This window comes from Cibotium barometz, chromosome 11, assembly GCF_041138505.1.
Source record: "Cibotium barometz isolate CiBa-2024 chromosome 11, ASM4113850v1, whole genome shotgun sequence".
Classification (NCBI taxonomy): domain Eukaryota; kingdom Viridiplantae; phylum Streptophyta; class Polypodiopsida; order Cyatheales; family Cibotiaceae; genus Cibotium; species Cibotium barometz.
This window is the reverse complement of record NC_141056.1, coordinates 25129039-25201127: the sequence shown is the minus strand read 5'-3', so window position 1 is coordinate 25201127 and position 72089 is coordinate 25129039. Positions and strand designations below refer to the sequence as shown.

The 72089-nt window shown below is 43.4% G+C and overlaps 1 protein-coding gene across 2 annotated transcripts; it reads right to left on the bottom strand.

Moving 5' to 3' along the window:
* Positions 1-36479: 36479 nt before the first annotated feature.
* On the bottom strand, positions 36480-70567 carry LOC147633950 (guanine nucleotide-binding protein subunit gamma 2-like). 2 transcript variants are annotated; one of them, XM_086805025.1, is made up of 4 exons: positions 70238-70549; positions 40098-40150; positions 37305-37349; positions 36480-36853 (listed from the first exon to the last, which is right to left on the bottom strand). In XM_086805025.1, the coding sequence occupies exons 1-4, from the start codon at positions 70388-70390 to the stop codon at positions 36766-36768; spliced, it is 339 nt and encodes a 112-aa protein (XP_086661151.1). In that variant the 5' UTR covers positions 70391-70549; the 3' UTR covers positions 36480-36765. The 2 variants fall into 2 exon arrangements, with proteins under 2 accessions (XP_086661151.1, XP_086661152.1); XM_086805026.1 differs by lacking the exon at positions 37305-37349 and having other exon boundaries at positions 70238-70567.
* Between the last annotated feature and the right edge of the window lie 1522 nt (positions 70568-72089).

Below are 72089 nucleotides of genomic sequence, written 5' to 3'. Positions count from 1 at the left end.
GTGTGAGAGAGATAGAGGGAGAGGGCTATCCTTTTAGGGTTTAAGATGGGAGAGAGTTTGCGAGAGATAGAGGGAGAGGGCTATCCTTTTAGGGTTTAAGATGGGAGAGAGTTTGCGAGAGAGAAGGAGAGGGGGCTATCGTTTTATGGGGGAGAGGTGTGAGTTTTGCTTTTAAGGAGGGGGAGAGGTGTGAGTTTTGCTTTTAAGGAGGGGAGTGGACATTTTGTTATTAGGAGGGAGGGGGGAGGGAGAGGGCATTTGGATTTTGGGGGGAGGGGGGAGGGAGAGGGCATTTGGATTTTTTTTTGGGGGGGGGGGGAGGTCTGCCTGTTTAGCTTTGGGGGGGGTTATGGGGGGGTATGGGGGGGCAGAGTGGCTGCCACATTACAGGGGGGGTCACGTTGCTATAGGGGGGAGAGGGCTGTCGCATTTAGCTTTGGGGGGGGGAACTGGATGTTGTGTTACAGGGGGGGAGCCGCGACCGTCTCCCCTCCCGTACCCCGATCTACTAAGGGCGACCATTGCCCTTAGTAGGTGGGGGGTCGCCAACAACTAAGGGGGGCGATGGTTGTCCTTAGTTGGCGACCCCTCCCCCCCACCCACTTAAGGGCGACTATCGCCCTTAGTGGGTGCCCCCCCCCCCCCCCCCCCGTGATGAACGGTCGCCCTTAGTGGGTGGGCCCCTCTGCTTACTTAAGGGCGACTATCGCCCTTTGGTTAGGGGGGGTCGACCTTAGTGGGCGACCCCACCCCCCACCCACTTAAGGGAAATGGTCACCCTTAAGTGGGGGGGGGGAGGGGGTTGCCAACTAAGGGCAATCCCCCCTGCACCCACTTAAGGGGTGACGATTGCCCTTAAGTGGGTTAAGGGGGGGTCTCCCTTAGTGGGTGACCCCGCTCCCCACCCACTTAAGGGCGACCATCACCCTTAAGTGGTGGAGGCGAGGTCACCAACTAAGGGCGATCCCTCCCCACCCACGTAAGCTTGACCACCATCACCCTTAAGTGGGTGGGGGAGTCGCTCTCCCACCCCCACCCTCTTAAAGGCAACCCACCACCCACTTAAGGGAGACCATCGACCTTAAGCGGGTGGGGGGGTTGCCAACTAAGGGTGATCCCTCCTCCCCCACCCAACTAAGGGTGAACAGACCTTAGTGGGTAGGGGGGTTTGCCAACTAAGGGCAACCCCCCCAAATAAGGGCGACCCCTTATGGTGAACAATGACCCACTAAGAGCGTGACCCCCAACCAACTAATACTTCTCTCTCTCTCTCTCTCTCTCTCTCTCTCTCTCTCTCTCACACACACACACACACACACACTCACGATCAATTAATTTATCAATCACACGTACGACGCTATTGTCTAGCATCGACTCCATGGGGTGATTGAAGGTTATTGTTCTCATGTCACATTGTATATGCATTCTCTTATACTAGGAAGTTGTGCCTAAACTACCCACTCTTTCCAAGCAATGCCTAAACTACCCACTCTTTTCAAGAACATCTTTACTTGGGGCTAAAATTAGTTGCTTAAGAACTATACAATACAAGGATGTACTCTTTACTTGAAATAAAAATGGATGGAATCATAACAAGAGACGTCCGAAAGGTTATAGCTTAAATTAGGATCACAACAGAGATATAAAGGTTATGCAATCATTATATGAGATTTAGTTATGGAATAATCATTATAGTTAGTTATGTAGGCATTTATTATATAGTATAATTATTGAAACCAATTTTAGATTTTGTGTATTAATGACATGATTTATAATGATCATTTTTAAAAAATTAATAATTTTTATCTTTTTTTTCTAATATATATAGAATTAGTGTTTAGATTTTGAATTTGTTGTCATCATTAGTTTATTGTGTGCTTGTGAGTTGGTTTTCTAAGAGCTTGTGTGTTTACGAGCTGGTTTTTTGAGAGCTTTTCTTGCCAAGGAAAACACTTCTTTTCACATTTTTGTGGGAGGTTTGGAGAGTGATCCTATTATTAGAGCTATATAGGGTCGTTTTTATATTACTAAAGCTGATGATTTTGATGGAATGTTATGTCCTCACTTTGGATTGAAAGTTTTTACAATCAAACCACAAGATGATGGTGTAGATCATCTTATACCTATCTAGTCAGCTAGACCCGCTCTGGAGAGAAACCTTGTTATATCTTTAATAAAGATATAACAACAGAATACCTTGTTATTCCAATAATAGGAGAGTCAAGCAACACTACACCAGGCACCCCAAAAGAAGTCATTATTAAACTTACAATAGGAGATTCTCCCATAGGTACACCACTTCAGAAGAGTGTGGTCAAATACTTATTGTTTGAGGAATCTCATGCTGGTGTTCTTCGTAGATTGTTATTAGCAAGCACACATATTGAGAAAGTAGAAGAGATTCCTCAAATCTATAATGGTAATGTAGCTTTTGAGTTGTTGTGTATGTGATCCTTCAGCCTCTCCAATGCAAGAAATGGAGCAAGCACATGATGGTCATTGTTGGGTGAAACCTGTATAGAGAGTCATGTGAAGTTTCCTAGAGTTGTACGAATCTTGTGGAGGCTTAGTTGAGTGAACTCATGCCTTGTGTGGAAGGAGAACTATGAATGGCACACTGAATACAACATCATGGATTGGTAAGCTTATTGTCTTGACTTAATTTCAGTAAACTTTAATTTATAAGAGTATTTATTGAAACTTTGTAATTTTTCACATAATAGGCAAGCTCACATAGAAACTTCCCTCTCTGGCTTAACATTGGATGGATATGGATCACTAGCTTGTTTCTACTGTGCAAGAACAAACCTGTATGTATAAGAATGTGTGGTGCTACGGTGTATGCCTGATCCACATATGTCAAGATTGATGATACATCAAGGGGAACATTTGCATGAGGTGCAAAGGGGCACATCAAGGTAGGCATTGCAAAAGATAAGAGAACTTGTGCAAGAGGCAGTTTCACAGGTGGCTACAAGTGGTCCAAGGAAGATACAAATGGATATCACCAAAACAACTAATATTGGATGCATTTGTAGGAAGCATATGCAGAATGAATCAAATATTAGCAACATGGAATTGTCACTATTATTGGAACACATGCATCCTCTAATTCAATGTCAAAGGTAATATTATTTCCATATTGATTTTAATTATTTGGTAATTCTTGTGAATGAACATTTACATAGTTTGTTAAGTTGTCCAATTCTCTTCTAGATTCAAGAGGATGGTGCGTGCTTCAATGGTTCAGTGCAAAGAGCAGAGTCAAGTATCCTAGAATTGAAGAGACAATGCGCTTTTGAGTTCTTCCATGGTAGTCATTTTCTTGGGCAAGCTTTGGATGAGTCAAACCAGTGTTATGTGTTTAAAATGTCAACCACACAGGGCTCGCATCATCGAGTTTAGATTCGGTGAACCGTATGTGCTAAACAGGAGATGGGGATTTGAGGAAGGATTGGGTTTGTTTTGATCATGCCAAGCACGTGCAAGGATGGGCAACAATGGCTGCACATGCATATGATCCAAGGTACATTTTGGTCTTGTAAAGTTTTTTTAAAAATTGATCTTGTTTTTAGTACTTTTTCAATTGTCATATGATGGCATGTAGCCTGCAAGAGCTTATGACAATTGCAACTTGTGAAATGAAAGAGGAGGACATAGTGGCACAAGTGCTTAAGAGAGAGATGGAGCGAGAGCAAAGAGAAGGAAAGAGAGAGTGGGATGATAAAGGGAGTGAGCAAAGAAAGGGACTGAAAGAGTGAGAGAGAAGGGTAGAGAGAGAGAGAGAGAGAGAGAGAGAGAGAGAGAGAGAGAGAGAGAGAGAGAGAGCAAAAAAAAAGGCTGAGAGAGAGAGAGAGAGAGAGAGAGAGAGAGAGAGAGCAAAGCGAATGGTAAAGAGAGAGAGAGAGAGAGAGAGAGAGAGAGAGAGAGAGAGAGAGGGAGGGAGGCGAGAGTGAGCAAAGAGAAGGACTAAAGAGTTAGCAAAGAGAAGAATAGAGAGAGAGAGAGAGAGAGAGAGAGAGAGAGAGAGAGAGAGAGAGAGAGAGAGAGAGTGTGTGAGAGCCAAAAGAAGGATAGAGAGAGGGGAAGGATAGAGAGAGAGAGAGAGAGAGAGAGAGAGAGTAAAGAGAAGGATCAAGAGAGTAAGCAACAAGATGGATAGAGAGAGAGAGAGAGAGAGAGGAGGATATAGAGAGTGACTGAGGGAAGGACGATAGGAGGTAAGAGAAGGATCAAGAGAGTAAGCAACAAGATGGAGAGAGAGAGAGAGAGAGAGAGAGAGAGGAGGATATAGAGAGTGACTGAGGGAAGGACGATAGGAGGTAAGAGAAGGATACAGAGGGAGAGAGAGAGTTACAAAAGAGAGAAGAATAGAGAGAGTTAGCAAAGATAAGGATAGAGAGAGAGAGAGAGAGCCAAGAGAAGGATAGAGAGAGAGGGATAGAGAGAGGGCGAGAGCCAAGAGAAGGATAGAGAGAGAGAGAGAGAGAGAGAGAGAGAGAGAGAGAGAGAGAGAGAGAGAGAGTGTGAGCAAAGAGATGGATAGAGAGAGAGAGAGAGAGAGAGAGAGAGAGAGAGAGAGAGAGAGAGGAGGATATAGAGAGCAAGAGAGGGAAGGGACATAAGAGGTAAGAGAAGGATAGAGAGGGAGAGGAGGATATAGAGAGTGAGAGAGGGAAGGAGGATAAGAGAAGGATAGAGAGGGAGGGTGGGAGAGTGAAAGGGAGGAAAAGAAATGGATGGTGGTAATAGAAGAGAGAGTGTGTGTTAGCAAAGAGAGACAAGGATAGAGAGAGTAAGAGAGGGAGAGAGAAAGGGAGGGAAGAGAGAGAGGGGAAGGGAACAGGGTGGGAGAAGGAGAGAGGGTGGTGTGGGCTGGGCGATGGTGGGACAAGGAGAGAGAGAGAGAGAGAGAGAGAGAGGGAAGAGGCTGGAGAGGGGAGAGAGGGAGGGTGGGAGAGTGAAAGGGAGAGAGAGAGAGAAGTGAGAGAGGGAGGGTGGGAGAAGAAGAGAGAGAGAGAGAGAGAGAGAGGGTGAGAGAGTGAAAGGGAGAGAGAGAGGGATGGTAGGAGAAGGAGGAGAGGAGAATATAGAGATGGATATAGCCCACACCACACTCTCTCTCCTAGATAGAGTGAGAGAGGGAGGGTGGGAGGGAAGAGAGAGTGGGAAAGGGAAGAGAGTAAGAAGGAGAGAGAGGGTGGTGTAGGCTAGGCTAGGCTGGGCGGTGGTAGGCGGAGATGGTGGTGGCAATAGTTAGAGAGAGATTGTTCAAGTAGAGAGAGAGGACAGCCAAGAAAAGCTCCTTCCACCATGCTCCCTCGGTGACAATCCCCGTAAAATGATAGATGTCATATATACACACAAGAGGAAGCAAGAAGACATCCAAGGCCTATGCGTAGAATGGGAAGCCATGCTAGATAGTAGGTATGCCTACTATATTAGTAGTCATAAGCACAAGATTGCTATTTGATTGATATATATAGCACAAGACTACTACATAGCACAAGAATGGTCTTTGATTGCTAATATGGCACAAAACTACTATATCGCACAAGAATACTATTTGATTGCTAATATAATAATATTATAGCAAGAATATACGTTGTTTAATTGTCATATGGTAGTCAAGCATGCATATTTGTTGTATAGTAGTCACATGGCAGTCTTGAAGCTGGAAGGATTGCTATTAAAGTTATAAAGTAGGCATTATATTGATGTTTGACTTCTAAGAATATGTTTGATTGTTATATGTCTTCTATGTGACTGCTATAAAGAAAGAATATGACCACTATTTAATTGTCAGTTATAATAATTGTATAGCATGCTATAATAGTTGAAGCACACAAGACTACTATTTGATTGCTATAGAAGTTTATGCAATCATAAACAAATATTGATTGACTATAAAAGTAAAAGCAAGAAGAGATTGAGAGAAAGAAGCTACACAAGTGGCGGGGAATGGCCAAGTTACCATGTCAAAGGAGCTTCATAGTATGCATATGACTACTTTTTTACTGTTATATATAGCATGCATAAAGGTCAAAGTAGGAAAGATATTGCTACAAGCTTTATCAAAATAATGTTATATCAATAGTCAAAGTAGGAAAGATATTGCTACAAGCTTTTATCAATAGTCATAAAAGCAAGCAAAATAATGTTATATCAATAGTCATAAAAGCAAGCAAAATAATGTTATTTTCTTTTCTTCTTTGCCTCTATTTCTTTTTAACATTAGTCGTGGATTTTTAAGTAAAATATGCCTAATCCATGTTAGATTCAGGGTGTCTAGCTCGCTTCTCTCTGTCTGTCTGTCTCTCTCCCTCTCTTTCTCGCGTATCTGCTTAGTTATCCTTTTGCACGGCTCAAAATTCTCTAAAACCTTGATTGTACTAAGCATGGCTCAAGAAATGATGATTCAGTTCAAATAGAATATATATGCACCCCAACACTTTTTTTTTTTTTTGGTGGTCTTGCTTTTTAAGCTTAGCACTTGTCATTTATATATCTTTCTACCTAAGGTCTGCATGGATCGATAGCTGGAAGCTTCTTGCTGTGTCTGCATGTTCCTCTCAAAGTTCTCTTGTTGGTGGCATGCATCTGGATGGCTGCCGCTCGTTGCTTCTTGCATGTTCATCTCAGATTTGCCATGTGCCAACATGCATGTTGTCGTTCGTGTCAGTGGTATATTTTCTTCTCGAATATTTTGCATGTCTGTGCTTAATTGGGTTTGTGCAGTATGGGGTGCCATGTTCAGCATGCTTCTCGAATCCTTAGTGTGTCTGGATAATTCGCTCTCTACATTATTATTGCTCAATGTTCTCAATTCAAATCAATTGTCTGTTTTGACAATTTGTTTCCTATGGTTGTCATGCTACCGAGGAGGAAAGCTTTTCATGATATTACTAATATCATGAAGGTTGATCGCTATCCATCTTCTTCGTTGTTTGTTCATGAAGTAGAACCCTCCACGCCCACCATTCCCAGAGTGTGTTCTCGAATTGAGACGCCTCCGGAAGGTGCCTGTACCATTCATAGCCTACATGCAGTCAAAAACAGAGCACACTCTTCTAATAAACCCTGCAAAAATAATTATTTTTTATACCTACAAAAATAGTTGTGGCATGCATGTTATTTCATGCTATTGTGACATCTAATTTTTTTTCTTTTCTAGGTTACAACTGTTCTTTTGTTTCCATTAAATGGCATCCATAATTTATTATGTTCAGTCTCTGCATATAAAAGAAGCCAAGATGAACTTTGTTTTGGCAAATTGTCGTCAGCTGTTGTTTTGTTTCCATGATACTTAGCAAAATTGTGTCCATAATATATACATATATATACATATACATATATATATATATATATATATATATATATATATGCATATACATATATATATATACATACATATACATATACATACATACATATATATATATATATATACATATACATATACATATATATACATATACATATATATACATATACATATACATATACATATATATACATACATATACATATATATATATATATATATATTCAATCTTTGTATATAAAAGAAGCAAAGATGTACTTTTTTTTTCCAAAATGGCATCCATAATATATATATATATATTCGGTCTTTTTTTCCCGGTTATAGCTTTTGTGTTGTTCCCAACTGCTATTTATGTAGAGAGAAATAAAGCTAAGAAAAATTACCAAATAGCATCCTTAATAAATATATATATATATATATATATATATATATATATATATTCCCACTTGCAAGTTTTTTGTTGTTGCCAGATGCTGTTTAGTTTTAATTTATTAAAGAAGAAAATTAAGGTAATTTAAAGTAATTAATTATTAATTTGTTCTTTTTGTTATGTTTTTTCCGCTTATTAATGGTGTAATGTTTTTGTTGCTGTTGTCAATTTTTCTTATTTTTTAAAACATTAGTTAAGTAATAAAGAAGAAGAAAAAATGTAGTGGTATGAATATCATATACAACTATAAAGCTAATTAAAAGTAATTAATTATTAGTTTGTGTTGTTGTTAAACAAAATTTAAACATTGGTTAATTAAGAATGAAAAATACATAGTGGTATGAATATAATATACGACCATAAAGCTAATTAAAAGTAATTAATAATTATTTTGTTGTTGGTCTATTTTTTTGGGTTATTAATGGTGTGATTTTTTTCTGCTACAATTTTAAAAAACTTTAAAACATTAATTAAGTAATAAAGAAGAAGAAAAATGTGGTATTATGAATATAATCCGCAAAGAAAATTAAAAAAAACCAAAATAATTAATAAAATTATACATGTCAAATGTTTTGATTTATTTTCATTATTTAATACTAAACTTAAGTTGATTAATCTTTGTGCTTGTTTTCTACTAATTTTAACTTTTTTATTAAAAAATTAAAAATAAACTAAAATTATACATGGCATATGGGTGCATTTATCTTCCATTAATTATACGATAATAAATGTTGAATTTTTATTTTTAGTCTTTTCAAAAGTTAATTAATGTTTCTGCCCCTTTTGTACTAATTTTAAAACTTAATTACTTTTCTCATGGTGTAATTGCCTTTAAAGTTCTTGATTTTTAATGTGCTATCGTTTTGCATGTTTTCTTGAAGGTTCAAGCAAACTAGATGCAAAAGGAAAAAAATTGATGCAAAGCGAAAAAATGCACATTCTGAACCTTCTGTACACAAAATCCCTTCTTTCTACCAAAAAATAACCAGGCTCTTTGAAGTATCAGTTACAATTGCAATCAGGAGAATAGAGATATTCACTTATCATGCTAGGAACCCTTGGAGGAATTTGTGAGGATGGAGTGTTTAAAAGGTCTCTTTGCACTTGAGAAAGGAGGCACCTTAAATCATTTGCACTTTCAAATGGTTGCTAGTTTGATGGCACCATCCCTGATAAGCATAGGAAAAACCATAAAGAGATATTTAGGATGGGATTTGTTTAAACTTGAGGGTGCATGGTTATGTGTAGAGGTCTTAGACATGTTAAGATTCATACCCTAGAAGGCATGGTGGGTTATTGCATGAAAGATTTACACAAAACACACTTTGAATTTTTCTCTCACAACATATCTGCTGAGGAAATTACTAGAGGTCGTCGAGTATATGCCTTATATGGCCAGGGAGACTTAAAGAATAAAGTGTGCTTGTTACTTGTTGTCAATCTTTTTGAAAGAGCATATGTCTATTTGGATAATTATATAGCTAATAAACTTGGGGCCTCTTTACAAACCACTCTTTTGAAAATGATTCGAACTGGAAATTACTGCTCGGCAGCCTCATGGAGTATTCCAAAAACTGGCTCCGATATTAGCAGAAAAAGATCAACAATAATGTGATAAAAGTAATGAAACTCCCGCATCTTACTCAATGCATAGGTATAGAATAGATTTTCTTTGTAGATACTCCTCCTACCAGGTACTTTGACCCCTTCAATGGAAGAGGAAGCAGAGATTATGAAGAGGAGGATAATGATAGTGATGGACTCCAAGACAACAACAATATTGCACCGGGAAGTTGATCAAGTTCAATAGTCATTGACGATGATCAACAACCCCAATCACTACATGATTACAGTATATCTTATCTATCTGTATGGGAGAGAGCATATAGCCATTGTAGATGGTGATGAATTTGTCCCGCCCTCCCCTAACATCTACAAGTTTGTTGGTCTTACAGAATACGAAGCGTGTTTTGTTTAGTATTGAGTTTTGCTTCTCCCCAAATGTAACTACACCACATATGTTTGTAAGCTTTCATAATAAATAACATGTCTCATTTATTACTTATTTCTGAGCTTGTTTTTTTTACAATTGAAGCATGGATTTTTAAAAACATCGAATTTGATTGTTTTTTATGTTTCGCATTTTATAATCACCATACGTAGTATTTCCAAAACACTTAACGTTATTATTATTAGTTGGGTTATTTTGAAATCTATATTACAATAAGATTATATCTTAATGCTAAAGTTGCAAACCTTGATCTACAAAGATTTATCTTACAATAAGGTTATACCTTATTGTTGAAGTTACCAACCTTACTTTTTCTAAGATTTCCAAAAAAAAATAAAAGATGCACCCACAAAAAAAATTAATTAATAGCAGAGAGTGAATATGCACCCACAAAAAAATTTAATTAATAGCAGAGAGTGAATATGCACCCACAAAAAATTAATTAATTAATAGTAGAGAGTGAATATGATGATTCAGTTCAAATAGACAAAGACCGTTGTGCAAAGAGCAATTAAGATTTCCTTTAGATAGGACCATATTCACAAAAGGGAAGGGGAAAATAACTATCATATGAAACTTCTACAAAAATATCAAACACACAGAGGACTCATGCTTCAAGAAGATGGCCAAAGAGCAAGGGAAGGTACATGCAAACCTCGTGGGGCACAAGAAGTACATGCAAACTTGGTGGCAAAAGAAGTCCTTAAAGTAGAAGCATTCTTAGTAGTAGAACTATCATAGATAATCTTTCTCTAAAAGAGGAAGACTATGATTGGGCTTTTTTTTAAGCCAATATGCTTGATTCATGGGTTCTCTTCTCGCATGGTCCCCCAAAAATGATTGTAATAAAGGGCTCCATTTTTGTCTTGTCTAGGTCGAGGGGCTTGTCCTGATAGACTAGTGTAGGCTATCATTTGTGGTCAAGCTCTTATATTAGGCGTGACATGAGATTTTGGGTGTTGGTGTGCCATTGTGTCTCCAACCATTGAGCACATGGTGCAGTCTAGATTCCAAACCACAATGACTATTGAACGTTTTTCAGGCATCTCCACCTTTTCTCTAAAGGGGGTTTTTTAGGATTCGGAGCTCAATGTGTGTGAACAATCTCTTAAGATGTGAACACACTCTTACGATAACATAGGATAAGTATGTCACATGTCATTAGTATAGTGTGCATGTGGGATTTCTATGGGTCAAAAGATAAGGCTACCAACCTACAAAAGAATGTACTTGTGAAGCGTTTCACAATCAATCAAAACCGTCATTGGGTCATGCATAATACTTTCTCTCTCCTCAATTTTGTCATGTTTTCTCTTAGCTCTCTCTCTCTCCCAATCATTTGGAGTCATCAATGGAACTAAGTGTTTACTTAGAAGTAATCCAATCCCACACGTGGCTACTTCACGTCTTCCTAGATAGCATATTTGACTAGTCTTTTGACTACTGGCTCTTGCTAGTAATCACCTTTGCTAATGGGGTAGTCTCCTTAGACTCATCTACCTTAAGATTATACTAACCCACTTAACTAGGGGTACCCTTTCTTCCTAGGGTAGAGGTCCTTTTGTATCCTCACTTAGATGAATAATTGGTCCTCTTAGCTTAAAGAAGTTTGTATAAATTATTCTTGTACACTAGAACTTTTACTTTCTTCACTTCTTAAAAAGGAGATATGTCTCTATTTACATTAGAAATATGTCTCTGTTTACATTAGAAATTTTATTCCTTGAAGGGTTCTATTCTTTGCTTTTTGAAAAGGATATCTTGTAACAAAGTATTCCTAGGATGCACATGCACATGGGATGGCCCTAGACACGTGCGCTTAGGGTCATTTACATGTGGGATTAGACACATGGGCCTTGGGACTATAAAAGGCATGTGCTCTAGGTGTGTTGTACCTTTTGACCTTTTGATAATCATGAATACACAAGTCACTTACTCTCTCTTATCTCTCTAAACCTAGGCTAATCATCCTAATATAGGCTAACCCAAGGCTAATTAGGCTAAATCCAAGCTAATGTAGATGCTACTTTCTTTCATATCTCATTGGATATGTGTTAAGGCTTGCCTTAACCTTAGTAATAGGCTTTTACCACATGAATGTTCATGGGATCTTAAAGGACATAATCTGAATGGATGGGTAGTTTAGGAGGGTACAAAGTAGTTATAGGATGATGGATGGAAATCTTATATATGTAATTCTCGAATCAGAATGCACAATAGAGCTATTCTCATAAATCAAAAATCAGATACATTTAAAAAATTGTCTCTATGTAGTGTATGTTTATCTTTTTTTATCCTAGACTTTAGGAGATCTTTGTTTGATGTTTGTGGGAGAGGATGAATTAGAATTAGTTTTTGCTTTAGGATAATTACACCTTAAACACTTGGCGATCCTGCAAATAATCCAAAAGGGCATAGGGAGATTCCCTTGGTGATGATGATGATCAAATTCGTATTCTAAGTTTCAGTAATTTCCTAAAGAGTCCAATTTGCTGGTTTTCCATCCGTGAGCAGATTAGGACCAGATTCCACAGGCATTGTGGCTCGATTGCCTGATTCCCATAGGCTTTCAGACCTGTTTTTGGAGTTTTCTTGCACAGATGGTTATGGCGATTACAGCAGCCTGTGGGTGTGTTGTGCAAACTGTGTTATGCATTGGCCAATGTTGGGTCAATAAGGCAGGGGAAGGCATTCTCATCCTTACTAGACAAGGGCCTATGTAAGAGCGCAACCTTGGGAGATGCATTGGGTGGTAATACCGGGGTATTAGGGTGCAGAAAATCAAGAGAACCTTGGAGCCCGCATCTGGGGACAAGCCCTACCGTATGATCCATTTGGCTCTAATGACCATCGGTCAAGAGGTTTGTTTTTTGGATCCTCCATTTGGCTCTAATGACCATCGGTCAAGAGCTTTGTTTTTTGGATCCTCCATAAAGCCGGGTGTTACACACCTTCCTTAGCTCCCAACCCATCCATTGCCACTTTCAATTCAACCCTTTATAACTAAGGCCCATTCAGTGAGTGCTGCAGCCTCAACCAATGGTCAAAATCATGTAGAACCCTCCACTTGTGCATAATCCTAAGGTCCAAGCAACAAAATTAAGGGGTAAACCCACAAGGACCCTGATTATCACGTAGCTGAATTTGAGACTCGATGGTAGGCCAATGTATTTTATGTTCTGTACCCGGATCATGTCAAACTACAACAGTTTGCCACCACATTGGAAGGAGAAGCGATGAACTAGTTCCAGTATGGGTTAGCTCATTTTGTTGCTTATAATTCACTGAAATTAGCTTTCCTTGGGAGGTTTCAAAAAGAGAAAACCCACAATGATGTTCTGAAAAAACTCAAAACTATGAAGCAGGGTGAGATGTTGGTAGAGGATTATTCCAAAAAAAAATTCGGTCTCTCAACAGTAGATTGGCAGCCCAATGAAAGGCCAACTGTTGAAATGTTAGGTGAATATTTTGTTAATGCTTTAAGAGGAACATTGAGGGGTGCAGTTACTAGTGTGGATATAGTAGCTGGATTCAATGCCTTGGTGGATGCAGCTAAAAGAGCCAAAAGTCGGTTGGGAACTGAATAGAAAAAAGAAAACAAGCATAAGCACCAATCTAACTAGAAGGAAATTAATTGGGGTGAATATCAATAAGTATGACAAGGGGTCATCGATGAAATTTGGAAAGCAAAAAAATAGGTGTAGTTTGATTTAATTCCTCCATTCCATGCACTAGGAGTAGTTGACCTCTTGTTGAAGAAGTTGGTTCTTGAAAGCGCTCTACCAGTGGGATGGTCGAAGTGATTCTGGAAGTCTCATTGGTTAAGCCAAGTGGATGTCCTGTAGGGGACCAGTCAACTAATCTATATCAAGCTCTGCTAAAGACTCCGGTTCACTTCATATTAGATCATATTTTGGGCTTGTACCAGTTTTAAAAAAGGATTTGCTTCGAGGTTTGACCGAGCGCAAAGTATCACGACGTGACAATAGCATCAAGGAGCTAGAGCCCGATGAGGCCTTGGACCCAAGAGTTATCAGATGTTAGATGATGTGGATTACAGGAGGGTACCCACCATTGAAGTGGAGTTTAAGGGTAAAGGCTGGTCAAAGGAGCATTGTTGGATGGTGGATTTGGTGTTAATATACTTTCTGAATCCATGTTATACTTTCTGAATCCATGTTTAAGATGTTTGGGTTGAAGAAAATGGATCCTGCACCTTTTCAAGTGAAGATGATGGATTAGAAACGCATCCAACCATTGGGGATTATCCGAGGGGAGCATATAGTTATGTTTGGAATAATGTTTTCAATCAATTTTGTAGTGTTAAGGTTGGAAGATGAGGAGAGGTATGCACTTGCTATCTTTCAGAGAATGGTTCAAGAAATCTTTGCTGATTTTCTAACTTCCTTCATGAGGGTTTCTCTTGATGACTTCAGTATTCTTGGTAAAGTGATGGAGCATCTAACTTCTTTGAGGCTCTATTTGGATAGATGTAGATTAGCCAGGCTTAGTCTGAATCCTATAAAATGTGCCTTTGTAGTTAAGAGAGGTGTACTTTTGGGTCACATCATTTCAGAAGAAGGGATTGCCATTGACCCAAGGAAAGTGGAAGCAATTGGAAAGGCATATAGACCTAAGAATGTGAAGGAATTGAATTTTACAGCCACCTGATTGGAGGCTTGATTTGAGGCTTAATTTTCATATTTTTATGGATGCTTCAGGTATTGCTTTAGGAGCTAATCTGATGCAAGAAAAAGTCAAGGGCTAGTTCAGACATGTCTATTATGCTAGTATATGGTGATGACACTGGGGCTGAAAGGAATTATTCAGTTTACTGAAAGACAAGCATTGGGAATGGTGTACTCATTGAATATATTAGTCCATTATTTGTTGGGGAATAAACTGATATTCATGTAGATCATTTAGCCTTGTTGTATTTGGCCAAGAAACCTCATTTAACTAGTAGACTAGCTCAGTGGATTCTTCTTTTCCAAAAGTTTGACTTTTCTGTAGTACATACACCAGGCAAGGAGCATGCCATTGCACATTACCTGAGTAGAATTGATTCAGGGAAAGCAGATGTTGGGGTTTAGGATCATTTGCCTAACTCTGACTTATTTTTGACTCAATCTTTAAATACTAATGAGATTGGTACAACGATCAAATGTTGTTCTTTCTAATTGATGGTTTGTTTCCAAAAGCCATGTCTAGAGATCAAAGGAGAAAACTAGCTCTAAGGAGTAAGTCATTCTTAATCATTACTAGTGTTTTGTATAGGAGAGGCATTGATCAAATAATCAGAAGATGTGTTCCTGATCATAAACAAAAGGTATTCCTTGAAGAGGCTCACTAGGGTGTTTCAGGAGGTCACTTTTCAGGTGATATTACAGGCAGAAAGATTTTATAGGCTGAATTATGGTGGTCGAGAATCCGGAAAGATGCTCATAAACTTACAAGGGAATGTGATTTTTCAGAAGGTGGGTTAGCCAACTATAATAGCTCTGACAAAGTGCCATATCACCCTGTATTACCTTTGGAGCATTTTCAGAAATGGGGCTTAGACTTTGTGGGACCAATCAAACCTCTAGCCAAACTGACAAATAATCAATATATTCTAGTGGAACTGATTATTGCACTAAATGGGTGGAAGAAAAGGCTCTAGGACAATAAAGCTTCTAGTGTTGCCAGATTTATGTATCAAAACATCATTACTAGGTTTGGCTGCCCTATTAAGTTGGTTAGTGATCATGAGGTACATTTCTTGAATAAGGTAATTGCTGAACCACCACCCATATGATTGTTCACAAAAAATCAACTATGTATTATCATCAAGCCAATGGCCAAGCTAAAAGTTGAGCTAATTAAAGCCAAGACAATCAATCTTGAAGATTGTCAGACTATCAATACTGCAGATCAAAAAGAAACTAAAGATAGCAAAGTTGTAGGCCCATCTTCACAATAAATGCCACCTAATGATAATCATTCAACTATCATGATGAGAACACATTTGGTTTATGATTCTATCATTTTTCATAAATTAGCTAAACTTGTTCAGCATGTTGGGCTTAGCAATGTACTTTCAGGAAAGCATGTACCACCAAATTGGGAAGAAATGTATCCTATTCTGAAAGCACATGATAAAGGCTAGGCTACAGAATTTGAAGAATAGCAGCCAACAGCGGCAAATGTTCTTATGGATATTCAAAATCTATACTCAGATGAGGACAATGCCGAGCCAAAGAAATCAGATCTACTTGAAGGAATAAATTCTGAGTTACTGGGATTTGCTCAGTATTTCCAAGATTATTAGTTCATAGCCAATCTAATGCAGATTGCAAATCCAAAGTTGGTGATTGGTACCTTATTACCTCATGATGTTCCATACCCATGGGAACTTCCTTCTAGAGATCTCCAAAAGTAGATTATTTTCTAGTATTTTTAGCTGTAGTTTTTCTTTTTGCAAACATTTTCAAAAAACATTTTGAGTGCACTATCATTTTGAAATATTCTAATTAGGACATTTGTGGGTTTAGCAGCCAATAGTTTTTCTTTTTGCAAACATTTTCAAAAAACATTTTGAGTACACTATCATTTTGAAATATTCTAATTAGGACGTTTGTGGTTTCAAGTCATGGATTTCACAAATCCAATCCACCGGGTGTGCCATGCATTAAGGCTTACCTTAACCTTAGTTCTAGGAATTTACCACATGAATGTTCATGGGATCTTAAAGGATAAACTAAATGGATGGGTAGCTCATGCAGGTACAAAGTAGTTATAGGATGATGAATGGATATCATATATATGTAATTCTTGAATCAAAATGCACAATAGAGTTATTCTGAGAAATCAAAAATCATATACATTTAGAAAACTCTCTATGTAGAGTATGTTTATCTTTTTTTATCCTAATTCTAAATGAAGAAATGAATAGTTTGCTTGATATTGTAATTGCATTTGGGTAGGAATGTTAGAATGTGATTTTTTGAATGGCTGTAGGAGATCTTTGTTTGATGTTTATGAGAGAGGATAAATCAGAATTAGTTTTTCTTTTACCATAATTACACCTTAAACAATATGTCTTTCATTTACACAAAGGGTGCTGATGAAATATGGGATAATGGAGTGCATTTGTGGCAATGACAGAGTAGAGGGAGATGTAACGAATGAAGGATATGTGGTGAAGGCTCCTTCGATGGGTATTGATGAAATATGGGCTAACATTGACAATGGTCTAGTTGTTTGTGAAGATATCTCCTTTTCCCTTAAGTGAATTTGTGGCAATGACAGAATAGAGGGAGATGCGACCAATGGAGGATATGTGGTGAAGTCTCCCCCGATGGCCCTAACAGGTGATATGGATGTGTTAAGGAGGCCTGGAGAAATGATTGTGGGATGTTGCAGGGGGCGATTGTGGTTTGCCACATTTGTGACTGAGGGCATGAGACTAATAGGCAATGTTATGGGGTTGGTCACATGGGCACTGTTATGAGTGGTGTAGTATATAGCACCGTTCATGGTTCAAACCTCTACTTCTTGCACTTCCTCTTTTGTGCTACCATATGGTAATAAGATTTATGCAGGGTTTAGTTCAATAGGCACTAAGTTTCTGAGCACGATAGATAGATTCTATATGGATAGGAATCTCTATGTGCATGGGGTTCGTATGTTGCAAGACTACATTGGTATTGAAGTTGACCTCAACTTCTTCATCACCAGTTTGATATGCTACATGGGTATGTCCAGAGGTTGCATAGCCGAAGCCGAATCCCTAAAGTAATTGGTCATGTAGTCAATTAGGCTAATGGTTGGTTTTGTGTTTGTTGTTTGAGCGAGGTTTTCTCTCCACAGGTCTTGTAGTCCTTCCATTGATCCAAGATCAAAGGAAGTGTCACTACGTGAAGGTCGTAGGTCTTACACCACGGTGAACCGAGTCCTTGAAGAAGGTTCTGAGCCAAGGGTGGACTAGTAGAAATCTAGTTGGGTAGAAGCGCTTTCCTCTAAATCCGTCTTTGAAATGTGCCCAGATCACAACTTCATGTCATTTCATACTATTTTAGGGCTAGGAAGATCTCATAAATGTTGGTTTTTGGGGGTTTTCTTGGTGGTGCCCAAGTTTGTCCAAAGTGAGTTTTAAGTGTCTCTAAAAAACACTACAAATAAGAAATGACAGTTTTTTTTGGGCCGATCAGGTGCTAGTTCCTACAGTTTAGGGCCCCTATGAGAATTTGCAAGTTTTTCGAGTCATATGCAAGTTACATCAAAATGATCGCAATGGCCTTAAAGCCAAGTTAATAGCATTATTAGCACTAATGTAAAAACGTAAAAAATATGCAAAACAAAAAATTAATTCGCTTGACAAATCCTACCCGTCATTGTTTTTTATCCCAATCTCTCCGTGCAAGGAGTCAATATTGGGATAAAGCCGATGCCTGGAAATCAATCTTTAGGTTTATTTAACTAAATTGATTCAATTTCAAGCCCAAAATTCTATTTTTTAGTGCGAAATTAAAAAATGAACAAAAATAAAAACACATAAATTGACCAAAATAAGAATTATAAAAATTAAAAGACAGTTTTTAGGGTAATAAGAAAATGCAACAGAAAACAAGAACAAGAAAATAAAAGGTTTTTTAGGATTTCATTTTTACTCCATTCTTGAAAAAAATAAAAATATAACAAAATTAAACCATTCACAAGCATGCAAAATGCACTGTGGCTATGCGGTGTGGCTAAAGCCCTTGCACCATGGAAAAGGCATAGGAGTCACTCTTGCTGTGGGGAGTTCACCACACCACCCTCAAGAGCACACAATGCTAAAATCGAGAACTAATATTCCATATCAAGTACACAAATGCACACGCGGGATATGTGAGAGCACACTTGATGTGGAGCATGCGAGAGCTCACATCGTCATCATCGCCACCACACACTCCTTGCAATTTAACGGCCACATAGCTCGATCCCTTTCTCACTCACCTACACACGCATAGACAAGAACCTAGAAAGCTCAAATCGTGTATACAAGCAAGCAAGACGCAAGAGGAAGAGAGTAGAGAGCAAGAGCACTCTTGGATTATGCATAAGAGAATACAAGAAAATGAGGGGTTGGCTTTTATTTTACCTTATCTCCTTCGTTTCTAGGTTAAAAATTAGGTCCTAGCCTTCATCAAGCTATCTCATGAAGTGCCTTTCATAGATAATTGTTCGTGAGCGCTCACGTAAAATATACAACACATAACCATTTAAGTGAAATCCGGCCTTTCGGCACCTACAACCAAACGAAGTGAAAGTGAAGAGGTGATCGGCCTAGATGCCGAAGAGGTCTCCGGCAAAGGTTAGCACTAATATAAACAATATTAAAAACATAAAAATAAACACATCCAAGGCTCCAAAACCATATCTCTTTTAAAGTGTGACCTCCTAATCAACATCGGGTGATCCCAACAACTTAGAATAAATCCCTAAGTGTACTCCCCCCAGGGGCGGCTCCAAATATGTTCCAAGTTAAAAAGCTTATCTAGTCTTGTGTATTGCTTATGTCAAAATTACCTTATATAAAAATGACTAATGTTCACACTTGGTTAGTCATACCTTAAAAATAGGCCACTCTGCCCTTTAGTAAATCTATATACTAATTTGGTGATGTTACTATTTGGCATCAAGCATAGGGTGAGGCTACTTTCTATATTCCAGTGTCGTCTTACAAAAGATAGGCTTTTGCCTATTAACAAAGTAAGATGGAGTGCCTAGTAAGATGTGGGCTAAACCAGGTTATAACTAGAGTGGTTAATAGGGTGTTTGGGGTCTTCCTCCCCCATACAATGGCAAGAGAAATCTCTTGAGTGACCCATATGGTAGTATATGAAACACTAGCATGGAGAACCCCCAAACTTGAGCTTTGTGAAAAAGGATGTTGCTATCCAACAACTAGGGGATTGTTGAATAACACAGATAATTCTTTGGCAAGGAAAACAACATTGAATGAAGGGGATCCCCATGGCCCTTATTACTATATTGATTGCATAGGGAAATAAAATCCATAACCTTACTGAAAGAGCACCCTAATGCAAGAAGGAGTGCATAACACTCTCTGGGAAGGTCAAGAATGCATACTGTCACAAGGAAGCTAGTAACACCCACTAATGAGTATGAATATGAGAACTAGTGTATTGTCACAAGGAAGCTAGTAGTTGTGCCCATTTGTGGGTCTAAATTTGAGGAGAACTAGTGTTTCCATAATACAAAGCAAACCTAATAAAGGTCATTGATAGTGTTTTCTTTGTGAGGGTGGGATAGCTAATTCAACACAAATTCAGGCTCTCCAATGAGAGCTACTTAGAGGAGATAACAGATCAGACCTTGAGCAGAGGGGGAACAACTACCAACAAACTTGCACACCATTGAAGAGCCAAGAGCTCGAGTTCCACATCCAAAAAAGAACAGTTAATGGTGCATTAGGGAAAATTTGGACTCAAAAAGGGGCCTTGTAAGAGATCCCTTGGGATGGTGATGTGGACAAAGCAAGCCAATAAATCCACATATAATATTGGAGGGCACGTGCGTCGTTTTTGAGTTCTTTATTCCATTAACTGACATGTAGGGTGTTTTTTAATTCAAAACAATGCATCTTGAGTATAGTTTTTTATTCCCACTATGGTGCCTTATTATATTGAAAAAAGACACCACTCTCTTTCTTCATTACACTTTTGAATGTAACGAATCCAACTCTGCTAACCGAACTTCGTCCCTGCAACCCATCATCTTGCATTGTCTCCCTCATTGTCTTCCCGATTGCACAACCACTACCACTCCAAATCCGAGTTTTTTTGAGCGGGAGGTTTTTGATTTTCTCTTCTTCTCAAGGCGGCAAGTTTTGAAAAAGGATGGAAAAGTATTTGTTCTTCATGCGCCATACCTGCTTGTGCATGAATAACAATCCCATTTCTTACCTTTTTCAAGTGAGGGTTGTGCTTACAAGTACTCTGTACATTTTGGTTCATCCAGGATACCAACAAGTTTGTTTGATGGACAAGGAGGTATTATTTAGTGATGTTGTCTTTTGGTTTTAATGAAGCAATCTTCTTCACGGGAGATAAGTGTAATATCTTTGGATTTTTTTTGGTTAAAGTGTGAGTTCATTATGCTTTTTGGTGTTGTTAAAGCACAGAACAATGCAATGGAACCTGTGCAGCAAAAGAGGAAAAAGGTGGACATCCACTTCCAAGTAGAACCCGATTATGCTCCCTGCTGTAAGAGAAACTGGTCTAGGCCAGCATGCGAAGCCCGCATTACTGAGCTTCGAAATGAAGGAAAGAAAAATATGGACCTTTGGTTGGATGGTAGTATTTACCCACCAGATCCAACCTCCTCTCAATCTCCATCATTCTTTGGGTTGACAAGTTTCTTCAAGTTTGTGTGTGAGGGTGAAAATGGATTGCTTGGGTATTGCAAAAGACTGTTTGGCCAATGTCAAAGTATCTTTGAAAGACATTTGAGTGATAGAGATGCCAGGATAAAAATGCTTGAAGGTGCGAATTTTTACTTGGCATCGATCACAACAGCTTTGCAAGCTTCAAACGAGGACAAGGCAAAAGTTTGTGCTGGGTTACAAAAAGAGTTTGATCATTTGCAGCAGACTATTTGTAAGATGCAGGACACTATAAAGGAGAAGAATGAAATTTTGGCAGTTCGAGAAATCAACAATTTCACATTGGAGAGTGAGAATGCACACCTTCGAAAACAACTTGAAAAGTTCAACAGGAAATTGCAATATTTGAAAGACACGCCATTAGGTGCTCGATTACGCAAGAGAAAGATCAAACCATTGGAAGAACTCAATGTTGGAGGTGGCCAATGGAAGCGTCGTGTAAAAGCTTGCAGGTATTGGGATCTATAATTTCTTTGAGCTTAAATTTCTTTGAGCACTCACTTTCATTTTCGTCTTTAGTTCCTTTCTTGGAGATGGGGGATTGGGTGTGGGGGTGGTATAGTTAGATGAATGGTGGACTGAAATAGCTATCGTTGTTGCTTCAGGATGGTCACAGATGTTGTGGGTCCAAAAGAGCAAGGTTCTGATATATTTGGCAAAGTTCTGACAAAAGACATCGTGGAGTCAGCAATACAGCATCCTAAGTTTGCAAGACTTCGATCAGACATAGCAAAGCAATCCTTGCAAGAGGTGAGCGAAGCATTCACGCCTGCAGATGCACAAGGTATATGTGACATGGCTGGTATAAGCACAAAGTCTTACAGGATGATGTTTAATAAAGTAAAAGAGGGTTTCAATTGCAAGCTTGGAAAAAAGACAGTAATTCCCATTCCAAAACCATTTCACGTAAACAAAGCTCGAAATATTCTCAACTTGGGAATGGTCGAACTTGTTGGAGAGCCTTGTCACGTGTCTACCACATTGACAGTGACTAAAAAGAGCGGGGAACAGAAAATTATAGAGCTTACAGAGTTCAACAATTTCATCATGGATGCTCGGAAATTACAAATGGCTATGGTGAAATTTTATGACATCAGTGTACATGAGTGCAATGGAAGGCTGAAATTTGTTTTGAAACTTGATGAGAGTGAGGTGATCAAAGGACAGAAGCTGGAAAGGGTTAGCATTACTTTAATGAATAGAGCTTTGGATGCAAGTATCAGTAATGCTGATGAGAAGCACTTTAGTGTACAATCCGAAAATGAGATTTGGTGGCTGGCTGCATTTGAGGTGACGTGCTATCCATTTTTAAATAAAGAATATTATGTTGCTATCCTCTTGTTATGATGTTGTAGACAATCTAACAGTTGTTGTTAACAGGTTCCAACAGAGACCCATGAAATTCTGAAGTGGTACTTCAACCAGACTGAGCTTCCTTCCACTATCCAGCAGCAGTCGAATGGCGAAAAGCTTTATGTAGAAGGATATGGTGAATATGAGGTTGAATGGCACCTGGCTGCAGATCTTAAAACCTTGAAATGCATGTTTGGTATTTCCCAAGGAGCAATGGCCAAGTATCCTTGCCTGTATTGTATGACCGAACGAGGTGTCTCCAAAGGAGGAAAAGAGAGAGAATGGAAATGCCCAAATGCAATCAGTAATAGGCGTGAACCCCCAAATCGTGATGCTCCAGGAGTGGATCCTACTTGGGATCCAACTCTTCCTATCCCTTTGATCAGAGTTCATATTTGTGTTTTGCATGCGCTGGTTAGAATAATTGAGAAACTAGTCTACATGTACATCGAATTTTCATGGAATATGAAACCAGCAGTAGAGAGTGAAAGAACTATTAAAAAAATAGAGCAAGTGCTTTCAGATGCAGGTTTACATTGTGGTCAAGTGAAGATTGAGAAGGACTTGAGAAGATCTGGGAAGACCGGAAATGTTCCTAGCAAACCATGTTTTGGAGGTGCAAAAGCCAGAAAGTTCTTATCTAATCATACCCAGAGAGGTCATCTGGGTACAGATTTTGAGGTGTGGAGGAAGCTTCATGCAGCTGTACCTGACCGAGGCTCTTCAGGACAAGCAAGGGTGGCAAAGGCCAAAGCGTGGTTGGCACTTGATCGCCTAGCACCTTTGTTGCAAAAAGCAAGGTTTGAAGATGGGGATGTTGAGAAATTTGAGGCAGTTGTGACAGAGTTCTACACTAGCTATGAAAAGGCATGGGGTGCGACAAACTTGACACAATACATGGTTATTACTTGAAAACCTACAGCTTTGAGTATTTTTTGTTGTTCAAAAAATATTGTACGATACTAAATGTCTTGTTGTTGTTGAGCATTTGTAGCACATTTTGCATGCACATGGAACCTTTTTTGCGGAAGAGTTTGGAAGCCTTGGGATTTTGTCTACCCAAGGCATGGAAAGATCTCATTGGCAAGCACGTTGTGCCTATCAAAGGGCCACTCAACATGGAGGAGGATTAAAGAAAAGTAATCCCATGAAGCAACTATGTCAGTGGTGGTATAGGCGGATTCAAGTGAGGGCTCGTGTGAAGATCAAACATGCTGAATCAGCTGTGTCATGTGCAATAAGAAAGGTTCAGGCTGAACGGAGACGTTCAATATATGTCTCCTCACAGGGAAAGCAGAATCATGCTGAATGGCTAAGACAACGACAAAGACAGGGCAGAGTGTGGAAGAAAATTGATCATTGAAATATATATTGTAAAACAATGATGTAACTGTGAAAGATTTTAAAAGAACAAGAGCTTTCATCTATGTCCCATATAAATGTTTCCAATATATATACATTTCATAGTTTGCAATGGTAAACAAGAAGAGTATTGAGAAATATGACGAAACTTCTTAGCAACTGGAACAATCTAAATTTGTTAATGTGGAACAGAGACTTCCCCCAGCCGAGCCTTTTTTGTTGACGTTTTTGCATCATCTTCTTCATCCTCTATTAATGGCGCAAGAGGGACCATTGGTCTTGCTGTTCTAAGAAGATGCTTCTTCCCGCAATCACTCAACAGATTGGGATCTGTGATTCCACATGCCAACCCGTAAGCAGCATATGTTAAATAATATTTACATCTTAACGAATATACTCCAGGTCCCTCTCCAAAAATTCGAACAGCTGCTTGCCGCTCCAGGAGTATTGCCTTGTTTGCATTCAGCCTTACGTGGTAGCCACCTAAATACCTGGATAAAGTCTTTATCGCCATCAGAGGAAAACTGGCGTTGTCCTTGGAGTAGCTAGCGTGAAATATCACAATTTGAGGGAATTTTAGGCGGTGTATATATGTTCCTAGTGTCGAATCGTGGCCCAATCCCGCCATACGCTTGCCTGAAGCACGTTTGAGGAATGTGTCTTCATATATTTCCAACTGAAAAAACAAAGGAGCATTAGCCAGAAACAACATCACCAAACATTTCAGGACAAAGTTGATAAAGCCAAATCCACAACAAAAAAAAACTAACCTCTTGGTTCTCATCTGCTTCAAGCAAGGCGTCTTGCCATAAATTAGTGCTCGAACTAGGAACGTTTTCCGCTGACTTATTTGGCGCATCCCTACACCCTCCCATGTTGGTGATATTCAATCTGTCCCTTGCTTCTTGTAGCTCTTCCTCTGTGGCATCTTTTCCTTCATATCTAAGGGCATCAGCATAGATCATATTTAGTGTTGCTGCAGCAGAAAGGAACTCGGTGTCTTTAACATGGCTGTCCACTAGTAGGTACTTGTCTATCCCATCATCATCTACAAAATTGTCATCGACCTCCAGATTCTGGGCTATGAAAGCTATGCAATGATCCTCCCTTAAGTTAAATACACGTTGTATGTCAGTCAGCAGTATATACTCTGAATCTCCTACTTGGTAGGAGGGGAGTAATGGCGTTGGAATGGGGGAGGAGTCATCTGATTCAATCACAAGCTGACCTACATCACTGTTTTGTTCTCTAACTGCCTCAATATCAACCACCGAACTAAGCTTCCTCTCTTCTTCAACATTGAACTCCTCAATGACATGAGGAGTGTCCTCCTCTTCAGCAGCATCCTCAACGGTGGGACTTGCCTGACGAGAAATCGTGTCTTCAGTTTCAATTTATGCAAGCGGCTCTGTACATTCTTCATCTGTTAATTGCACGTTCATGTGCAAGAAGCATAAGAAGGCGTAGGAGTATTCCATCAAGCGGCACTTTCTTTTATGAAAAGGGCAAAGCAAGGCTCTCTTCTTGTCACATGGCACCTTGTGCCAATCCCTGTTTAACCTCTGCTTCTTCTCCGGCGAAACCTTGAGATTAAAATGAATGTGACTTTTCCCATCAATCATCATTGGTTCTTCATTTGTGAGCTCGTCAAACTCTTGCTTTGCCTCTTCGAAGTATCCATGATGGCTAGACAATGTATCCTCGAGAGAAAAATCGCTATTGAACATCAACGAAATTGCAGGGTGCAAATCATGATGTCGGCATTTGTACAGGAAGTCATATAATAGAGTTGCAGGAGTTTCTTTGATCTCTTCGTCCACATCAAATTCGACTTGAACTTGCGCCATGGCTGAATTCAAGTCTGTAGAAAAGACATGGAAAATAGTAGTTCAGGCAATGAATCAAGAGACAGTCGATCTTAAACAACAAATCTCTGTGTGGTGTAAATGGATTCAACATAACGCGAGAGGAGATGCCAGAGGAATCCAGGTATTCCTCCTCGCGTTGTAGTGAATCTATTTTCCCTAACGCAAATAAAATTGAAGCTAAGTCAAGGACCTCTTCTCGCATTATGGTGAATCGATTCACCATAATGCGAGGAGGAGTATTGTGCTTAGTATGGGACCTTCGCTCGCGTTGTGGTGAATTGATTCACCGCAATATGACGACTTTATCATCCTTTGGCAACGCCTCTAACGTTATGGTGAATTAAAAATAAAGATAGTTCTCCAGTACCCATACTGAGAGAGGAGGTGTCAAACGAATTAAAATACTCTTCTTCGCAGACAATTCACCATAAGGCGAGAAGTCATAGGTTTTCAATTCACCTTAACGCGATGAAAAGACAAAACAAGTAGTTCTCCTCGACTGAAACCAAAACAACGAAATAACAAAAGAAGGAAATGTAAATGGATTCAACATAACGCGAGAGGAGATGCCAGAGGAATCCAGGTATTCCTCCTCGCGTTGTAGTGAATCTATTTTCCCTAACGCAAATAAAATTGCAGCTAAGTCAAGGACCTCTTCTCGCGTTATGGTGAATCGATTCACCATAATGCGAGGAGGAGTATTTTGCTTCCTATGGGACCTTCGCTCGCGTTGTGGTGAATTGATTCACCGCAATATGACGACTTTATCATCTTTTAGCAACGCCTCTAACGTTATGTTGAATTAAAAATAAAGATAGTTCTCCAGTACCCATACTGAGAGAGGAGGATTCAAACGAATTAAAATACTCTACTTCGCAGTCAATTCACCATAAGGCGAGGAGTCATAGGTTTTCAATTCACCTTAACGCGATGAAAAGACAAAGCAAGAAGTTCTCCACGACTGAAACCAAAACAACGAAATAACAAAAGAAGAAAAAAGCACAAAGGAGATAAAAATACCAGGAGAACGAATTGTATACAATCGTCGCAGGAGATGGAGATGAAGGAGGTTGGAGGTTTGTCTTTGACGTTGGATACAGGAGGATGATTGATGAAGGAGGGTTGGAGGAGATAGTCAGTCGTTGATGGAGATAAAGGCCGTTGGTGGGGAGATAAATGAGAATACGAACTCCAAAAGAGGCAATAAATGAGATGAGTATCCTAGAAAATCCGTTTTTAATGCTACGCGACACGTCAGCGCCGCGTTTTTCACCCGCCATTCCATGAATGCCACGTGGCATCCCGCCGTGTACCTAGCACGTGTACAAGCTATAAAGTTTAATCATAGCCCTTTTTAATGCTATACGACACGTTAGCGCCGCCTAGTCGCCCTGGCAGCCCGCCAGCACGTGTGTTCGCTCTAAAGACTAATCAAAGCCGTTAATCACGCCACCTTTTCGTCCTCTTATCGATTTTGCCTTGTCCGTCCTCCTGCTTGCCTCCAGCTGACTTCCGACTACCGCCACAGTACTGAACCGACTTTCCAACACCTGCACGACAGTCTCCATCCATTCACACGCAAGAAATGTAAGTTTTTGTATAATACTTGATTGTTTTGTAAGTTTCTTGTATATTGCTTGTTTGTTTTGTTTATTCTTCGACTGTTTGCCCTGTGCCATTGTTTATTCTTCGACTGTTTACCCTGTGCCATTGTTTATTCTTCGACTGTTTGCCTTCACCTTAAAGCACAGGACGGGCCATTAGAATCTCAATAAGCTCCATGTCTTATGGTGGATCGAATCACCATGGCAGAAGGCAAACGTAAGAGATTCGCGAAAATCGATTCACTATAACGCGAGGAGGATTGTTTTGCTTATACTGGCCCTTAGACTCGCGTTATGGTGAATTCACCATAACGCATGACCAAAGGGCAAAGGATTCACGATAATCCACCTCTTATTGGTGTCAATTAAATCACCTCCTACACGACAGTCTCCATCCATTCCCACTCATAGAATGTGATGAAAGTGTATTACTTAATTGTTTTGTGTTTCTTGTATAATACTTGATTGTTTTGTTTTTCCTTCGACTGTTTGCCCCCTGCCGTTGTTTTCACTTCGACTGTTTGCCCTCCGTCATGGCGATTCGATTCACCGTAAAGCAGACGACGAGTCATTAGAATCTCAATACTGCTCTATGTGTTATGGTGAATCGACTCACCAAACTGCAAGACGGAAAGGTAAGAGATTCGGGAGAACCCTCCTCCCGTTGTAGTAGATCGATTCACTATAACGCGAGGAGGATTGTTTTGATTTGACTGGCTCTTAGTCTCGCGTTATAGTGAATCAAATCACTTTAACGCAAGATCGAAGCTCAAAGAATGCACGATAATCCGCCTCTTATTGTTGTCAATGAATTCACCATAATGCGAGAAAAATTATTGTGTTTCTGTGGACCTTCATCTCTCGTATTGTGAATGGATTCACCATAACGCGAGGAAGTGCATATTGCTTTCTTGGCCCCCCTCTCTCGCTTTATGGTGAATTGTTAATCGTGTACTACTGAATAGCAAATTTTTCTTCTTTTTCTTGCGTTTTCAGATGGCTCGTGTAAGGCATACAGCCAGACCCATTGATAATGCAGCTCCCTCATCTACTGGGAAGAAGATGGGCGTTCTGAAAGCCTCAAAGTCAAGAAAATCAAGCAGTCCTTCCCGATTGTCCAAAACGCAGCCTAGACTCAGGCGTTTCGCAGAGCATTCGGCAGCCCTGCGAGAAATCAAAAAGTTTATGAAGCACCCGACAGCTGCTATTCCCAGATTGCCTTTCCAGAGGCTTGCCAGGAGAATTTGTGAGCAGAATGGAATTTTGTTTAGGTGGAAGGCATCGGCCTTGTTTTGCTTGCAAGAGGCCACAGAAGATTGGATGATCGAATTTTTTTTGGATAGTTACGTTCTTGCTGCCCACGCACACAGGGTGACAGTAATGAACAAGGATTTTTTCAGCCTAATAGCCCTTCGTTTCAGATACGATAAGTCACTTAGACCAGTTACGTTTACTGATGAACGAATGTTACAAATTTTGGATGTCCGGCCTGTACAAAAAGTGAGAATTGAAGAGGTGACCGAGGGAAGTCCAGATCATGAGCATCAGACTCGGGCAAATATAATGACAAGCGCTCAAAGGGAACATCAAGCTGCAATGCTTGCATTGCAAACAAAAAGGGAAAATGTTCGCGCACTCCACGCCATGAATCGGGAGGCGCTGCAATTTTTGTTGCCGGAGTTCTATGTACCCTTTAATATTAGAGGGCATAGATGTTATTTCCCGATTCATGCTGAAGAAATCAATATTTTGTTTGATCCCAAAACTGAAGTCAACGACAAAGTGCTCAGATGTGTTTTAAGGTATACTCTTTTCTCTGTCCTCCCACAATTTTTCATTCTTGGCTCTTAAAGTTGATGCCTCACTCTTGATATGTTTCCTTGTGAAGTTTTGTTATTTCGCTATTGCCCGAGGATGTACAGCAACGAGTGTTCCAGATTGATTCACTGGTCTCAACACTGTTGCTAGAAGAGTCAGTTCCGTACCTCGATGTGCTGAACTGGTTTCGGGAGGTCCAGCTGGACGATGCCCGAGTATTTTTTTTTGGCATATCATGAAAAGTGAGTTTGTCTCTCTCTCTCTCTCTCTCTCTCTCTCTCTCTCTCTCTCTCTCTCTCTCTCTCTCTCTCTCTCTCTCTCGCATGATGTTTATAGGAATCACCGTACACGAGTTATATAGTGCTTCCTTTGGATTGAAACTAATAGAATTCTATTGTGCAGTTCCCATTGGAGTCTTCTACTAGTCGACGTGCAAGAAAATGTCATTTACCTTGCAAATTCGACATCTGGTGCCCATGGAAATGTTTTGCTGTAAGTAAAAATCATTAAGATACATATTATTGTTTGAGTTAGAAGTCCGGATTGATCAGGATAATGATTGGTCTCTGTTTACAGTGGAGTCAGGAAACTAATGGCAGCTTACGAGAGCCTCAGCATGGACATCGACAGCCTGGATCGATCGACCATCCGTAGGGTTAGTGTCCCCAAACAAGAAGATGGCTACAGCTGTGGGTGGAGGGTTGCACTTAATGCAATGTTGCTGCTACGAAGCATTTTTCAGCTCCCTTCAGAGGATGTAAGCATTTTCAGCTCCCATACGGATTTGTGCGCCTGTTTATCTTCTTATATATTGTCATGTTGATCTTATTTATGTCTTGATGAATTGTGATGGCAGTTTCCATCAATGTCTCGCTACGTGGACCTAGACGTCCAAACGTTTAGGGAGGAAACGATTGCGAAATTGATCGAGGTCGCTGAAGTTATGCCTCCAGACGGGCCAGTGGACTTCATCCCGCCCAATCCACGAGGGGGGATAGGCCCCCCTGAGCCTCTTACATGGGCTCCATACTTGGGAGAAGAGCCCTGGCTCCATCCTGAAGCCGATACCTATGGGTTCCAGCCATAAATAGTTTTTTCCTTCTTCCAACAAATGTACGTTTGAGCTATACATGTATTGGAGGGAGAACATCAAATGTAAATACACTTATCATTTGAAAATCAGAGGATCAAATTTGCTACTGTGTTCCTTCACTGCTTGCTTTCTTACTTTAAGCCTTTTTTTGTGTACATAAAAATTCAATTGGGGAATTCTTGCCTTCATTACATTGTTTTAAACAATAAAGCATTACAAAAGCAATGTTCTGAATAGATAAGTTTATTGCATATGGAAAATACATTGTCACCATATACATGGTCACATCATATATCTTCTAGTGCCTCCAATTCATGTGGGGCTGCAACATCTTTACAAATGATCTGATGCTCTCTTCTTTTACTTAGCTTCCGACCATCGAGCTTGAAGCAAAATTGATCTGGAGGATTCTGAATAGCTACTTCTAATTCCTTCCTAACATATTCGAGAGTCCAATTCTCTTCCACTTCCAATGTCAAAGATGGGTGACCCTGTCGAATCATAACTATATCTATCAAGCAAGAGTGGCTGCCATCTCTTGTATCTTGGTCCATGCTTTCCCAGTTGTTGTTGATCCATCGCCACCTTCTATAAGTAAATGACATGCACAGATGTTGCCTGGCAATATAGTATCTGATTCCAAAATATCATTAGGATAATTTTCCGAGTATAATCAAATAAGCGTTGTAACTGTTTCACAAAAATACATTTTAATGTTTTAACACTCACCGAAATGCAATGTCGGAGGTGTTCAATCGACATTCGATCAAATCATCTCCCTTTGATGATTTCACTCTCCAACCTTTGTTAAACAAATGATCAAGCCAGACTTCATCTACATCTTTGCACACAAAAGTTGTTCTAGTTTTTCTCAATTGTTTACAATCAGAAAATAAATGAACAAAGCATGCAATTGGAACAAACAAACTTAAGTGCACATTTCTTGCACCAATGCTAGGCTTCATAGCACATTTAATATCATTAAACATTTTGGTCCTGTATGACTCTATCACTTCTGTGTCAAGCAATGGCCACTCCGGACTATCAAGTGCGGGCAACGGAATACGTTCCAACTTTCCATGTCGACTCGATTGAGTGGGCAAGGTATAAAATGAGTCATAGAAATATGTTCTACTTCTTGCGAGATCACTTGGTGCACGACCTTCATATTGAAGTTCCCCCACCTCACCATGTACGACATTCAAGAACCCCGTCAAGCATTGTGCAGGCTCCCACTCCTGAAGGTTGGATGGGTACAAATCTGTGTAAGGCAGAAAAATGTATATCAATCACCTTATTTGCTACGTTGAAATACAAAACACAAGCACTTACAATGTGGTCTGTGTCTTGGAAGTCCTTCCAATGGTCCCACGTTGATCTCTTTTTGCATGAATACATGCTGGATCAACACTTCTTTGACAGTTTTCCCTCCTGGTGCCATCTTAAAGTCAAGGATCCTTCCTTTCCAATGTTTGGCCAAGTCTTCAGATGCCTTTCCCTTCACTCGGTAGTGGCCTTGTTTTCCTGGCTGCATAGTGACCCAAGAGTACTTCCTGTATACTTGGGGAATCCATTCTTCGTTCTCGTCTTTTATGTTATACAACACAACAGATGAGATACTGCTCCTTGCTCGTTTCAGTCCACTTTCGGGTGCCATGATAGAATAACAGACGTATGAGAAAGAAGAAGTAGCAGAAAGTGGATGACTGGGCTAACCGCTTTTGTGGATCAAGGAGGGAGGATGAAATGAGGGACGGTGTGTTCTTTTTGAGCGCCAAAGATGTTTCAAGATTCAAAAGTGGAACCAAGTTGAGGGAATAACCGGGAGAATGTGTATCTATCTATTCCAAGCATTCAAGCTTCATTAGTTCTAGGGGTGGTGGAAAGAATTTTTTAGTGCTCCACGTCTAACACAGGAATGTGGAAAACATTCTTTTATTGTGTTAGTTTCTGACAAAAAAACGGTTTTAAATATTTTAAGACAAGGTGATGGTTTTTTTTAATATTTCATGAAGATAAGAGTTTCTCCACGTTTTGGGTGGGTTTGTACAGAGGTCCCACCACCGGTGAATCTCGTTCGTAGATTACATGTCACTCAATCTATGTGTCTATTATTATATTATTGTTGAAACAGCCCTCTTTTGAGTCCAGAATTTTCCTAATGAGAGGATCTTCCATTTTTATGATGGAGCCACTACCATGGAGTCCCAATTAAAGTCATGGCAACAATAATGGAGCCACTACCATGGAGTCCCAATTAAAGTCATAGCAACAATAATGGGAGAGGACAACTCAACTATAGAAATGGGAGGGGAATGGAGCATGAAAATTAGATAGGTTCCAATGGCGACTAAGAGACCAAAGGGATTAAATAGATTGGATAAAGAATGGATTAGGGGTGCTAAGGAGTTGGGCTACATTAAACAAAGAAGCCATGTGGAAGGGGATCAAAGGAAAGGGTGTTGACGTGAATTAAGGGAAGGGGGGACTCTAGATACGTCCTCCACACTCCATGTCGACCTCTATAGCAACAATATTGGGAGGGGAACACTCAACTCTAGCAATGGGAGGGGAATAGACCATGGCAATTGTTAGTAGGGTCCAAAGGCGGCTAAGAGACCAAAGGGATTAAACAGATTGGATAAATAATGGATGAGGGGTGCTAAGGAGTTGGGAGTAGATCAGACAAAGAAGTTGAAAGAGGGGGGATCAGAGGGGAGGGTGTTGAGGTGAATTAAGGGGAAAGGAGGACTCCAGATACTTGGATTGGTTCTCCACACTCCATATCAACCTCTTCGACATGGCCGATTCCCTCCGACAATCAAATCCACGTGTGTTCCTCCCACCGTCGAATCCAGGTGTGTACTCACCTTTTGTGCATGGCCACCTTAAACTATGAAATGCTCATTACATTAACATCTCTCTCGCTTTCCCAAGGTGAATCTCTCTCAAGTATGATCTCCTCTTTCTTGATGGGGATTGTTCCCTCTTTCCTTCCCTTCATGGTTGATGTTCTTTTCTTTACTCCTACTTTGTAAACTCTAAGGCTACCTCCAAAAGAGGGAGGATTATGCAATAGTTGAGAACATGGATATGAGGCATCATGTATGTGTGAGCAGTGTGGTGGTGTGGTGTGACTAAGGGTGCAGGGGGCACCATCTTGTATTATAAGAGTGAATACTAGAATACAGTGTGTGCAAGTGTGATCAGTGTGGTGTGATGTGGATATGGTAGCACACCATCTTGTATTATAAGTGTGTGCATGTGTGATCAGTGTGTGCATGTGTGATCAGTGTGTGCAAGTGTGATCAGTGTGGTGTGATGTGGATATGGTAGCACACCATCTTGTATTATAAGAGTGAATACTAGAATACAGTGTGTGCATGTGTGATCAGTGTGGTGTGATGTGGATATGGTAGCACACCATCTTGTATTGTAAGAGGGTGCATGTGTGGATTAGTGCGGTGTGGTGTGTCTATATTATGGCTCGGAGGCTTGTGTAGCAAGGCTTAGTACACGGAAGGATTCAAAGGTCAATTATTGCCTCAATAAACAAAGACAGCCTACACCACTATACCAAAACAACCCCACGTTGCTCTAAGCATGGTAAAAGGGGAAAGATGGAGCATTACAAAAAAGAAACCCAAAAGAGAACCCATGACTACAAAATATTCAAATTTTGGGGGACATCCCGGGTAGAGAACCCTTAACTCATACTTAGAAATAAACTCCGGGTTGATGTGCCAATAAAGATTTACCCTTTTTACAGCAATGCCTTGCCACCGATGACACTTGGACTATCATTTTAGGCTTGGGGGGCCAAGGCAGAGGACCTATACTTGGACAAGTTAGAAGTTATAAAGGAGGAAGAACCCCAAATTTTCGTTGATGTAGAGAATCCAATTTGATGCAAAAGGCTTACTTTTAGAAGAGCCCCAAAACTTTGTGGGTGTGGATATCCAATTGGATGGATTTCTCCAATTTTGAGAGAAGCCCCAAATTTGCAAGTTGCGGAAGCTTTAATATTTCAATCTTTGTAGAATCCCCGAAGTTTTGCAAATGCCCTAAATTCTATGAATGAAATTCACCTCATGTGTAAAAGGTTGCAATTTTTTATTACTAGATGTGGCAAGTTGCAAGTGAGAGTCGACGTGGCACAAATGAACTAATATATGTATAAATAGATGGTGCAAGACCTTATCAAAGGGAAATCCTAGTCATGGTGAAGAGAGCTTCAAAACTTGGGCTAGTTTTGATTGGATATTTAGGAATGAGTTGCTCTGGGCAGAGGATGAGTATAGCGTGGTATCTAGGTTTACATAGTTGAATATAAAAACCATGTCTTTGGACATGAATTTGCACAATTTTAGAGAGTTGCAAGAAAAGGCGATAGGATGCAATCACCTTGGATGCTATCCATTTTGCAAAAAATATATGATGAGAAGACACTTGTGTTGTCCATTTTGCAAAATCTATGAAAAGACGGGTATGCTATCCATTTTGCAAAAATCTATAAAAAGACATTTCCGGCAAGAGTAAAAAGAATGTTCCCTAGAAGCAAAAGATCTCAAGGAACTCTGAACCAGATTACAAATGGAAACGAAAGTTTACATTTGGAATGGCTGCCATGACTCAGAATCGAACCCAAACTTTGGGTCAACCCAATTCCAAAAAGACTCACAAGACCGAGCAAAGCGTCCAAAACTTTCGAGAGAGCCGGTGCTTTATTTGTGGCTAGACAAGCCCTCAAGTGCAGAAAAAGCAAAAGGCTAAGGGAGCTCACTTGACCAAGATTACAAGTAACCCTAATATTACTCCCATTCATACCACAGTTCTTGATCATAGTTCCTACATAAATTGTAACTTTAGCATGGCAATTTTCAGATCCAATGATCTCATATGCATATATGGATAAGTATTGGAAAAAATTTTACACATCCTATTTGATCCAGGTAGCACTCATAATTTTATTAATGCCAAATTGGTGCAAAAATTGGGAGTGCCCAAGCGATCATGTCTGGGATGCATGGGATGCCATTGCTGACTAGCATGTATCTATGGATCTATGGAGTGGAGCCTTCTGTGGATCGAAGTATTGATCCTCCTATGGTTGGCATTTTAGTTGGTTTTCTCTAATCTTGTTTTGGACTATGTTTAGGAGATCCTAGAAAGACCTGTTGGGAGGCCTCTTACAAGATGCCACCAGTTTGTAACCTTGGTTTGCAACAATAATTCAGCATTGTTCTCCATATCTCTTACTTCAAGTTCTATCTTGTGATCAAGTTCCGCTTAGTGTATTTTCTCACATGGTATCAAAACTCAAGCTCTAGACAAGATTAGGTGTAAATGGTTATTTGGGAGAAGATTTGGAGAAATATCACAACCTACAACAACCGCAAGGACTCAACCACCACCGTTCCAATGATGAAACGTTGAATGGAATAAACTATACAAGGTCCAGGGATTCGACTTTCACGAGACATTCGTCCCCATAGCTAGTTTGAGCACCATTCGCATAGTACTAGCTTTGGTTGCTCATGAGAAGTGGTTAGTTATGGAGATGGATGTGAAGCTCTCTATTTTTCTAATTCTCCGAAAAGTGTCTCAATTATACCGAATTCACCGAGTTTTTTCCTACATTGAATCTTCGTCCGAATCTCCAATTTCTTCCAACTTTCCTAAGTTTCCCAATGTCCCTCGAATTGAAATCTCACAATATTTTCAATTTTTTATTTATTTAAAAAACAAAATTGTGAGCATACTTATCCCAGACACAAGCATTTAACTAATAAAAATTTAGTACATCAAGTGTCCCCCTCCTCCTCTCTCCCTCCCTCTCCTCCTCCCCCCTCTACTCGTGGAATGAACCTTTTATAGACAATTGTGAGACGTTAAATAGAAAGAATATGGGTGAATGCATGCAAATAGAAAAGGTAAGGAGGGTGATCATTTCATTGACTTTTTCAAGCATTAATCTTACATACGAAATAAATTGTAAAACCTTAAATAGAAACAATATGGGTGAATGCATGCAAATAGAAAGAGCAAAGATAGTCATCATTTCATTGACTTTTTCAAGCATTACTAAAATGAAACCTTAGAAAAACACTCTTATTCTTGAAAAACTCACAGAAACTCACTCTTGCAAAACAACATTTTCGTGCCCTATCCCAGACACTTTGCCCTTGTACCTAAAGCTCCACGTTATGAAATCATATTAAATAGTAAAATACATGATGCGATTTTAGAAGTGCCACAGGTTATCTAGTTTTGAAGCCTTCTTCAAGACATACGTGCTGTGTCTCTCTTAAAAACCAGCCATATTTGTGAGAAAGATGATGTAGCTATGCTCCCATGTCATGCTCAGGGCAAAGAGCTGGACCACAGTATTTTCACACGAAATCAAAATACAGCTGTTAGGTAACATGTGATGCTTCACCAGAAGAGAGATTGCAAAGGGGCCGGCATTCTTCATATTTTCCAACAGCACAAGGCATCACCAACTTCAGCAGACTGTTGGAACCATCGATTCCACTGTGAATTCCCTGGTCCTTGACTTCTACAGCATTTTAACGACAGTTTAATTCCCAAAAAAAATGTCAATAAATCGATAGTTTAGCACAATTGCATGTTTAAGTAGTATGTTAAGGAAATAAAATTTGAATGTCCAATGACAGGCTTTATGCGCATGATGCCCATCAGGGGGGATCTCACCCTCTATCCCTCATGGATGGGGAAGACCCCTGCGTCCAACCCTCACCCATGGGGAGATGTATAACGTTCCTAAAATACTACACAAACCATTTTGAATGCACACTTACAGATGCTTTGGGTAACACACGATGGACGTTCATAGCAAAGACAGAGACAACCTAATCTATCAAAACGCAAAAGGGCTCATAACACTTTAATGCCCTCTTACATGCCTCTCAGCTTCCTTCCTAGATGCAAAGAAGAACTTGACTTAGAAAAATGGTGTGATGAATCACTTGGCTGAGCTTTCAACTTACGAAAACAGAAGAGGATCTGGACAGGTCTCTGTAAAGTGCACTAACCTGCAAGAGAATATGTCATCAGAAAAGCATGACAAATCATCATTAACCATAACTTCATCCACCAATAAATAAGTAAATCTTTTGGAACTCATGAATTGTGATACAACAAAGTGGAAGCATCCTTTTGTGACACTTTTTGTTGCAAGTTACAAGAGAGCAACCTTACATTTTACCGTCAAAGCAAGCATGCTTACAAGGCAGTCCAGTATGACATGACTAAGGCTGCTGACACATAAATCCCCACCCTTTGCATGGGTAGGGGCTTGGACCGCAAGGATTGCCCTGTCCAAGGCTCACCGGCAGACCAGTAGGAATTTGGTCCAAGAGCACACTGCACATTCTAGCAGACTGAATTGCAGCTTCCATAAACCCGTTACCCAAGTATACAACACTCCAACATACTGATAGGGTGTTCCAATGCAAAAGCCAGAGTTGACCAGCCAACACCCCTAACCTGGCCGACCTGCAGTCAAATCTGCACAGGGGACCAAGAGGCTGCCTAAAAAAGGACTCCATGGCACTATTTCAAGCATTTAAATTTCACCTTCGCCTAGCCACTCAGCATCCGTTTCTCATATGTACTGCAGCGCATCCTGTAATTTAGCCTTTCACAGAGCAATGAAGTGTCTCTTGGCAGAGCTTTGTGCATGTGTGGGGGTGCTTCAGTTTAGTTCATGCATGCAAGACTTCCTTTTTTCCAAAAAAGATCCATCAGTAAGCCAGAAACGTATTATAAGTTCTCCTGTGGCATGTTCAGAGAGCATATTATCGGATGTGATAAGAGGGAGTCACCACCCCTTGATGAGCCTATTGATGCAATGCTAAACTGCTATGATGTGATTGAGGGAGTCACACTTCCTAGGGGAGACTATTGATGCAATGCTGTGATATTATTGATGCCATATTGAGGGATCTCACACACTCCATGAATATGGATCCTCTCTCCACATAAAGTGGAAGGGCCTTTCTTCACAGAACTCCCACATGGTCTTTCGATGGAGGTCCTGGAACAATCCCCCACCCCTCTCCTTTCTTTCTTGCTGAACCCACCCAAAAAACACACACAAAAAAATCACTCTTCTCTCTCTCTCTCTCTCTCTCTCTCTCTCTCGTCATCTTCCAACCATTTTGACAAGGCAACCCTTCATTCATCATTGAAATGGGAAAACAACCCTGTTCTCCATAATTTTGGAAAGCGGTGGACCATCTCCTCATTGTTTTGGCAAAAGGCTACTCATTTCTCTAATCATCAGTGGTTGGGGCCTTCTTCTGAGCTGTACAAGCTGAGGCCACCCATGAGTCGTATGACCTGGAGCTCGCCAAGAACTCTACAAACTGATTTGGAGCTGCCCCGGTCTCTCTCTTGACTGATCGATCTGTTCTCTCACTGCCAGGGGTTGTTTTACCACTTTTTGGAGATCTATCAGCTAGTGGCTTTGTCTCAAGGGTGCAGGCTTGTGGGCAGAACTGGGGTTGGTTAGACCCTTGTTCAAGCATCATAGAGAAGGAAGAAGATGCCAAAAATCTCTATCAAGGCTTGCTAGGGTAAAAGACCATAAATTTGGACATTTTGGCTAACCCAGGAGGTTCTTGAGGAGAGATTGGGAAGGTCTTCGTTGGCAAACATTATTGTCTTGGATATTGTCTTTCATTGTTTTCATTTGCTCATTGTACTTGACAACTTGGTCATTGAGGATCGCCCACAAGCTTGTATTATAAATACTCCTTTTGGTAATAAAATATCATAGAGGGTAGGAGTCCATCTTTGGCCCCAAGTGCAATGCTGGTGGTCTTAGCACATTCTAGTGCTGTGTTGATAGTTTTGGATTTGTTTTAAGTGTGATTAGTCTTGTGGTAATTTAGGTGGTTAATTGAATAAATAGTTAAGAGCTCTGAGATCCACGCTCCCGGTGAACCTGTAATTTACTTCTGCAATCTTCTCTGCTTAACCCTAATTCAGCTGATTGTTTGTACACTTTCTTCAAGCAAAATACGAGCGACTTCTCATGCATGGAGCGCTTTTTCCTCGTTCACCTCCCAGCAACAACTTTTCCCAGCTTTCACCTTGCTCTCTATTTCTATTATATACCTAGATGAATCCAAGAACATGCCCAAATTCACCTTTTAGGAACGTGCATGTTATATACTCATGGTAGTCAACCCACAACACTATATAACTATCAACTCCATTATGCATAGTATGGACTAGATACTGCAACATCCCCACTAACATCATCAGTGCCCAATAGTGGGTGTAGAACACTGTATCAAGATATGCTCTCACACACTCTCCACACACACACACACATAAGAGTATATAGTCACACAAAGGCCTTCGTACTAAGTTTCTGTCAAACCTCCGGAGATGCAAGGTAGACTCAGCCATAAATAGTATACTCCATGCAACAACTTTTCCTAGCTTTCACCTTGCTCTTTATTTCTAGTATACTCCATGCTTTTGACCAAGTCTCCCTTGCCCAGTCTCACATGTGGCTCTTAAATATTTCAAGGTGAAAAACCCATTGAGCCTTTCACCTTCTTATTTTTCAAAAGAATGTCCAAGACAACTCCCTTGGCATTCATCCTCTCACACTAGGCATCTCAACCAGTAGCTTAGTCCTCAGAATTTCATGTTTCACATAAGCATCTTAGGAAAATTACGCAATTACAGAAAATGTAATAACTTTTTTTTCCCTAGAGGATATGCATTTGTCATCAATAGTGTCAATTTGAAGAGGGCAGTCTTACTCTTTGCAAACTTTTGATGCATGCGGATATCCTTCTACGACTTGAAGCTCCTCCTGGAATGCAAAGTCAAGTTTTGAATTCAAAAATAAGAAAAAGTTTATAAATCTGAATACAAGGTCTCTTTAGGATAACACAAATCATAGCTTAAAAAGTAGTGTCCAATGAAGAAAACGCTTGGCATAACATTCCATAATTTGTAGAGAAAAAATCTTCAAATGAGCCTTTGACTAAAAAGAGGGAACCCGTGTTGTAGAATCAAAATTTTGTTGTGTCCATTTTAAAAAATGTAAGAAAGTAAAGCATTTGTTAATCCTATGTTAATCAATGCAAAATCAACCCATTCTGCTGTGACATGATCTTTAAGAGTAGAATCGTGAAAATTGCCAGCAAAATAAAATCACCAAGGTCATAGTTGTTACGAGGCACGCCTCTAACGCTTAGAGGCGTTCGAGGCAAACGATTGCCTGATCGAGGCATCCAACCACCCAATAAAAAAAAGGTTTTTTTTTTTTGCTAGTTTGTGTCTTTAAACGGGGGCTTTAAGGACCCAAGGCAGCCCCTCTCACACACACACTCTCTCTCTCCCTCATTCTCTCCCTCCCTCCCTCCCTCCCTTAAGCCTTTCTCAAGACCCAAAGTTCAAAGTTCAAACTTCAAACACACTAGGATGATGATGTTTTTTATATCCACTTTTGGAGCTCTCTCTATACTCTACCGGTTCATTTCATTTTACTTTGTACCCTTGAATCTTGATGATGTATCCAAATGATGATGATGGACTATTTTCGTCTCATAGGTCATTTTGGCCTTTTTGCAGACGTTTAATACAGCTTTCTTTCTTTCACACACACTCTCTCTCTCTCCCTCTCATACACACCCTCTCTCTCCCTCCCTCAAGGCTCATACATACACACTAGTCTCTCTCTCTCTCTCTCTCTCTCTCTCTCTCTCTCTCTCAACTTTCACTATATATGTTATATCTATCTATCACTATATATATATATAAAAAAACAGACGCCTCTAACACACCTCTAACGTCTCTAAAAAATACAAGTCTTTCGAGGCGCATACCATACCCGCCTCTAACAACCTTGACCAAGGTACAAGTGAAAGCTTTGCCCTCGTTGAAATAATGCTAAAATGGTTGCCAGTTATTTGTAGCACATTCATATGGTCTATAATTCTTTTTCTCCAAATTTCAAGCTCTCTCTCCTTTCCTCTTTCCTCCTATGAACACTTGCATCTGCCTTGGAAATTGGAGCAGAACCACTCATTCAACATAACAACAAGACCCAGTGGATCTATGAGACAAAAAATTGATACATAGGCTTTATGTGTAAAGTTTAAACTAAAGATCATAAACATGGAACATAGTTGTTTCTCGTACCGGTACGAACCCATTCGTACCGTACAGTTTGTACGGTACGGTACTACATGATATCGTGCAATTTTGTGCGGTACGATTTTATTTTTATTTTATTTTATTCCCCCCCTCCCCCTTGAGAAAAATATTCCAAATGCTAAAAAAAATATAGAAATCCTGCTTAACGAAGATCCGCAATACTTCGCAACTTTCGTGTCCACTCAGTATTCCATATGGGGTTGCTGAGAGACCTAAAAAATCTAGCAAGATAGACTGGTAGTGTACACTTGATTGGTAGGATGAGAGAATCTTGCTACATCACTTGGAGATGCCTGGTATAGGTAGGCTAGACAGTCAGATCTTCAAGTTATGTACGAGGGAGAAGATTTGGACATGGCAATTTTGATCTAGAGAGGAATCCTTAAACCTATCACCCTAGATGCACTCCTCGTATTTGTGCAAGGACGGTCCCTTAGTCATAAATGCTACACTGGGAGACCTTTGGTATTGCATTACCCATGCAGGTTCTTTTTTGGAGACAATTGGGAGATCCAACTGGGAGAGACACATCTCCATGTTCTAGTTCCTCAAGCATTGTAGACTCCTCCCCCCCCCCCCAACCTTCCCTCACATTCAAGCTTGAAGCTCCATAGTTTGTAAGTGTTTTTTTTTTTTAAACGTATTTTATCGTACGGTATCCAAAAATTTCATATCGTACCAAAAATTCCTGTACGGTATTATATCGGACAATATCGTATTTTCGTACCGTGACAACTATGACATGGAAACAAAATTGACAAAATAAAATAGGCCCACCAACTATGCGGATCCTAGATGTACAATAAGTAATGAGACTCGTGTAACTAGAGAGTAACTAGTGGTGTTCATCATGTGTTGTCCTCCTCTACTATAGTATACATGGAGGTAATGTCCACCACCCGACGAGACCCCTCTATGGTGCTAGAGCATGTCCCGACTTTGGAGCTGATAAGAAGGTTTGTGTGTTGTATGCCCTAGTCGTGTCACTTGCACCCATGCATTGTGGTGCTATGTGACATACTCGCTCGTCATTAGTGCTACATTTATAACATTTGTGCCGTGACCCCGCACGAGCTACGTAGGTTCACATCTGAAGCCGTAAGTGTCGATATGTATCACTTAACCCACTTGCAAAGCATAGCATGTAGGAGTCTATAACAAGCATGTAAGAGCGAAAGGGGCTTTAGGCTTGGTCTTAGGGCCATAAGTGTCGATATGTATCACTTAACCCACTTGCAAAGCATAGCATGTAGGAGTCTATAACAAGCATGTAAGAGCGAAAGGGGCTTTAAGCTTGGTCTTAGGGCCATCCTTAGGTGGTCTCTCCACAAGAGCCACAAAGGGGCCAGCATGACCAAGCATCGACCAGCAGATAAGAACTTCCATGCCGCACGTGAAGCGCTTGCATAAAAGACTATTTGCAGCATGTCGTGAGCATATAAAAACACGTCGTGCCAGTCTGATAGTGGCACTTCCCAAACTCGCACTTGGCCCCAACTCCACCACCGTAAACTGTGCACAACCTAACTTTAGTAAGTATAACTTTATCCTTGAATATTGTCCTACCCAAGATAACGCTCCAGACTTATTCACCAAAGGATTATCTCAGTTATCTATTGGCATTCATGGCAGCTCTTTGGGCCTTGGGCCACCCTCAAGATTTGAGAGGGGGTGTTAGCATATATCATCTCCTGTTGGTGGCTATTCTGGTGTCTATAGGTGCCCTTACCATGCTCGGGCACCCCCTATTTTTCCCATATTTTGCGGTGGCCAGTAGAGAACTACGACTTGGTGGCTTTCTCAACGTGCCACTTGGTGGAGTCCTCCTTGCCAAGCTCCACTGCTGGCACAAGAAACATCGGTTCTTCGCCTTGCTCTTCTGGCTGGAGATAGCCTCCAGTAATGCCCTCCTTGGCCTTCTCCTTAGGTGTCTTCTTAGGCGTTTTTCTTACCACGTGAGTTGCTTTGAGAGTTGTTCTTATTGTCCTTATTGTCCTTATTGTCTTTGCTGTTTTGTGCTACCTTACCCTAGTGGGATGATGATTGTTGCTACTGGGGTTTGGGGCTTGTCTTGGCTTTCTTTGGGCTTGCCTCCGTTCAACATCATCTCCTGTTCTGAGCTAGAGTCAAAGCCTGATCACAAGATCGAGGCTCGAAATTCCGCACGGTGAACCTGATGTTGGTATCCAAGCCCGTAAGGAATTGCTTCAAGTTTCCGTCCTTGGATTTCCCCAACTGATGTGCCATGGACCATGGTGAATGACCTTGTTGGAATATGTCAGCACAGGTGATCCATTTTGGGAGAGTTGGTAAAACTCATCCTCAAGATCGGTCATGTATTGGGGAGGGAGGAATTTGGTTTTGCAGGGAGACCCAAAAGTGCCCCATACATAATTTGGTGCCCTTGTGGCTAGATATTGCTGCCTCACCACTCCCCAGTGAGATGTGGTGCCGCCAAGTGGACTATGTCTTGAGTATCTGAATTCTTAGTCAATGGAAAATATGTAACAAATTGATCCGCTCCCACACAAAGTGGTACTGGATCTCTATATGCATGAAATACCGAATTCTTAGCAATAGCCAAGCAACTCTGGTTGTTGCATGAGATAAGGGTAGGCGGCTATTGTCAAAAACCGATCTCCTCAAGTAGCCGCCACAACCAAATCACCTCACAAGCAGCCAAACAGACTACTCGATACTCCGCCTCAGTCAATGAAAGCGCCATCGTAGGCTGCTTTTTACTCGTCCATGAAATTGCTCCAGATCCAAGAGTAAAGCAATACTTGTCGTAGACCATCAAGTATCCGCATCTCCAACCCAGTCAGAGTCGCTCCAGCCACGTAAATTGACCCCCTCTCCATTGAAAATACCAAAATCTTTGGTACCTTGCAAGTACCACAACACGCAAACTATTGCCTCTGCCAATGAACGTCTAAAGGTGCCTGCATGAAAGCACTAAGAGTTCCCACCACAAATGCACAATCAAGCCGTGTGTTGAGCAACCGAATCAAGGAACCAACCAATTTCCTGTCATGAAGTGTACCTGCCATTGGATTGGGTCCAGAAGAGGAGAGTTTGATGCCAAGATCCATGGGAAAAGTGATGGGCTTACAATCTATCATCTTGAAAGCCTTTAACAACTCTGTAACATACCGCTACTACGAAATGAATATGCCATTTGAGCACTGAAAAATCTCCAATCCAAGAAAGAAGTGAAGTAACCTGAGATTTATCATCTCAAATTCCTTACTGAGGGCAACCTTTGTCTGAGCAATGTGTGTTGTATGGCTGCCTAATATGATCAAGCCGTCCACATAGAGAATGATAAGAGTATACAACCCTTTCTATGATCCAAATAAATGGAGGCGCTTTTGGCACTATGTAAATAGAATGAAGCATGATGTGTTGTGTATCCAAGAACATAATCAGCATGAGTTTGTTGGCCAGTCTGGGCACTTTGCTGGTTATGATATATTTCATGCAAGAACAAGTAGTTATTCTAGGGTTGCTTTCCTTGTAAGGCATGAGTTGCAGCCAGTGCTTGAATTCAATGATCCTCATGGGAGATAGATTGCAATGTATGTTGCAAGGAGTAGTATATCAGTTTGCAAGACTTTATGCTTCTCAATTGTCGTCTACGAGACAAAGGTTATGGTGATGTAACTATTTGGCTCTCCTAGCTCTTTTTCACATGATAGAACTCATGCCTGGACACATGGACAGACCGATGAAAGTATTGGAACAGGGATCTTGAACTTGGCTCATGAAAAAAGCACCAATTTTGGTCAAAACAAGGAAAGACAAAAGTCAAACTTAGTTGACTGCGAGCCAAGGTCACCATTGGACAGAGGAGACTGAGCCGGATCAAAAAGCTAAAAGCCACTTTTCCAAAAAGCAGCTCCAAGGCCAAAGAGCAAGGCCCTGAAGAGACTAAAGACTAGTATATCATCAATAAAAACCACCATAGATTTTCCTAAATAAGGATGAAATATAGTGTTCATCATGGTCATAAAAGTAGCGAGTGCATTAGTTAGACCAAAAGGCATAATTAAAAACTCGTAGTGTCGAATAGATGTCCTAAATGTTGTTTTTGGCACATCTTCAGTTCTAATTCTTACTTGATAATATCCAGACCTTTAATCTATCTTACTAAAATGGGCATCATTATGATCATGAAAAGCTTCTTCTTCGCCATCAACACCTCCAACTTGTTTTTCAGATGTACGGTCAGCCCTAGACTGTATGGGCATATGCATGAATGATACGGACACGTGTATCGAGCTGTACAGACATGTGCAGAGATGTACGGAGTGAAAATTTTAAAAACCCTAAAACTACTCCAAAAACCCTAAAAACTGCTTTTTGGAGGTTTTTATCACCCGAAAACCATTAAAACTGGTTTTATATTAGTTTTCTTGCCAGAAAGGACTTTCCATGGTTTCCGTCATCAACAAGGCTCTAGGAGTTGTGGAGATTACTCATGGGATGAGCGAGTGATTCTTGGACTTCGACTTTGACTTCGACTTGGATTTGGATCTAGACTTGGATTTGGACTTGGACTTGGACTTGAATGTGGACTTGGATATGGATTTGGATTTGGATATTGGATTTGGTACTAGCCCAGTGAGAGATACTTGTAGGTCATCCTCGTGGTGTGCTCGGCATCAGAGATCTTGTGCCTAGACATTGGCATCGACTTGGATATCCTACATCGGCATATCTGTTTGTTTTGTATTCATTGATTGTATTGATCCTGGCCACCGTGCCTGTCATGTGCACGCTAGGGACAGGCAGATTGGCGAGCTAGAGTGTGATATATTGTGGACGGTCATGTGCTTTTTGGTCCGCTATTGATAGCGTGTGCTTTTTGGGCCTTCGTTCCCTATTTATTGGGGGGAGGGGTACCAGTTGGGCATACACCGACGGATGGAGCACATGATCGCCCACAATATATCACACTCTAGCTCACCAATTTGCATGCCCCTAGTGTGCACGGGTGGAGAGTACACCAGATGAGGACGATGGCAGAGCACTCATGAGAGCTTGACGCTCTAGCTTGTGGCTCGGTGAGGACGGCCAAGATTGTGAGCCTCGCTCACCGCTATCATGGTTGGGTGATGAGTATGCCTGCACCCAGATATGTTTCTTCTGCTTTGCCTTCTAGGGTTAGGGTTTGTTGCTTTGTCTTGCTTTTCATGGCTGTTTTGCAAGTTTCCTTCTCGGAGAGATCTCGAGATTTTGACAGATACTTTGACTGTGATGCTGGTCAAGGCTGTTCTTCTTTGTGTACACAGATGTTGTCTAATCCCTAGACCCAGTTATGACCACTGGTCTCGTTTGGAGTTCTTTCTTTCGAGAACTTGTTTCAGTTTGTGGCACATGGTCAGCCATTGGCATTTATTGTTTTTGATAGATCGCAACAGATCCACAAACTAGTGTTTTGTAGTAATCGTAGCACGGGTATGGGGTGTATCATGGTGGTATGGGACGCCATGATCCATCGCATGTTACGAGGCTACGCCAGCTTGTCAAGGCTTCATTCAGACTCTGCACCTACAAACACAAGACTATCTCAAACATTTTTGAGGGATAGATACTTTACTTTTGATACAGACAGTTATGATAGATGCTAGCTTGCATCAACCAGTCTGTTGGAACAGTTGTTCCTTTCATGTCCAAGACTTTCCAAGGTTTGTTTGGGAAGTTAGACTTCCGAGGTGACGAAGTACAAATTGATGATCTTTTCTAGAAGATCGGTTCTTCTCTTGTTTGGGAAGAGACTACTGTTGTGTTCCACTTGGCTCAGGCTTCAGTAGTAGGTTCTGGATTTTCTCAGTTTTGTGCTTTTTTTTCCAAACCAGATTTATAGAGGACATCAAGATGAAAGCATGGTAGTCAAATGGAAGATACTTTTGGTCTCGGGATAATTCTTTAGGACAGTGGTTGCTTACCTGGTACTAGTAGCATTGTCAGCTTCGAGTTACCCAGATGATCCATTTGCTCTGGATTCAGCTTTTGTGACTAGGAATTGATGCTCATATCATGTTACTTGAACAGGTCGATGTCTTAGTTGGATTGTCCTTGAGACTATTGGTTTCGACCAATAGAGGGTGTTTCTCTAGTGTTGCTAGTGTGACAACTTCTCTTTGAGTTCTTTCTCTTGAACTCAAGAGAGCTCTTTTGAGGAAGGGGAGTATGTCATGTGCACGCTAGGGACAGGCAGATTGGCGAGCTAAAGTGTGATATATTGTGGGCGGTCATGTGCTTTTTGGTCCGCTATTGATAGCGTGTGCTTTTTGGGCTTTCATTCCCTAGTTATTAGGGGGAGGGGTACTAGTTGGGCACACACCAACGGATGGAGCACAAGAGCACCATCGCGCGTGGAGCAGGAGCACCATCGCGCAAGAGGCCGATGTCCTTGGAGGACAATCCCAGGTGGTAGAGTACACCGGATGAGGACGATGGCAGAGCACTCATGAGAGCTTGACGCTCTAGCTTGTGGCTCAGTGGGGACGGCCAAGATTGTGAGCCTCGCTCACAGCTGTCATGGTTGGGTGGCGAGTATGCCTGCACCCAGATATGTTTCTTCTGCTTTGCCTTCTAAGGTTAGGGTTTGTTGCTTTGTCTTGCTTTTCATGGTTGTTTTGCAAGTTTCCTTCTCGAAGAGATCTCGGGATTTTTATAGATGTGCACGCTAGGGGCAGGCCGATTGGCGAGCTAGAGTGTGATATATTGTGGGCGGTCATGTGCTTTTTGGTCCGCTATTGATAGAGTGTGCATTACAGTGCCCGTGGATTGTTCCTGAATAAATTCCTGAAAGGAGGCGGGGCCTATTCCTTGCTCAATGTGATGTCTTGTGCAAGACCCCTATTCCCTTCTCTCTCTATATCTTTGTCTCTTACACACTGCGTTGGGCTTACAGTGGTATCAGAGCAAGATTTCTCTTGAAGAAACTTTCTTGGGGTGATAGAGCCATGTTGAGAGCAGAGGGAGACCAAGGGCCTCATGAAGGGAACAACTATGAGGCCAATACAGAACTTCTAGATGCGAACCAAGGCCGTTGATCTATTTCTCATGAGACCACGGCCATGGCATCGGCAGAGCACCAGCAGTTTAGACAATTTCTCCAAGATGAAGAATTCCTAGATTGGAGAGCTAAGAATGTCAAATGAACATGACCAAAAAAGGGCTCGAATGTATGAAGATTGTTTTGCAAATACTCTTCCAAGAGAGCTACCTCCAAAGAGACCGGAACATCGTCAGATTGACATCATGCCAAGAATCGCCTCTTACCTATTTCCGCCTTGTGCCACTCTACGCTGAACTGCTCCACCTGCTTTTGCTAAGCCAATGCTGCCAGCAACCAGCACCGCAGCAGCACAGCAACGCTAGCTCCACCAGCCTACATCAGCCAGGCAACCATTGTCGCTAGCACTTCTTGCATCTGTACTTGCTATTTGCCACTTGTACGTCACTCTTTGACTCCAGCTATTGAGGCTGCATCACCCAGCTGTATTGCCAGTACTATTCTAGCACCATTAGCTGCTATACGACCAACAACTGGCTTGGTACCACCGACCGGAGCTGTTGTGCCCGAATCGCCGCCTACCACCTAGCCCTTACCACTACTTGAGGCATTGTCTTCATCGACCTTTGGCAAGCACCAACTTTCAGTGGAGCCTTTTTATGGATTGCCTCCTTTCTCTCTTTGGGCAACAAGCTCTCCAGTTGAAAACAAGAAACTTTTGTCATCTACACGTACCACCGTTGGACTTTGTCTACAAGCCTAGGGATTATTTGGATTTGGAACTAGACTTGGATCTAGAACTTGGATTGCAACTTGGACATAGACCATGGGTATAGAGCTTGGACATGTAAGCTTGAACTTGAACATGGAGCTTGGACATGGAGAGCTTGAACATGGAATTTGGGCTGGAACTTGAACATGGAACTTGGGACTTGAACATGGAACTTGGACATATAGCTTGGACATGAACATGGAACTTGGTCTTGGATTTGGATCTAAACTTTGATTTGGACTTGGATCTGAACTTGGATTTGGATATGGACTTGGATTTGGATTTGGATTTGGATCTGAACTTGAATTTGGATCTGGACTTATATCTGGACTTGGATTTATTGGATTTGGATTTGGATATTAGATTTGGTACTAGCCCGGTGAGAGATACTTGTGGGTCATTCCCATGGTGTGCTCGGCATCAAAGATCGTGTGCCTCGACATCGACCTCGACTTGGATATCATGTATCGGCATAGTTGTTTGTTTTGTATTCATTGATTGTATTGGTCTTGGCCAGCGTGCCCGTGGATTGTTCCTGAATAAATTCCTTAAAGGAAGCGGGGCGTGTTCCCATTGTGGTGTACTGTGCAGGATCCCTATTCCCTTCTCTCTCTCCCCTCTCTCTTTATTTCTTGACATCCTAGAGAGATTAGATGGAGCCACCATCTTTAGCAGGATTGACTTGAAGAGTGGTTACCATCAAGTCAGGATTGACTTGAAGAGTGGTTACCATCAAGTCAGGATTATTCCAAAGGACATTCACAAGACTGCATTCAAGACTACCTTTGGACTCTATGAGTATTTGGTGATGCCTTTTTTGTCTTACCAATGCCCACGCTACTTTCAACCGAATGATGGAAAGAATACTTCGAGCACATAGAAAGTTTGCAGCACTTTCTATTATTGTGTATTCAAAGAATGAAGATGAGTATCGAAAGCACCTGGATATAGTATTTCAAGAATTGCGGAAGCACAAGTTGTATGCGAATGGCAAGAAGAGTGAGTTATTTTTGTCAAAGATTCACTACTTGGGCGATATAGTGTCCACGGAAGGGGTCAAGATGGACCCAGAAAGGGTCAAGGCTATTATGAAATGGCCAGAGTTAACTAGTGTGCATACAATTCGAAGTTTCCTTGGCTTATGCTCTTAGTACAAGAAGTTCATCAAGTGGTTTGCCGTGGTAGCAAGTCCACTGCATGATTTGACAAAGAAGGCCGTTGGATTTCAGTGGGCCAAAGCTGAAAAAGAATCCTTTAGGCTTTGAAGCATTAAAATTCTATGCTACCAAAGAACCAATGTTGGTTATTCTAGACCTTTTTATGGTTAAACATGATGAGATTGCATTGGAGCAGTCTTGAACCAAGCAAGCCATGTTGTGGCCCATGAATGTCAAAGACAAGGAAACATATGCATTATCTCGGAGACCTTGAGCCATGCGGTTTCTATAGGTTACCATATGGATTTCATAGAGACGCCTTGACTACACTTCAAGCTTTGGAGAGCTACTTCTATTGGCCTACTATGAGAAAGGCCATTGAACTTTATGATTCAAGAATTTTTGGTTTGTCAGAAGGTCAAGTTTGATCGACAAACACCAGCCGGATTATTGCACCCATGGAATGTTCTATGGGAGAGTATTGCTATGGATTTTATCTTTGGTTTGCCAAAGTCAGGGAATGCTGGTATATGGACCTTTCAGATTACCAAGAAGATCAACCATTATGTCATCGGTTGGACCTTTCAGATCATTGGAGGATATATAATGCCTTCCATGATAGTTTATGGAAACCATGTACAAGAGGAGCCTGTATTGAAGGATCCACCAGGGATGGAAGAGCCAAAACAAATTGAGTTTCATCCTATGAGAAAAAGAGAAAAGACAATGGTCAGAAAGTTCCTCTTGGAATTCGAGAATTATTCGCTATTAATTTATAAGTGAGTGTATATACACTTTATTAAGTTTTCGACGACCAAACCTCATTTATAAATTATGACAAGCCCTGTGTTCACACACACTGATGTCCCGACGTGGGCAAAGCTCAATGTTGCCACCCAGACCTTATCCCCTTTGTTCAAAGAGAACAACCAGACATGTGTCGATCCTTTTTCTTTTTTTTTTTGGGAAAAACGATCCTTCTATTAGTTAAAACGCCATAAGGCTACAAAGCTCACCTCACAAGGAGGGATAATAAACACAGTGAACACCGGAGCTCCACCCCCGTGGCTGGCCGCTCTCTGGGGGGGGGCTACCTAGTAGTACATGCGGGAGGTGAGAAGAGCCAAACTGGAGGCCTGTAGTGCCAAGTGACATCCTCGCCCCTCACGATGAGGAAAGGGCCAGGCTACCAAGTGCGGAGGAACGCCTTGCGGCGATCTCTCATGCAATCCGAGTCGCCCTGAAGTTTCCCCTAGTGTCCTCTCAAGGTGTGAATGATGTCCACCCAGAGGGCCTGTATGACCTCCGCCGGTGGAGGCGCCTAGCGGTCTATGGCCTCCCTGCATCGGGCTCTCCATATGTGCCAAGCCGTCATGCCGCTGCGACTCCTGTGCGTGGCCGCACCGCAGGCAGGACGCTGGGTGTCTGCCAAAAGCTAGCCAAGCCCCCACAGCCAGTCCTCTATGCCCTGTAAGCCAGAGAAAAAGCGTCACCTTCCGGGGCCGGAAGCTGGCCCAAAGGCGCTACCAGAAGTCCCTAAGGAAGGCAGGGGAGAGCCCCTGTCGCCGCCAATGCTCGGCCGCCGCCGGGGTGCCCACTATCCTGTGCCTCTGGATCCGCCGCCCCAGCCTCGCTGTGTACTGAAAAAAGGGGGTGCCTGGGCTGGTAGGGGCCGAGTAGGGATCTCGCCAAAGCCACTCGCCTGGATCCCACTAAAGGCGAATAAGAGGCCTGCTGTCCCAAGCCCATAATCTCCAAGAATAGTCCTCCCCTATTGGGCGACTCTCTCTGCTGAACCGCAGACCGCTAGAAGGATCTCATGCCGACTAAAGACGCCCATCCACTGTGGAGGTGGAGGGTCCTGTACTGGAGTCCGCCACTCCCGGGGGATGGCCACTTCAATGTCCTGCCTCATCAACTCTCTGCCCCTCATCCCGCTGAGTCTCCTCTCCTGAACCTCTAGAGGCAGCTGCTGAAAACATATCCAATCGTCTAAGGACTGGGCTGGGCCGGAGCTCAACGGGCCCCACGACACATGAGATCGCGATCCAACCATATGACCACTGGGAAGTCGGATCAAGGGGTTCCAGATCAATGGCTGCCTCAAGCGCTCCTCATCGGTGCCCGGGGGAATCTGGAAGAGTGACGGTCTCAGATGCTCCCAGGCCCTCAGAAGGCTAGCTGCAAAACGCTCCTCGAAACCAAGGCCCACTCCTCTGGATCGCTGCTCTGTAAAGATCCACCTGATGCTGTGGGTCCAGGGGCCGCTAAGAGAAGGAGTGCGGCTGAGAATCCTGGAAACAAGAAACTCCTTCCACGGCTCAACGCCTGGTAGGAGGCCACGAACCACCAACTTGCCAAGCAAAGCCCGGCTCTGACAAATAGGATCAACTATGCCCAGGCCGCCTCTCTCCCTCGGCTGAGTGATCACAGCCCATGCCACCTTGGCCCTGGCGGGCCGCCCGTCGCCACCGGACCAAAGAAAGTTCCTGATGAGCCTCTGCACCTGGCCAATGCACGCCCGAGAGAAGGCCCAGCAAGAAGTGATGTACCACATGGTAGCAAGCAGAACCTGGTTGGCCACAACCATTCGGCCAGCAAGAGATAAAGAAGCAGTACTCCAATGCAGAAGCTTCTTCCGAATGCTCAGAAGAAGGGGGGCTATCTGCTGCTCCGGAGATATGTCGATGCCCACATAGCATCCCAAATAGCGCACTGTAGTGCCGGGGGGCAGCCACTGAAACCCCTCAACTGGCCTCCAAGTCGGGGGCGGCACAGAACTGACCCACAACCCACACGACTTGTGCCAGTTGATCAAAGCGCCCGAGGCTCTGCAAAACCTGTCCATGGCTGAGGCGAAGCGGCGGAGGTTCTCCTCCCCTCCCTAGAGATAGACAGCAGTGTCATCCGCAGACTCCGAGTCTAGGAGCTCCTCCGAGGTGCGGATGGGGAGCTGGAGGCCCCGCAAACCTGTATCATGTGCCGTCAAGAAAGTGCTCCTGGCCTCCGCCACAAAAAGAAAAAGAAAGGGCGCCAAGGGGCACCCCTGCCGCACCGAGCGCGAGAGCTGGAACCTCTCCGCGCACGCCCTGTATCAGCACCTGGCTATGAGCCGATGTGTAGAGTGTAGAGACCCCACGGATCCACTGAGGGGGGAAGCCCATCCTCTCCATAGTGCCTTCCAAGAAGGCCCAGTCCACCCGATCATATGCCTTCTCGAAGTCGAGTAGGAGCACTGCCAGATCCTCCTGCCGAAATCTAGCTAAAGCCGTAGCCTCCCAGAAAGAGAAGATGTTATCCAGTATGCTCCTATCCTGGATGAAGCCAGTCTGCATGGAGTGGATGATGTCCGGAAGGTGAGGCTGAAGCCGCCTGCTGATCGCCTTAGCTAGGACCTTGTAGGCCGTGCCTAGCAAGGTGATCGGTCTCCACTGTCTAATCTCCAGTCTGTCTCCTCCCTCTTTGGGGATCAAGTGGATCAACCCCTCTACCATGCTGTCCGGCATGTCTCCCGACTCCATGATCTCCTGGAATGCCAATCTGAAACCCCTATGCAAGAGACCCCAGTACCTCTGGAAGAAAGCCACTGAGAGACCGTCCTCTCCTGGGCATTTGCCCCAAGGAAGTGCCTGAAGAGCCTCCTCCAGTTCCGTATCCGAGAAGGGGGAGAGAAGGGAGTGCTGCAAATGGGCCGGCACAACCGGTCTCGTGAAGCTCCAGACTGCCTCCCGAGCCTCTCTCACCCTGTCATCTGCTGGCTCAGCAGCAGATCCCTGTAAAAACCTGTGGCGATCGCCCGAACCCTGGGGGGATCCACCACTACCTGGCCATCAGCCTGCCGAAGACGCCTGAGACCCTCTCGTCTGTAGCGAGGCCCTGTCGCCTCAAAGAAATCTCGAGTCACTCTGAGCCTGTGTCCAAAAAGAAGCCCAAGCATGGAATCGGAACTCCACCCTCCTCTCCTCGATGGATCTGATCTCTGTGCGAGCTGACTCCATCTGCTCTGAAATCCAAGGGCTCGTAGGATCCCTCTCCTGAAGTCTCTGAAGGGAAGCTAGACTCCTCCTCATTCTCCTCTCCTGCTCTCTGAAATCCTCCAGACGGTCCAGGGCAGCCTGTCTAAGCATCCTACTGATCTCCTGCAAACCCCTATCAAGATCGCTGGCTGCCGATCCTCTTTTGAACTGAAGCTCCTGCCAGACCTACTCAACTCTGGTCGCAATCTCGGGCTCCTCTATGAGACAATCTGGAATCCGGACGCTCTGGCCTCGTTCTCCTCTCGTAGGGTCCTCGATCTGGAGAAGCACTGGAAAGTGGTCTGAAAACGAGGAGCCTGCAAGTATACCCACAGAGCCACCTCTATCGCAAGCCCACTCATCAATGTAAAACCTGTCGATGCGAGAAAGGTTAACTCCTGTGGCCCGTCTATCCGAGCGCGAGAAAGATAAACTCCCCTGCAACCTGCCAAACTCCGAGAGAGTCCACGGATCTTGGCCTCTCACCTGCAGCACTAGTTCCTCCCAGGCAGCGAGCTCCGGCCCATGAATGGTCTCCTGGCTGCCCCCCATCCTGTCCGCTGCATCCTCCAGCATGTTGCAATCCCCCCCCTAGGCACCAATGGTCTGCCATGGGGAGGGACTGCCTAATGGTGCTCCAGAACTTAGCTCTCCCGGTCGCCCATTAGGGGCGTAGAAGTTGAGGAAGCCAATGCGGTCTTCCCCAACCCGAAGGATGATCCACTGCGCTCGACCCTGGACCAGAGTGCCAGAATCCACAACCTCGGATAGAAGCTGCTCGCTGACTGAGATGCATACTCCACCCTGGTTCCCCTGGGAGCCATATGCCGGTGACCAAAAAGTGTGACTCCTGCCCGGCAAGATCTTCCCATAGGTGCGGGTACGCCCGGCAGAAAGGTGGTGCTCCTGGATGAAAAGGATATCTATGGGTCCTCCAACGAGAGCCCTTTGGATCTCCTGGCAAAGTCTGCCCCGACCAACGTAGCAGCGAGGTCCACCAAGACCCTGGATGTTCCATGAGAGGATCCTCATGGATGAGCTATGGCAAGTGAAGCAGCCGCCACTGGCTCACCCCTCTCAGCCGGCCCGGATGAGCTGCCCTCCACTGTGTGAGTCTTGGGCGCCGGCTTGGAGGGAGAATAGTCACTGTCTGTCCGGGTGCGGAGTCTCTCCAAAAAGAGGGTGACATGTCTCTGTGTCCAGCCCCACTCCACCTTCGCCCTGTCCAGAGCATAGGCGTGAGACCAATCCTCTGCATATATGTATCTAAAGGTAGGCTGCATCCTCGGGGCGGCGTGGAGGAGAATCAGTAGCACCGCCTCAACTGAGGTGTGGACCGGATCCGCCCGCCAATCTCCTATACCAAACAAGCTCATGCGGGCTGAGTGTAATCGGGTCTGCAATAGGTCCGTGAGCCCCAAGTCACTGAGGTGGTGAGAAAACTCCAGTATCTGATCACGTAAAACTTCCTCTACAGAGTTGCAATCCCATGCTGTGCCTGGGGCAACACTGAGAGGAAAGGAGAAGGCCACCATGCTGCTCACCACTGAAGGAGAACGAGAGGGATGGCACACCACGCAAACTCGCAAGGGCGCGACCAGTGTCTCGAACGGGCCAGCATCCAGCTGGAGACACCTGAAAAAACCGTAATCCACTGGGAGCCCCATCACTCGCGGGGGCCCCCCAGGGGAGGCTGGTGGAGAGAACTATGTGGCGGGCGAAGCTAGGATCGCCATCTCCACCGGCCCGGAGTGGCGGTGGAACAGCCGCTGAACTGAACTCTGGCCTACCCAGCTGCACTGCCCCGGGGCAGTGGGTGGTCTGGAGGAGTATCCTGGAGAGGCCGAGGGAGGGATGGTGGCTCGCGGAGAGGAGGGGGGAGAGCGAGGAGAGGATGGAGAGGCATCTGCCAGAGGAGAGGTGTCAGGGGGGGCCGCCGGGGGAGGCGGGAGGGGGGGGGGCTGGGGGGGGAGAGGAGGGGGTGGAAGGAGTGCTCTCCGAGCGAGGGGAAGAGGGGCCGGGGGTCGCAGAGTGCAGCCCGGGATCCTCAGGAATCTGCTCCATGGAGGGGGCGGGGCCCCCCGCGGGGGGAGGGGGGGGGGCGGGGTCTCCGCGTGGGGGGCTCCACCGGCGGCCTCAACGGGCACTGAGACTGAATCCTCGTCCATCGGGGTGGGACCTGCTGGCCGCCTATCCCTGACTCGAGCATAAGTGCGGGTAGGTGCCTGGACGCCAGTCGGAGTCGCCTGTCCGCCAGCCTGTCCGTCAGCCTGTGCTACCTGCTGGTGTCTGCGACGGTCCCTACGGGCCGGGCGTTTCCGTCGGCGAACCTCCTGCCATCCACCAGCCTCCTGGGTCTGTGCAGCATCCTCCGCCGGAGCCTGCTCGTCAGATGATGGCGCCTGCTGAGACGAGCCAGGGATGTCCGGTCTCTGAGGTGGATGGCCACCCCTCGAGCCTCCTGAAGGGGGTCCAGAGGCAGCAGAGCGTGAAGGATGAACCCCCTTGCGGGGACAGGCGCGTGCGAGGTGGCCCATCTCCCGACAGATGTAACACTGGCCGAGGAGGCCCGAATACTCCACGCGCTGTATCAAATGTCCTCCAGAAAGACAAGGGAGGAGGATCGTCTTCGGGAGGGACTCCGGTGACGGAACCACAACGCGAATGGCCGGGAGTCCTGCTACCCGAGCTATCACTGAAGCCGCTGTCTGAGGCGTCTCCACCACCTGCCCGAACGCCTTGCCAATGGATGACAAGAGGGGCAAGTACTCCCTGCGGAGTCCAGGAAAGCAGATAATGATGGGGAAACCTGTCGCGCCTGCTAGCGGGTCAGAAGCGGGTTCAAAACCGTGAGTCCATCGCGCCAGGAACGCCTGGGATGAGCGGAGGGCAATGGGGCTCCGAGCCAGCACCGTCTGAGCTGCCTGGGGGGACTCGAAATCCACCTGGTAGTAGCCACGTCCCAAAAAATCGATGCTGACGATCTTGGCAGGCACACCAACGAGGCTGCCTTGCAGAAGGTCGCGAAGCTCTCTCCGCATCGGACGGCTACCCACTATCTTGCAGACCAAGGAGGAGGCCTCAAGAGCGGATACTGTGGAGACAAACAACTGATGATCTGCATCTGTGAACTCCAGACGGAGACCGAAATCGGCAGGGGTAGTCGGAGCGGCTTCGATGGAGTCCTCCAGAGGGGAAAGGCCAGAAACCGGGGTCACCAACGGGAGGGACACAGCCCTACGAGGAAACGGAGAGGTGGAAGGAGAGAGGATAGCGGGGGCGCAGCGGGGGGGGGGGGGGGGGGGGAGGGAGGGGGGCGCTGAGGCGGGGGAGCTAGCGGTGGGAGGAGGGGCGAGACGGAGGCGGAGGTGAGGGAGAAGGCGGGGGGAAGAGCCGCGAAGCGGAGGAAAAGGCGAGGGGGGGGGGGGGAGATGGCGGGGAAGGAGGCGGGGGAGGATAAGGCGGGGGGGAGAGAGGGCGGGGGAGGAAACGAGGAAGGAGGCGGGGGAGAAAGGCGGAGGGGAAGGCGGGGGACAGGCGGGGGGGGGGAGAGGGGGGCGCGTGACGGCGAGAAGCAGCAAGAAGGTAGACGGGGGGGTGAGAGGCGGAGCTCGCAGGAGCAGATCGCACTTGTCTGATGCACTAACTGAATCTGCAGCGACATGTGTCGATCCTAGCTTGGACCCCAACTTACTTTCCCTCTCTGCCTGACACCTAGGGTGGACATCTCATCATCTCTCTCTTCTTCCTCTCTCTAGAAGTTGCTGCCTCCCTTCATGAGGCCTTATGGCTGTATTTTCTTCTTAACTAACTTAATAACTGTGGAGATGAATTTAGATGAATGCAAATGCAACTATATTATATATATACCGTGATGAATTTAGATGAGTTGGCAAAACTTGAGTAATAAAAGCAAACTTGTTTGAACAAATACGAGAGAATCTGAATAACTAAGAAGAGACAACACCATACTTAGTTATTTTAGAAATGTTAGAAGTGAAGTGAGGCATTCTTATAATATTTAAGTCAGAATACTCGGGTTGTAAACATTTATCATATATATCTACATTTAAACCAACACAAGATTTAGAAATCTTAAGGTCTAAAAAAGAACAATGGTCATTATTTGCAGTGCGTTAAGTTCACAAAACTCTTTGGGATAAATTCCTCCACCTAGAGAGGTAGGGTTTAAATACATAAAGTTTTGGAAATCAAGAATATTGGGAACAAAAAGATCATCAACAAAACGTCTCACTAGACAAAGATTGTGGAGAAAAACAGGACACCTATCAACAGAAACTAGGCCTTCCATAAATTCAAATTCATATGTAAAAAGATAAAAGTTGGCAAGATAAATGGCACAGCTAGTACCCATAGGAATACCAATGGTTTGTTTAAATAAGGAATCGCCTAAGGTTATATAGAGGTTATCTAGGAGAAAATCTAACCAAGACATAATATCATCTTGGTTTGTTTAAATAAGGAATCGCCTAAGGTTATATAGAGGTTATCTAGGAGAAAATCTAAACAAGACATATATCATCTTGGTCTACAATCTTAGTGTATCTTTTTTTATTCTTGGCTATGTCTTGGTTTTTGTTTTTCAACCAAAAAAATCAAATTGAAGACCTGATTTTTCTATCAACAAAGCTTTGGATCTATTGTGCTCTAGTTTGTAATGAAAGACTTGATGATGTAAATGATAACAATTGAGATGAGATCTGTGAACAGATCTATGATGCTGATGCTGATGCTGATGTTGACTTCATGCTAAATGACAACTTCAACTGCTGAACTTTTGACCTGATCAACTTCTGATCTGATCAACGAACTTGATGGTTTGCTGATTATGATTACTTGTGCTTATATACTTGTAGAGGATGCGTAGACCGCTGTCGGCCAGCTCTTCGACAAGGTACCATGCTAAACGCCTTAATAAATGCTGCGATTAAAATCCCTGGCTAGTCCACACCTGTTGTCACCTCCCTTATGCCTGGCTGACTGGCTGCCTAAGTCCCCTGCTGGCAGCGACTGCTGGTTGGGCTGCCGAATGGGCACTTATGCTCCTCCTGAATGCTTGTGATGATGACGATGAAGCTGATAATGTTGACGATGAAGATGGTATCAGAATGCACAGCGGAAATGAAGACAACTGCTGTAGAGAGCAATACACAGATGAAAGAGAGAGAGAGAGAGAAGCTGTGTAACTCTACTATATACACCACATAAAATCCCGAATGGGCACTTATGCTCCTCCTGAATCCTTGTGATGATGACGATGAAGCTGATAATGTTGACGATGAAGATGGTATCAGAATGCACAGCGGAAATGAAGACAACTGCTGTAGAGAGCAATACACAGATGAAAGAGAGAGAGAGAGAGAGAAGCTGTGTAACTCTACTATATACACCACATAAAATCCCGAAAATGTGCAGAATGGAGTGTGGGGGCAAGGGGCCATTTTATATGGCCCCTGGCTGCTGGTCGGCCAGCCCATAAACAGGCCGACAGCAGCCTCACTGCTCACGACCAGCAACAACATCAGTTGGTCAGTATAACTCCAGTCGGTCAGTACTGAGGAAGTGGTCGGGTAGCACCAAAGCAGACGGGCAGCTCTTGAAGGCAGCCGACAGCCCGTACACCTCCAAAAAAATAGGAAAAATATACGGAAAGTGAGGGAAAATGGGAAGACACTAAAACAGACGGGCACACCCACAACAACAGAGGCCGTGACAGTGTGTACAAACAGGAGATGACTGCTAACACCCTCTCTCAGCTCCCGGATGCAGAACCAACCCCAGTGAGCTGGAGTGCCACCGGAGCATAGCCTGAGGTAGAGACTTCGTGAAGAGATCCGCTGCATCATCCTCCGTCGAACAATAAAGAAGCAAGATGTCACCAGCCAAGATCTTCTCACGAACAAAGTGATATTGTATCTCTATGTGCTTGGTCTAGGCATGGAAGACCGGGTTCCGAGCAATAGAGATACAGCTCTAGTTATCGCTAGATGACCGTGGGCTCCTTCTGTGGAAACCCAATCTCACCAAGCAACCCCCGCAGCCACACAACCTCACAAGCAGCACCACAAGCAGCCCGGTACTCTGCTTGTGTAGACGACAAGGCAATAGTTGGCTGCCTCTTGTTGCTCCATGAAACAACTCCTAAGCCGAGGGTAAAACTGTAGCCTGATGTAGATCTCCTCGTGTCTGGATCTCCTCCCCAATCTAAATCACTCCAACCTTGGAGTTGAACTCGGTCCTTCGTTTCACCTCCAGTGGCGTAGAAGAGTCCAAGATCCTGTTGGTCATGTCCACTCCCGGCTAGTTCAGGTGTGAACCCAGCTTACTCACAGGCACTTTTTCCCTATGACTAGACACAGGTTTTTTCCCTAACGGGCGGGCACCCAAGTATGGACGGGCGGGCGTCCAAGTGTGGACGCCCGATGACCGGCCAAGAGCCTATAAAAGGGTGGCCAAGGTTAGTCGTTAGTCATATAGAGTCTCACCTAACTTGTGAGAGCTCTATGGTCTGGAGCCTGGATCTAGTACAGACGTGCACCTGCTTTATGCAGTCAAGGCCGGCAGCAGTCTCAAGGCCCACAAGGGTAGCTTCGTGGCAGTATGGGACATCGCTAGGTAGAGATTGGTCAGTTTCATCGGGCATCCACACTTGGGCGCCCGCCTGTCCATACTTGGGTGCCCGCCCGTTAGTCTATCCCTAACTCAGCTCGTCAATCAGCCTACCTAGCTCCAAGCTTCCCCAAACCTCGAAGCTAGTCTTGCGTGCGTGTAGCACACGGTAGATATACACTGTGCACATGACAGCCCCCCTCAATGACGTAGTTGAATAATTACTCTCTCTACCACCTTGGCCCTGGAGGGCCTTTCGTCACTGCTGGCCCATAAGAAGTTTCAAATCAATCACTGAATCTGGCCAATTATGCTCGAGAGAAGGCCCAGCACGAAGTGACGTACCACATGGTGGCAAGAAGAACCTGGTTCGCTACTACCACTCTATCTGCTAGGGAGAGTCTCGCAGAACTCTGGTGTAAAAGCTTCTTCCGAATACTCAGAAGAAGAGGGGCGAGCCGCTGCTCCGAAGAGATATCAATGCCCACGTGGCATCCAAGGTAGCAAACTGGAGTGCCTCTCGGGATCCATTGGAAAGACTCTTGAATGAATAGTTATGTCCTTCAGACGTAGAGATGTGTCTTTTAATCAATAGATGTGTCCCTTTGAAGAGATGTGTCCTTTGGTGATGACCCATGTGACAGGGTGTGACCCTTCATTGGCGTCCTTTCAATGACCAAGAGTAATTAAGGTAGAGAGATTAAGTCATAATCGTGACACATGGCACTCCACAGTAGAATGGTGTGGTTGAACGCAAAAACAGGACTCTTCAAGAGATGGCTTGTACCATGCTTTCTTCTTCTGATCTTTGTCTCTCTTTATAGGGAGAAGCTATGACCAATGCTGTCTACACCATCAACCGTTTTCCCACAAAGGCGGTTGCTGATATGACACCGCAGGAGGCTTTTACACGACAGAAACCTTGAGTTTCACATTTTAGGGTTTTGGATTGTGATGCCTATGCTAATATCCTTGATTCTGCCAGGTCCAAATTTGATCCTAGATCCAAGTTTCACATCTTAGGGTTTTCGATTGTGAAGCCTATGCTCATAACCCCTGATTCTACCAGGTCCAAATTTGATCCCAGATCCAAGAAGTGCAAATTCCTTGGTTATAGCTCTCAATCCAAAGCTTACAGATTATCGAATTTGGAGAAGAAGTCCTTAGTGATTTCCCGCGATGTTCACTTTGTTGAACCCTCGTCCGATGATTCCTGGTCTCACCCCGAGCTTTACCATAGAGGTTTCTCATCCTCTTGCTTCTTCCTCTTCTTCCCCGGCACCCCCACCCCCCTCAGCTTCTCCACCCCTAGCTTTTTTGCCCTCATCTTCTCCTACTCCTCTTGCTTCTGTGCGATAGAGGATTGTCCCCAGGATTCCGCGATGGTGCGAAGCCAGAGTTCGTGACTCATCTCTCAAATGTTGATCTTCATCAGCTTGTTGACTCCTTAGCAACACCTTTGACATGGGAACAAAGGTTACAGTAGCTTCGTTATTTCTGTAACCTCGCCTTGATCAGTAAAGTGGTGCAGTCACATAAGCCTGCTACAGGCTTAGGACTGTGGATCAATACAACAAGGCTTCCGCTCATGAAACAGTCGTTGCTAAACATAGGATTAGTGTTAATCTTTGTTGCTTAGCGTTAATCATGAACGCGCTTCCGCAATGCATGATACATCGGTATCAGAGCTTAGGTCATCCTAGGACAGCCCTTAGCTTGCGTTTTGTGCACGTTGAATTAGGGTTTGCAAGCCAAAATTAGGGTTTTGTATTTCGGATGAGTTCAACCCTAGCAACAATGTTTTCAGCCCTAGATTCAGTGTGGAAAGTGGAAAAACTAAATTAGGGTTTTTGTTTAGGTTTCAGTCCATTTTTGCATGTAGCATAGGTTGCATGTAGGGTAGAATCTACCCAAGACTTAGCCTAGGTCTAACCTAGGTAGGAAAAGGCTTCTTTTTGCTACTCCCTCCACTAAAACCTCTCCTCCATGGAGAGTAATGATGCTTGGAAAGAAGAGTTACAGCCTGAGTATGAGCCTATGCAGAGTCGTTGGAGACGAGAAGATGAAGAATGATACACAAGGGAACAATAATGCCAAGACTAGTATGAACAAATCATGGCCAAGTATAGGCAACAACTCATTGAAGAGGACCGTTGGCAACGCAAGAAAGAAGCACATAAAGTAAAGCTTCACGAAGAGGCGCGTCAAAGCCAGCTTCTGTGTATGAGCAAAGTTGGGCAAACATGGGCATAGTTCATGGCAGCATCAACAAAGGCCAAGGAGGAATCACCTTGGGTTGTGAAGCAGCCCAAAACTGAGAGCATTGATGCAACAAAAAGAGAGCTTCTAAGACGAGTTCTCAAGAGACTTGATCATAGAAAGAGGTGTTTCCAAGGAGGTGCCATTAACCGGGATGCACGTGCCAGAGCCGAAACCAGAACCATAGCCAAAGCTAGAGTCAAAGCTAGAGCCATAAGTCAAATAAGAACCACAACCATAGATCAAGCACATGGATCTTTCCAAATCCTATTTGGAGGAGGATGAGATCAATCCGATAGTTTCCAAGGAGGTGGATCTCTCCAAATCCTCTTTGAAGGAGGATGAGATTGTCCTGGCAATTTCAGAGGAGCTTCCAGAAAATCTCTCCGAAACTTGTGAGGAGGAGGAAGAGGCTACATGTAATTCAAAAGACCCAAAGACCCAGCCAGAGAACTTGAAGACCAAGTCAGAGAGCTTGGGGATTGAGCCGATGGATATGAAGTGCCATCTTCAATTGGACCGGAAGAGAATCGGAGCAAAGGTGTATGGATTACCCCAGTGGTGCAAGCTTAGCAGGAGGGGATGTCATGTGCATCCGTTAATCCCGATGCTCGTAGACATGTATATTCTCATTAGCAAATATATGGGTAGATTTAGGGGCGGATTTAGAGCAGATTTTGCTGACCTACAAGCCCTCGGAAGTGTCCAAGACATAGCCCAATGGTTGGGACACCTTTTAGGCATAGTTTAGACAAAATATGACTTTTTAGACAATGTTGTGTGGGAAAAATAGGCAAAACCGACTTGATTACGAATTCATACCTTTTCCCTATAAATAGTATCATTAGGCATTCATTAGAATCATCACTCAAAGATCAAGAGGATCCATTTGTCAAAGTCTGCAAGTGAGCAAGGGCACAGTGGTGGATCAGCAGGAGCTTCTCTTGTCCGATTGCAAGTAGAGGGCTGTAGGGATCTTTGGTATGCATCATGAAGCTGTGAATCGGCAAGATCATTTGCATGAAGCTGTGAATCGGCAAGATCATTGTATATATAGCATGTTTTGGCAATATACAGTAGATTAGCTCTATCTCTCCTTCTCTTTTGTGTCTTTGCTAAACATAGGATTAGCGTTAATCTTCTTTGGTTAGCGTTAATCATGAACACGCTTCTACGACGCATGTTACAATATATATATATATATATATATATATGTATGTATGTATGTATGTATGTATGTATGTATGTATGTATGTATGTAGATACACACACATATATGTGTGTGTATCTACATACATACATACGTATGTATTGTTCGCAGTCATCTTCTGTTTGTACAGTATGTCAAGGCCTCTGTTGTGGGTGTGCCCACCCGTATTTGGTATCTTCCCATTTTTCCCCTCTGTATTTTTTTCCCATTTTTTTGGAGTTGTGTGTGGGCTGTCAGCTGCCCCCAGATGCCTGGCCGACTATGTCTATGCTACCCAGTTGAATTGGTGCTGGCCGACTACCCTTCTGTTGGCCGACTATGCATTTGCTAATCATGGGCTGCTGTGTCAACCGACTCTGGGTTGGCTGACCAACAGCCAGGGGCCATATAAAATGGCCCCTTGCCCCCACACTCATGTATTGTGTATTTCTAGGATTTATTGCTGTATATAGTAGAGTTACATAAGCTTCTCTCTCTCTCTTTCATCTGTGTATTGCTCTCTACAGCAGTTGTCTTCTTTTCCGCTGTGCATTCTAACATGGTATTAGAGCCCAGGTGGCTTGAAGCTTGGAGACAGTGGGACGTCGAGGGTTTGCTGATTGAGGTGCTGATTGGAGACTGTTTGGGCTATACGGGACTTGGAGATCGGGTAGAAGGCGGCCATCATCGTTGGACAGCCACCTTGCATTTGCAACCGCCTCCTCTTCTTTTCTTCCACCCACCCTCCCTTCACAAGACCTTGTGAACCCTTGAGATGGCAGATTTGCTTGAGACGGCTGAGAAGCACGTGAAGATCAAGACACTCCCCACGTTCCCGGTGGACCGACAGTTGGACAGGAACAACTACGACATATGGAAGGTAATGATGAAATTTGTTTTGGAGTCCTATGACTTGGCTGATTTCATTGTTGTTGGGGTTCCACGACCGGAGTTGGAAGATGGGGAGTTACCCTCTATTCGGAGGAACGAGAGGCACATGCACATTTATGGGATCATGTTAATGCCCGAGTCCGTTCTTTCATCTTCCTCAATTGCACACCACAGGTGATCAATCACATAAAGCATATGACGCTGGCCAGAGGGATTTGGCAACATTTGGCTTCTCTCTACAATAGGGTATCACCCATGAAGAGCATCTCCTTGGAAGTTCAGATGCGGGTGATGAATCCTGCAAAGAAGTCAATGATACGAGAGCACATCAACAAGTTGCAAGCTCTTCAACAGGAGGTTCTCCAAGCAGGAAAAGAGATAACGTCAGAGGATATGGCCATCACGTTGTTGTCCCATTCGCCCTCTTAGTACTCAGCATTTTACTCCTCTTTTGCGGCAAGCTCAGCACCATCACATGGGAGGAGCTTGTGCCGCTGGTCTTGGACCAGGAAGAGCGATTTACGAACCCTCCATAGAGCGGAGGTTCTGAGGCCTTGACTAGCCACCAACGGTCGAAAGGCCGTAACAACAACAACAAGGGTAAAGGGAAGTCTTCATCGGAGAAGTCTTCTGAGAAGAAGCTCGATTCAGACTGTGAGAAACTGAAGGCCGAGAGGACCTGTAATGATTGTGGCGAGAAAGGCCACTATTGGAGGAAGTGTCCCAAGTGGACTAGGAAGAGTGCTGATTCTTTAGCTTCAACTCCAAAGACTCAATCTTTGTGCACTTGGAGATGTTGGACACCGATGCTTTATCTTCTTCGACCGAGGAGGCAGTTGGCTTCATCGTCAAGGATACTCGGGAATGGATTCTTGATAGTGGTGCTTCTAGGCACATGACTGCTTCCCGTGACTTCTTTCAAGATCTGAAACGGCAGTCAGGTCACATTTTCATTGGCGACAATTCCATCATACCGATTCACAGTGAGGGCCGGATGGAGATCATTCCCAATGGCAAAGAGGGGAAGCATTCCTCTCGTGTTCTTTATGTCCTCGCACTTGGTTTTCATTTGTTGTCAGTGCATGAGGTTTGCAAGACTGGCTTCTGGGTGGAGTTTGAGGAGAATTCTGTTGCTCTACGGGACCGAAAGACTGGCCAGGTTGTTTGGGAAGGCGGTGTGAAGAATGGTATATACAAACTCTCAGATTGGTAACTTGTGGCACTTTTGGTTTGGCCACTTGAATGTGGATGCATTGCGGCGAGCTTTCCAGGACCAGACGGCGGGACCAGACGGTGGTTGGCTTGCCAGTTGTGGCAGCAGGTGGGATCGCTGTAGTTCTTGCATTCGTGGTAAGCAACACAGGGAATCTTTTCCGAAGCACGCTTCCAGGCGGGCTTCGAAACCTTTGGAGTTGGTGCACACTGACTTGTGTGGACCTATGCAGACGCCATCCTTGGGAGGTTCTTTGTATTTCATGCTACTTGTTGATGATTGTAGTAGATTCACTTGGGTTTGTCTTCTTTCACAGAAGGACCACGCTTTTGCTCGGTTCAAGGAGTGGCATGTGATGGTGGAGAAAGAGTCTGGCTTGTAGATAAAGACTCTTAGGGCTGACAAAGGAGGAGAGTTCTCTTCCAATGCATTCGTGCGGAACATGGCATCAAGCGGGAGCTGGCCAATACAAGTTTGCCTTCAAAGAATGGAGTAGTTGAGTGTAAGAACAGGATTGTGGTGGAGATGGCGAGGACGATGCTCGAGCATCGTGATCTTCGTCGTCCACTTTGGGGAGAGGCTGTGGCTACGGTTGTCCATATCCTCAACCGTTGTTCGACGACTTCAGTACTGAACATGACTCCCTTTGAGGCGTATTTTGGCAGGAACCAAGATGTCTCCCATTTTTGTGTGTTTTGGGAGTGATGCATATGTTCACATTCCAAAGAAGCAGAGGGAGAAGGTCGACTCAAAGTCCCAAAAGCTTGTCTTTGTGGGATATAACTCTCTTTCCAAGGGAAACAAATTGTATGATCCAGAGAGGAACGAGGTCGTCGTCAGCAGGGATGTGGTTTTTGATGAGCATGTTGTGGTTTCCTCTGTTGATGAGCCGCCACTTCTTGGAGACCCAGATGATTCTGATGATGATTTCCAATTGATTGTTCCAACTGGACAGCCTCAATCAGTTGAGGAGGTTGAGCCCGTAGCTGGAAATGAGCCCCTGCAGACAGCAGTAGGAGGCTCCGCGTTCTGTTTAAGCACCCAGTTGATTGGTCGACACCCTTCGGGATTCAGCAGTTACGGAGCTTCCCTCCGAATGGACCACAAAGGAAGGACCTCGAAGATCGCATAGAGTTCGTGACAACAGTCATTCAGTGGAGCTTTTACAGGTAAACTATGCTTTGATGTCTCGTATCATGCGGGACAAAGAGCCCACTTCTGTCAAGGAAGCCCTTGCACATGATACTTGGAGGAAAGCCATGCAGGTGGGGTCTTTAAGACCAAGTGTACGTCAGATGGATCGGTGGACAAACACAAAGCCAGACTTGTGGCTAAGGGTTATGCTCAGCGGCCTGGCATCGACTATGAGGATACTTTTGCACCGACCAAGGTTGTTAGAGGTGTTTGGTACGAGGCGGGTATGGTACGCGCCTCGAAAGACTCGTATTTTTTAGAGACGTTAGAGGCGTGTTAAAGGTGTGTTAGAGACGTCTGTTATATATATATATATATATATAGTGATAGATAGATATAATATATATAGTGAAAGTTGAGAGAGAGAGAGAGAGAAAGAAAGAAGAAAGAAAGAAAGATATATTAACGTCTACGAGAAGCCAAAGTTGACCTATGAGACAAAAAATAATGCCGAGTGGATATGAAGCCATGATGCAAGGTCTTTGCAAGCTTCAAGAGTTCTACTGTGACGGCTGAGTTTCTAGCCTTATTGTAATCAAAGCTCTCTTATAATCAATTAAAGAAATACCGCAAGGGATGCCACTGCGTTTTGGGACCAATCGGTGTCTGTTTGCAGGAGCACTCTAGCCCCCCCTGTTTGTTTTCCTTTTCTTGGTCCTCAAAGGTATTGAAGTGTTTTGTGTGCGAGTTTGTCTATGCACCGACCTTTGGTTTCGTCTGAAGACCGAGGCTGGTTTACACATGGTCCCGTGGCTATCCAATGCCTATTCCCACTGTGTACCGAATTCCTCGGAATCCGCATAAATGTGCTGCATGTCGTCTAGTCCTATACCAACAAGGTCGAGTCTAGTGGTCTAAATCAAAGTCACTTGTCTCTTCCTGCTCAAAGCATCGACCACTGGATTGGCCTTTCTTAGAAAATACTCAATCATACCACCAAATTGCTGGAATATCTAGCTCCAACGAGATTTGTAGCAGTGTTGTCGCATGGCGCACCTGGAGCGCTCGATGCAACGAAGCCATCTAAGGCACCCACACTCCGCCTGTGGAGTCCATCACGAACATCTAGCTCAACATCATTCATACCCCCCATGGCCAGTGGGGGAAGCTTCACGGTGGTTCCGACCAAGAAGCAAGGGCCTGAGAACCTCAGCGCTCTGATACCGTAAGAGAAAAGGTTGAAGGTAGCAAGCAGAAGCAGAGGAGAGACTCGGAGTAGCCAACAATGATCCAACACTCGAGCAAAATGATGAATGACAAGTATTACTACTTCCATCAATCATTGCATCAATCTTTATATGACTGTGTTTAGCTATAGCAACTAGACAAGATGCATATGGACTTGTTTTTCAACTGCTTTTAGCTGTACATTGTATAAGAAGTGCCCTCATCTTGAGGGCTTTCTCTTTAGATAGTAAAGAAATAGAAAGCATGGTTTTACAAATTGTATATACATTATTAGATCCGCACGCTTGTTGAGGGCCATTAAGGGCTCTTTTGGTTCGCTCGGAGCTGGAGTGGAGAAAGACAAAGAATGGCGGGAACAGGGGCCTAAACAACCACCCCCCCCCCCCCAAAACCACCCCAAAAAAAAGGTTACTCGTCAACCTGAGGGCTAGTGATTCATGGGGAAAAATTGGGGGAAACTTCCCTTTTTCACAATAAGGAGCTTGCCACATGGCCCCATGGCTGGGCTGCACCTAACCAGGGCTGCTTTCTGACTGCCTAGGGCTGCCCAAACACCTCGAAGCATGGCCCATTCTGCTTCACACTGATTTTAAGTTGATGTTGCCCTAAGACTTCCATCTCTATTGCTCTTTTCTTCCTGGTCTGTTCAATTTTCATAAGCCAATGACTCTAGGCACGCATTATCAAGTCGTGGTCATGCCTCCCATTCTCTGTAAAACCCTAGCCTCACCATCATTTCGCAACCTTTTCCCTTTATCAAGTAGGGCTCACAATGGTCTTACTCTCACTTAAACTACCGTGATAACAACACATGCATAAGAGGCCTGATGCATCTGACAATACCAGACATACTATTATTACAATTTCTCCACTTGCATGTCTAGAAAGCAGTAACATGAATATAAACATTGAACATGTCTAAAGCTAGGAGTAGGAACTCATCTTCATACGAGGCTTAAGCTGACCCCTGAAATATGGGAATAGAACTTGCACAAACTTCAAGTTTTCTGCATGGAGGTTCTGGTCTAGTAAACCCTTTGTGTCTTTTGTAGACATAAATATATCCTTTTCCCCTTCTCTCTCTCTCTCTCTCTCTCTCTCTCTCTCTCTCTCTCTCTCACACACACACACACGTACCACATTTATACATCCATGCATACAGAAATCCCCGTATTTAATTTGAGAAATACAACAGAACTTGCCTCCAGCAGTCGAATCTCCTCTTGGAGACGCTTTATTTCGGCACGCTTGCGGTGTTTCCCATGGGCATCAGGGGGTGCGCGGGGGCTTGGAACAGCGATGGCTGAAGAAGAAGAAGCCCCGTGGTGAGGTTGAGAAACCTGGTAGTGCGTCATTTTTTCACTCAAATTTGGCACTGCCCAAGTGTACTATACTCCCTCAGACCTCACTGTGCGTTGATCACAGTAGAGTAGGCATAGCATACCTCCCTTCCCCTCTCTCTCTCTCTCTCTCTTCCTAGGAAAGGTTAGCAAGTAGACGTGATTTTGTGGACCTAATAGCGTTGATGAATGGATGCCAGGCTGGAGTGCATCGGCGTATATACAGTTTCAGTTTTCAGTTTCATAAACTTAAGCGTCTCACTAAGGTTTTTAGACCCCTTGTTTTTTTCATGCTTTCTTATGCGACTCTTTTTTTTTTAATCTTTGTGCTCGTGTGTGCGCTTTTTCATACCGCTGTCAACAGTCAGCAGGTTTTGAACCCAACACCTCATACATGGGACTTCAACACCTTATCGCTAGGCTGCGTCTCCATTGGCTTTAGGCAACTCTTTTAGCATCAAATCTATGAAATTTGATTGTTTTGGCAACCTCGTGGTATTATGCACGAATATTGCATGTATTCTATCTGTTTAGGGCTCTCTCTCTCTCCGAGGTTCACTGTAACTACACAGTGGAAGCGAAGAGAGAATCTTTCTCTCTCGTACGGACACCTGTCATCTCATACTTAGGCAGCATACTGCCTTTGCAAAAGCCAAATCCCATCACGTAATCTAATCATCCCTATACCCATGAAGTATTGCAACTTACCTAAATCGTTTATTTCAAACTTCTCCTTAAGAAACATCTTCACCTCATGAATTTCATCATCATTGTCACATGTGTCATCAATATAGATGACCACTGGCACAATCCACACCTGTCAATCTATCCCACATAAAGTGAGAAAGCAACATTAGATATCTAAACTCTAATAGTGACAAGATACTCCCCTACCTTGTCTAGCCATGCTCTAAGAGTCTCCTTCAAGCCATACAAGGCTACAACAGCTAAGCTATACAACTATGCCCAACACCATGGGTAGAACATGTCCAGCATGCACATGTATAGACAGAGGATGCTCTATAGATGCGTGCAGCCGAGTTAAGTGTAGACGAGTAAGGAGTGCCTATTGATGTTAATAGACTCGATTATGTGAACTAAAACACTCATATCTATATGCTTATAAAACAGTGTGAAATGAAAGCTCAATAACATTAAAAATAAATAACATTAGTGTTTCATGACATGCACAATCAAACTTTAAAAATCACACAGATAGAACATAATGCATAGAATAGTCTCAATCCATTAATCAAAAGATAATAGTGTGCTCCAGTCAGCTCTAGGATACACAATCTAGCTTCGACTTCACTTAGGCAACACCAAATTCTTAGCTTCATCACCAATTATTGCCATAAGTCAAGACATCCTCCTTATAAGACCAACTCATTAATAACATTATAATATGTAACACTGCTTAGTACAGTTCTCTCTCTCTCTCTCTCTCTCTCTCTCTCTCTCTCTCTCTCTCTCTCTCTCTCTCTCTCATTCTTCTCCACGTTCTATCCTCCCATGCATTGTCTTTTTGTCCATCTTCGCTCATTAGGGTACTACCAATTACAAAAGGTCATTATCATGAAGGAGTGCTAGTTCATGATGAGTCTGTTATACAAGAAGTGAGACAACTACACGTCCGTTATAGTAGCGATGATGAACTATGGAACTATTCTCATCACTCTTGCGAACTTTATAATGTGGAGATGCCAAAATTCAA

Excerpts from the sequence above, each read along its gene's own strand:
- LOC147633950 (XM_086805025.1), bottom strand. The coding sequence starts at position 70,390 with ATGACGCACTACCAGGTTTCTCAACCTCACCACGGGGCTTCTTCTTCT. Across the intron at positions 40,151-70,237 it reads AGGAGATTCGACTGCTGGAG|GAGGAGCTTCAAGTCGTAGA; the intron begins GCAAGTTCTGTT and ends TTTGCATTCCAG. Across the intron at positions 36,854-37,304 it reads CCAGATCCTCTTCTGTTTTC|AAGTCAAGGACCAGGGAATT; the intron begins GTAAGTTGAAAG and ends AAAATGCTGTAG.